Source organism: Diadema antillarum, unplaced genomic scaffold, assembly GCF_040938485.1.
Source record: "Diadema antillarum isolate AM-2024a unplaced genomic scaffold, OU_Dant_1.0 seq00000383_RagTag, whole genome shotgun sequence".
In the NCBI taxonomy this organism is placed as follows: Eukaryota; Metazoa; Echinodermata; class Echinoidea; order Diadematoida; family Diadematidae; genus Diadema; species Diadema antillarum.
Window position 1 is genome coordinate 1,801,623 of NW_027271381.1, and position 59,802 is coordinate 1,861,424.

Sequence of the window (59,802 nt, forward strand, 5' to 3'; positions counted from 1 at the left end):
TAACGTAAGTTTCTAGTTTTGGTAACGTAAGTTTCATCGATTCATATCATTGAAAAAGGATATTTTAGAGAATGTGCGTGGATAAAAATAACATTTAATTGTTCTAGAACTATTGATGAAAGAATTCTGTAGGGAAATACGTCTTTTCAATTATATTTATCTTCGGTTATCATAAACCAATATGGTGACTTACTACCTGACTATTTTTAACGGAGAAAATAAACTCAAATTTGTGTCGTAATGTCGTTGATGATCTCAAAGTGAAGAAAAACACATTTTGAATGAAGAAAAGGTAACAAAAATACAGTGCATTAAAGAAATGTAATTTCAACTATTACTGTGTATAGCATCACATAGATCAGGCCTATAATATGATAATGATAATGATAATGATAATTGTAGTAATATATGTTTCAGTAAGTTATGATATGTTTAAGACATTAACATTTTTTTGTTCTTCCTTCTCGTTGAAGTTATTACAGTTGCAATGTGGAAGAGCAGTGCTAGGATTAAAACCCGAACGTGTAAGCTGTAATCAGATTGGCAAAAAAAAAAAAGCATATCTCTAAGCAAAGATTCAAGAAAAAAAAAAAACATGTTCCCGTCTCATAGTTAACAAAGAAAAGAAGCAAAGTCACACATCTTTTTTTTTTTACCCTACATCAGGGTAACTATAGGGGAGGGGGTTCAGGGTCCCCCGCCCCTTTGCCAGCAGTCAAAATATAAACAAAAGGAAATAAAAAGAAAAAAAATGAATCGCGGAATCCCCCTCCCCCGTTTGAAATATTAAAAAAAAACCAAAAAAAAAACGTGAAATTGGGCTTGTATACTGGCAGCATGTGAGAATTGAGCTGAAGCCTTTTTTTTTATATTTCTTCAATTTTCTTTTCTTTCTTTTTTTTTCTTGCTTTCCAGTCGATGAAACCCAGCAAAAGAAATGAACACCCCCTCCCCCCCCCCAAAAAAAAAAAAAAAAAAAAATGGCACGGGAGCGTTCATTTTTCTGCCTGTCAGGAGATTAAAACTGGAAGTGGTCGACTTTTTCTAACTCTGCATGACCCCATCCCCCACCCCATAAAAATCCTACTTACGGGCCTGCATGCCTATAATCATTGTCAGTACCTTTGTTGTGCATGTATAGCAACTTTTCCTTTCACTTTTCTTTTTAAAGATTGAAAACATTTTTCCAGGAGACAATTTCAAGATACGGCAAGAATTATTAATGCAAGACTTGTTATTCTTGTTATCCTTGTGGATTATACTGTTTTATGCATACATAACAAGGAAAATCGAGTACATCATTTTACTAATGACAATTTCATTCATCCTACCCAGTATTGTGCTAATGAAACTGTGTAATTTGACGTTATTAGATTCATGGACCTCATTTGCCATAGTCAACTTAGTAAAGTGGTCATTTATTTAATTAACAAAGAACATTTCTTGGTTCCTTCTTTCCCTATCTCTTGTTTACCGAGTTCAGACATTTTAAATACAAGCAATACGGCGTTATTGTTCATTATGAAGCACTTTAACAGAGTAATCATCTCGTTTCTGCCGTTTCTTGTTTCATACAAGTGTTAATACTATTTTATTGCAACTGCTATTTTCAAACTGTTCCTGCATAGAGTAACTGTTACGACAGCTGATGAGTCTGCAAAGTTATGGATTCGAAACATATCTTTCAACAGCATGAGGATAACAAGTTACAAGACATCAATATGAAGATAACAAGTTACAAGACGACAAGCATACGAAAACTTTCATTATGAAAAGTGAAACCTATACGTTACCCACCATCGTTTTATATTACACGTATACCATCATGACAATATTTTCATCCGTGAAGGCACGAAAGAGCATGTTCCCAACTCTTATCATTCCAATGCCATAAATTCATAAGTATGAAGCCAATTTTCTTCAAAATATCAACAGTTACGGATTACTGTTCTACTGAAGAGTTTATACGCGGACATGTTATAAAGTCTTGCAGTTTTACAACTATTTTAATTGTTATCATTCTTTGAGAATTGTATCACCATGATATTGCGACATCGTGTTATAATAATATACGTTCACTTAGAGTTGACGAGAAATTAATGTAAGAATATATACAAAAACCAAAAAGAAAATGTACCAAAATTTGTTGCACATGTAGTGTCATTGGGTATAATTTGTAACTTATACGTCAGACGTCAGACATTTACATTAACGTGAAACATACGTTACCGGTACGTGGAATCTAGCGACTATATTTTTGCGCACATAGTTTCACATGTTTCACATGTTTCATCGATGATATTCAAGGATTGACTGGCAATTTTGAACTGATGAATGTTGAAAATATTTTCTGAAGAAAGTCTGACGTCAAATTATTGAGAAAACAAATTAACATTACCTGTCTAAGGTTTAACACAATAGGACATGCTATGTTCAGTATACTAGGTCATTTGCCATCCTTCCCATCTGCAGGCAGCATTTACAAACATGGCAGCCGATGGTATACTTCACATCTGACGCATAATTATCTCAATCATAGACTGTAGTCACCAATCTTAATGCATTTGAAATACAATGACATGGTAACGTATGTTACATGATGAAATTTACGCCCCATGAAAGAAATTATCACACCACAAAAATAAAGCAAAATTATGTGTTCATATTTTTCAACTACAAACTTGAATATTTGTCTCGCCTCGTGGATTGGTATAGAAATGAAACCTATTCTAACAACTTTAATTTTCCCGTTTTGTGATTGTCCAATTGTGCCGAAATAGTGGTTTTGGGCCTACTTCAGATTCATCAATTCTTCGATTCAATTCATAATTCATACCAAAGCCATAACCAAGATCTGTAGGACTCGACTGTTCTGTAACAGCGCGTTCTGCGATTGGGAATGGAGATTGCATATCTCTGGTCGACGAAAATTACACGCAACGCCTTGTGTCAAGTCCACAGGAATTAATAGCACTATTGCCAATCTAAATATATCTCGATCAAAGTACAATTTAAATTTTTTTTAAATAAATTCTTGAATATCACTTCATAAAAAAATTATTTTAGTTAAATGTTTGACAAAAATTATGAAAATATACAGTTATAGAGATTAAACTTGGTAAATACCTCAAACATTTACACATGCCCTGTATTGTGTAATAACATTTTGCAATGGTCCAAGTCGTGATCATTTTACAGTTTGTATTTCCAGTACGCGCGCGACGACACACACTGCACCACGTACATTGTACCCAGTGATTGTACCTAGTTCGCACGAACTAAAGATTCCACTGAACACGCACTGAGCTGAGTAGACGTAGACGATATATACGCGATAGACACTGCTCACTGCATGCACTGTTGCATGTACGAGAGAGAGCGTGCGGAAAGTTCTCAGGAAAATGGCGTCTCTTACTCTCAGAAAGTGTGCTTTTGTCGCCGCTCGCAAGAGCCTCCTCAGACCATCAGTTCGAGCCATGGCAAGTGGAGGAGGTAAATTGATCATAACATGTTGTAGATGTTATCATACTATGGAAGAAGTTTATATTTTGTGGAAATTGTCAATATTATCAAAAAATGCCGGTGCGGTAGCACGGACAGCCATCATTAATGGCTGATAGTAGGACTCGTATTGATTTCACGTGCAACGCGACGACGGTATCCGGCCGACCGACCGATACCGGTATTTATATGGCCATGCGCCTATGTCGTATGGGGGCCATGGTTTGGTGTAACGTTAGGCCTAGTAAAATAGCAATAGTAATTCTTCGACACCCTACTGTTTTTCTATCAATAGAAGCTTAAGATATCCCACGATTTGCCAGAAATTTTACTCACATGCAAAGAATGTGCTTGTAAATATCTGTAAATAAATTGTATTATAATGTAAATAGCACCAGTCTGCAAGAATCTTCAGGTCTAACTAGAGCTAGAACAAGGAGGCAGACTTAATCAGAAGAAGAAGAAGAAAATACTCTGTGAAGTTGGCGCGCGCTATGGTATTGCATTGTACTTTTGCGCCTGTTTGTCAAAACATGCAGAAATCACCGTTATTGTACAAATGGGGCGTTGTTATTCAGTGTAGTGACCTAAAATAAAATTTACATGCATGTTGTAGTTGTACATCTACCGTACACTGTAGTTATGGGTAAACTCGGCCTAGCGGGTAAAGTCGGCCGCCAGCGCGCACAGTACATAAAATTGTACTGTGCGCGCTGGCGGCCGACTTTACCCGCTAGGCCGAGTTTACCCATAACTACGGTACCATCTGCCATCTGTATGATCTGTGTCTCGACTCCAAAGACAAAAGTCGAAAAGAAGTTAAGTTTTAATGCTTTTAGTTTTAGAATTTCTAGTATCTAAACGTGTAGGGTTGGACCTACTACTAATCGACCGCCTAATGTTTATTTGCTTGATAAGAATATTTAACACTGAAATTCATGTAAAAAACTTGACCTACGTGATTGAGAAAATCCAGCTCTATCAAATGCCGTTGTTCCCTTTTCAATTCGAAGTTTCAGTGCAAAAATATCGCCGACGAACGTGCGTGGCCTCGTTTCAGCTCCCCGTGGTAAATCGCGTTATTAGGATCGACCGCTGGTTTTGCATTGACAATGCACGCAAACCGAGTTGTGTTGAACACCGTGTTGTACGAAGCTTTTTAGAAGCCTTTTATAAACTTCCATAGACATTACATTGTGCTGTCATTACGATTCGGTGAAAATATTCATTTGAAATTTTGTCCTTGATTAAAACCATTAATGAACAGTGAATTATCGCGTTTTCCCCCGCCATCCTCATCTACATTCAAACCCAATCCATTTTTATGTGCTTTGTGCGCGAGATGTGCGTACTAAGTGTTCAGTGCGTGAATTATACGCGGGCGGTTTAAAAGAAGTTGGTCGATATGTAGTAGGGCTACCATACAAGTGTCGGAAAATCATTGGAAAATCTCGATCGCTTGAAATGCCGCTCTCTAGTCTATACACACAAGCACAGTATGGACTATGATTAATTTACTATGATGAATACGTTCAGCGCATGCACTTTGTGACTTTTAAATTATAGGCTAGGGTCGATCATTTGGTCTGAATGTAGCCACACAGCGGCTTTTTCTATGGATGGTATCATTGAAAAGCAGAAATTTGTTTTTTCTCTTTTTCTCAGCCAAGTCTTGTGTTAGCGGTAACTTCAAAGCAGTTGATCGCATGCGCGAATGTGTCCTGCCACTACTTTCGATAGGGCCTATAATATCTTTTTCTTTCTATCTTTTCTTCTTTCATTTTCAGGTAGAATTGGGGATTCTAGACCTACAAATGTAGCTACTGTAAATTTCCTTTTCCTTTTTATCAATCATTTCTTAAGTAGTTTTCTTCTTGTTTATATACAAATTTGTTTCTTTATTTTTTTTAACCTGTATAATTCTTTCCTTCCTTCCTATTTATCTTTTCTTTCATCCAGTTTTGATTCCTCTCTCATTCTATTCTACCTAGTGCTTTTCTGTTTTCAATCTAGGTCTATATTTTCTCTTTCAAGAGTCTTTTCTTTCCTCTTTTCTTTTCAAACATATCCATCTCTCCCTTGCTTTCCTTTATAATGCAAGTTTCTCTTTTTTCTTTTCTTCCATTACCTTTAAGTGTACTCTCTACATATTGTTGTAAACCTTTTGTCTCTTTATTTTGCAGTTTTTGTCTTATTACCACATTTTTCACAATCTTTCATTCACAGACATACACACACACACACACACACACACACACACACACACAAAACACAAACAACCCCAATCCTCAATCAGTCGCTCCCGCCACTCGGTACAAGCTGAGAGAAAGGCAGAAAAAATATTTTCTTTTCAAAGATACCATCGAAGAACTTTCTCTGATTACTATGAGATACTGTAGCTACTGTACATGTTGTACATTCAGATCGATCGCGGCGCTCGCTGCCGTGAATATGTGCACTGTGCTGTGCTGTCTGCTCCTGTGCAATGCAGTTATCGCAGAGCGAACTAGCTGTGATCGACATAATTCTGCAAGTGTAAAAGTGTCAAAATGGTGAAAATTTCTTTTCTACTGGGCAAAAGTACACTAGCGCCCTGAAGTCTGAATTCACAAGCGTGCATTAAAAATGTGATTCATGCTACATGCTCCAAGATAAGTACTTCGAACGTGTGGGGGTGGGGACTGTTATTTTGATACACTCAGTTGGGCTGTATTCCCGTAATTTTGAAACCGACACTCCTACACTCTATTGACAATACGTGTGAAATGCATAATGCTCTTCCAATGTGCATTTATAATCTACGCTATCACTGTTTTACTGTTGATCTTCTTTTCGGGTTTTTCAGGGCACAAGTTAACTGGATCAGCCCGAATGCGAAGCAGTCGTGCTGCGGATAATAAGATTTGGGACTCGTATGGGGTACCCGGTAGTATCGTAACGTATGGCTGAATTTCAACTTAAATGCTAAATATTGTGTCAATTTGAATACATGCAAAGTGCCACGCAAAGGTAACATAAAAAAAAAAGAAGGAGTGAATGGGGGATTGACTCTGGGCGCTCCAGCAGTAGAACTCTGTGAAGGAGCACCACAGGGCGGGGTTAGACATAAGTATGCTATGTACTTTCGCACATATTTGCCAAATGATCTCCAAACATGCACAAACTCACTCTAAATAATATTTGCATCTGAGTGAGGTTTAAGTCCAGTAGAAAAGGAATTTTATACTGTTTTGACACTTTTACACTTGCCGTAATATGTCGATCACAGCTAGTTCTGTTCGTTCACAGCAGCGAGTGCCGTGATTAGTCTGAATATCTCACAGCAATCAGAGCAAGTTCTATGGTATCTTTAAAAAGATAATGCTTTTTCCGCCTTTCTCTCAGCTTGTACCTAGTCGTGGTAGCGATTGATTGAGGATTGGGGTTGTTCGTGTCATGTGTGTGTGTGTGCGCGTGCAGGTACATGTGTATGTGAGAGGGTGTGTGTGTGTGCATGAAAGAAGATGTGAAAAATGTGGTTATAAGACAAGGGTGAAAGAATTTCAAGCCTTTCGAAAAAGGCTAGGAAAAGGGGGAAAAGGAAAAAAAAAGAAAAGATATTAAAAACCTGGAAAAGTGAAACAAAAAATTTACAAAATAGAGAGTTCACTAAAAGATAATGGATCGAAAGAAAGAAGAAAAACTTGCCTTATAAAGGAAAGCAAGGGAGAGATGGATTATGTTTGAAAAGAAAAGAGGAAACCAATTAGAAACATATAGATTGAAGACAGAAAAACACTAGGTAGAATAATAGAATGAGAGATGCATCAAAACTGGATGAAAGCAAAGATTAGGAACGGACAAATTTTACATAGGTTGAAAAGGAAATGAAGAAAAGGATTCATTAGAACGACACATAGAAAAAGATTTTGGAGAAAATAAAAAGGAAAATCCCTTGTATTTGGAGAGGGAAAAACCCATGTAGGAAACAAAGCACAATTAGGCAGAAAGTACAGTTTAAAATAGGAAATTGGGAAAGGTAGACAAGAGGAAAATCACAAAGAATTTATTGATAGGAAAGAAAGGGAAATTTAGATATATATTCTACCTGAAAATAAAAGGAGATAAGATTTAAAAAAAACAAACAGAAAGATATACAGATATACTGTACTCAGTAAGTGGCAGCACACACTTGTGCACGTGCTCAACCACTTTGAAGCTGCATACATACAACCGTTAACACGAGACTTGGCCAAGGAAGAGAGAAAAGCACATTTTAGCTTTTGAATGACACCAGGCCTTCACGTTTAGAATTTGGTGGAGCTCCATAGATTGCGCTCCTTTTTTTGTCGAGAAGATCATACCAAATCACTCTCTTGTAATTTTTGAGTACATGTAGCTCAATAAAAGGCGATAGAATGTAGAATTTTTCATATAATTGTAATTAATGCAATACTATACATATTGATTATTCTGCAAAACGCAGATCTGTCCACCAGTGACAATAAAAAGAAAACATTTGTATTTGTTATGAATGGGCAAAGTGATTCTTGTCGTCTTTATCCTGACCAGTGCTCCCTAAGTTCAGGAAATTTCTGATGTTTTTACTGCAGCATCGACAGCTTTAGAAATTACTGAGATTGTCTACATGCATTTGAAATGTCAAATTTAGAGTCCATAGTGCAAATCTATGTGGATGGTCATCAGATGTGAATGATCATTTCAAGTGGATATAGGCAATCTTTGCTACTGTAAAAATATAAATAAATGTCAATGCACAAGTCAAGCATTGTATTGTATGTATCCTTAAAAAGGTTCGTCTAAAACTTTATTTTAAATCAACAATAAACAAATCCTCTTCAGTGATATGACAATAAACAGATCTCTTCATTAGTAAAATTTCTTTACTTTCACTGGTAACTTCACATTTTTTTCCCCTTTTTGTAAACCAGGAAATTTTTGGCAATCATCCATTAGAACTTCAGAAATGAAAAGCTCCCGAGATTCAGTAAATCCAACAGATCAGAGAAAAGTTCCTTCGAATTCTGAGAAGTACAACATGTAGCACGCAGATCTGCTGAAACCACAAGAAGTTTTGAAATTGTCATGATAGTGTTATCGCTGAGTATCAGGAAACACTCACCAACTCCAGGGATCTTGTAAAATTAACCTTATAATGTGTACTTCATTAACCATGTAGATAACCTGTGCAGATTGTAATGCATCAGAATTGATGGATGCATGATGCTGATGTCAGGTCTTGAGCCTACGTACAGTATAATCTGCCGTAGAATTACTTGTTGTGTACACAAAAATCATATGACAGTTAGGGGAATGCTACTTGTAGCTTCTTCCATGATTGGCAATCTCAGTACAGGTGTTGTAGTTGTTACACTGTGAGTTTTGTATTGCAAAGGGATAGTTTTGGTTGAGACTTAATTTCAGGTTTCTAACATTTTTTTTTCTTTTGGTGAGATAATGAGAAACCCTTTTATGAAATATAGAAGAGCATATAATTATTCAACGTTTATTTGATGAAAATTGGTTTTGAAATGGCTGAGATATCAAAAACAGAGCAATTCTAATAAAGTGTGGGCAACGTGGGATCCGCCTTTTCTTAGGATCGCTTTGTTTTACTTTGTTTTTCGATGTTTCAGTCATTCCAAATCCGATTTTCATCATATAAACTTTGAACTCCTCTTATAATGGTATGCTTTGTACTATTTCATAATTGTTTTCGTGGTACATGTATCTCGCAAAAAGTTAAAAGCCCGATTCTCATCTCCACCAATACTGTAATTTGCAGTGAGTTACTCATTTGTCATGTGCTATATCAAATGCTGCCAGTGTCATGCTGAAACTTGAGTTACTGTAGATCTGAGTGTTTTTACAGTGGCATGAGATAATGCTTATTGTAGTTTGTGCTTCTTGTGTCATATTGTAGCATTGATGTGTACATGTACAACAGTAGGTACTTACTATTACATTCTTCTTGTCTCACCGTCATCATGTAGGTATTCCTGAAAACTTTGAACATGCAACAGGTCTTGAGAAAAAAGAGCTTGAAAGATTAAAGGCAGGAGACTCAGTAAGTATCAGATTGACCTGTCTTGTTCATACACATGCTGTACATGTACTCACCATTATGTTTTGGGAAGCATGTCTGTCCGCCCATGAGTCCATTTCTTTCAAATCTCATTTCTTGATATACGATAACCCATTCCGTAGATTTTCTTAATACTCACCCCAAATATGTAATGATATGCGAGGTGCAGATTGGTTGATTTGGTTTTGGCCAAAATCCTTAAAGAACACAGGTCACTGAACTGTGCGAAAAATTTGAAAATTTCAGCAGTAACTTCATGTAGAAATGTTATGAAGTAAAGTCAGTTGGTAGGAACTGTAAAAATTATAGGGATGAACTTAGTCAAGGACCCCGTTTACAGTGCGAGGCGAGGCCACAGCAAGGCCGCGACCGAGCCCAGCCCCGCTTCAGTGTAAACGCCCTAAAGGCCAAATGCGGGGCCAAAATTGGCCTCGCATTTGGCCTCGCTCTGGAGGTGGTCTCAGCCGCGGCCGAGCCCGGCCGCTTCTTGGTGTAAACGCAAACTGGGCCAAATGCGCGGCCAATTTTAGTCTGGCTTCCAGACCCTCTGCCCGTACTATTTCGCTATTCATGATATTAACCACCTCAACGTCGAAAGCTAGTATAGTTTAAGGTGGTTTTGTCCTGCAAAAGATTTTTCCTTCGGCAAAGGCCTTTGCCCGAACGGCGACTTCGTCGCCACAGAATCCAGTTGGCAAAGGGTCTGAAAACCAGACAATACCAAATTGCGTTTGTTTACAAGCAGAGCGCCACTACGACAAAATCTTGAAAGGTTTGAATTAAAGCGCGGCCGAGCTCAGCAGTGTAAACGGACAAAATTGTAAGGCTCGGCCGCAGCCGAGCCACGGCCGAGCCCGGCCCCGCACTGTAAACGGGGTCATGGTCAACAGCCGCCATAAATAGGAGAAAGAAAAAAAGCATGATTTTTCTGCCATTGCTTTTTGGCTAGAAATGTCCAGTAGTAATTGTAGATGTTGTACAGGTTGAAAATAATCAACAATTACTTTCATTAACATAACAGTGATGATAGATTGAAGGTCACTGTTCCTTACTTCAGTTAGTCATGTCCAGTGGCAATCAGTTGTTCCTTAGACCTTCTTACTGTATAGCAGGATTTCCCTGTACAACAATCACTACTAGTACTGCTACATGTACCACTGTTGTCAGTAATACTGTTGTTTTCACTGTTGTAAATGCTATGGACTTCATGCATTATTATTTCATCACTTGGAAAACTTGTTTCTCTAGGATCCATTTCAGCTGAATGTCAGAAGAGTAGCAGCAGGCACCAAGACCAAACCAGTAGAAGTCACATCAGCTTTCACAAAGAGAATTGTGGGCTGCATTTGTAAGTTGTTGCTTAAAGCATTATTTTACAATTTTGATAGTGTTCCTTTTTTTTTTCCTTGGAAGGATTACCATATTAGCCGGCAAAAAGGCTGCAATGCTGGATAAGCCGTATCCCGGCTGTGGTGCCGACTATGGTGATGGGGGAAAAAAAATCTTAGGGAATTTGTTGTGATTAAAGATAATATAAAGTTTTGGTACCGGTACCTCAAAAGTTTCCCTGAATTTTTGTGTTTCAGGTTGAAGTACCTTTCATATAACTGACACTGTGAGACTTACTCACCCCAAAGTGCTCTCATGTCTCAGTAATCATGCAATTAACTGCGACCAGCAGCCCCATACGCATAGCGTAATGGGGCTTCGCATTGTAGCATTCAGGATCATGACAGATTTAATGTTGCGGGTAAATATTAACTTAAAAATCAAAAAAATTTCTTCAATTTGAAGACTTACCAATTAAGTTGTTAATTGAAAACAGGCTTTGGGCAACGTTTGATTCTGCCAATAGTCCCTTTCTGTTCGAATTAATGACTGAATGTGACTCGGTCGAGAGGACCTTGGGAGAGCTACATACACTGAATACTACGGCCAGCGCATGCGCACACAAACATCTTATCCGTTCATGGATTTGAAATTTGTGCGCATGTGATGTGTGCGCATGCACTGGCTGTAGTATTCAGTGTATGTAGCTCTCCCAAGGTCCTCTCGGCCGAGTCACATTCAGTCATCAATTCGAACAGAAAGGGACTATTGGCAGAACCAAAAATTGCCTGAAGCCTGTTTTCAATACTTCAACTTAATTGGTCTTCAAATTGAAGAAATTTTTGGATTTTAAGTTGATATTTACCCGCGATACTAAATCTGTAATGATCCTGTATGCTACAATGCGAAGCCCCATTACGCTATGCGTATGGGGCTGCTGGTCGCAGTTAGCTATTCGTACACGTGTTTTGTATGGGGCTGCACGCTGCTGGTTTCGTACAATACGTGTACTATATACCTCGCCGCGCCGTTGAACGGCGGCGACTCTGGTACGAAACCATTATTGCATGATTACTAAGACATGAGAGCACTTTGGGGCGAGTAAGTCTCACAGTGTTAGTTATATGAAAGGTACTTTAACCTTAAACACAAACTAAGACAAGGAAATTCAGGGAAACTTATGAGGTACCAAAACTTTATTTTATCTTTAAAACTTCATTTCTTTTCTACATAATTTTTTGTGAGAACTTTGTTTCCTCTAGAAGTTTCCATGTGTTTCCTAGCAATAATTTAAGTTTTTTTTTTTTAACTTAAGTTATTACAGTTGATGCACATTCTGTGTAAGGATTTTGAATTATATTTCTGTGTGTAGGACCCTATGTGTGAAGAATGATTGAGAGTGTTTACACTTACACACACTATTTAATAACCGAGTACCAGTATGTCTTCATTCACACACACTGTGCCATTCAATAGTATTGCATGGGATAGTGCTATCGTGCAACATGTGCAGGATTGCAATCGCCGAGCTAAGGCTATGCACACCAACTTGCAACTGTGCTGTGCTTTCTTTTTTAGACTTCTTTTTTTTTAAATGTCTTAAAAATTCGCACCAATGACAGTGATACGTGTAAGTGGGTAATGACAAAAAATAAATAAAGATTATCGCTTGCGGAGCAAAGCATTGTCTCTAAGATTGATGGATTCAGTGGTTGATGTCGCGTTGCTAATTGGCACATTGCATAGGTTGTATGATTATGTGTGTTGTTTAAAGCAGGTGATTCTCTTTATAGTTGAAAAAACAGTAATTTGCTTGTGCTGGCATTTAGGCCTCACACTGACTTAACTGCTCTATTTTTGTAAAAAGATAGTACAGCCTTATCAGCAATACGGCATGTATTGAACTTTGTGTGGTGTCGACAGATATTTTCTGAAATCATACAGTGCACTCCCGTTATAACGAACATGGTTATAACGAAATTCTGGTACAATGAAGTATAAATTCAGGCCGCTTCATTATCAGCTCTATGTATTTTTATTGTTCGCATGTAGCAAATTTTGATATATGAAAGAAAACTACCAGTCCCGAGGACTTCGTTATAAAGGGAGTCCACTTTATTCCAAATTCCACTGTTCATGCAGTGTCCAGTATTGAATAAAACAACAGTGATAATTAAAGAAATGGATCATTCTTTATTGAACTGGATCTTGTGAAACAGCCTCATTCATACCCGATGAATACATATAAATGTATCATCTCATTTAGTTTGCAGTTATCTTAATAAGCTGATTAGGAATTCACATAGTAATTTATCTCCAGACTCCTGTCAATGTCAGGCCAGTTCATTTGTAATGGACTTGCATTTTGTGAAGAACATTAGAAATTTCATTTGTCTTGGAACTGAACAGAGACTCCAACTCTCCCGTTTTCGACGGGAGATCTCCCGCCGAAAACCCATTTTTGCAAAATCTCCCGTTCTCCCGTTGGAGATTTAATTTCTCCCGCCCTGGCTCAATGTCTCCCGTTGGAAAGGATTTCTTACTTATTGCTATCGTATGTCGTAAAAATAAGCCTTAAATAGCACCAGAGAGCATCTATAACCCTAGGAACTTCGCACACATAAACTTGGAGTCTCCCGTTTGCTAGGGGTTTCAGGCGGGAGAATCTCCAGATCAGAAGGTGCTTGGGGTTGGAGTCTCTGACTGAATAATGTTTATTTTGCTTATTGGGCTTCTTGTTTTATCAGGTGAGGAAGAACAGACACATATCAACTGGATGTGGCTGTACGCCGGTGAACCTCAGCGCTGTGAATGTGGCCACTGGTTTCAACTGAAAGAAGTTGAAGGTATAGCAGCTGCGCACTAACACCAGGCAAAGCAGAAAATCCCCAACCACCAGTGGAGACCCATGGTTTTCATTGTACATCTTTGTGACCAGGTTCCGTGCAGAAGGAGATTTTCTTTGAATACATCTAAATGTAATAATTATATATAGTAGCAAGATTTTATTAATGAGAGTTTGTGAATTTGTGTTGTTATTTGCCCTCCTTTCAAGAGAGAGAAAAAAAAAGAAGGTACACTTTCAGATAGTTACATGTCGCTCATATTTCTCATGTGGATGGACTGTGAAATGATTGATTTGTGAATAAATGATAGGAAAAAAGTACCAATCATCTTATCTCTACAGATGCTATACATCATGCACACCCAGGTGGGTGTGCAGGAAAACATGCTTAATTTAATATAGTGCTGTATTTCTTAGCTCTATGTCAGCATGCATCATACAAGATCAGATGTCATTCTCTATCCATATTCACATACTTCATGTGCTGGCATTCCAGACAAAATAATGATTCTAGCTTTGTATGCTGTGAAAAACACATATTAAGACCTATCCGTCAACAAACTAAGGCAACCGGTAGAAATGAAAACGTGTGATTTATACACAGGCTCTGGTTAACCTTTTCCATTCAAAGAATCCCTTAAGACTGTGATGCCTGTGGTTGATGTACATGCTTTAATCAGTAGTGCACCCCAGTTCATTCTTAATGAAGATGAATTTGAAGGAGCATTGTGTCTGAAATACATTGTCTGTGTGACCTCCTGTCTGATGCAAGTGGACTGTCACATTATGTTGCTGAACATGTCAAAGCATGTGCAAGACAAACAGAGAAAGGTGTACAGAACCGTGTTGAGCTATGTGGTTTAATAAAACCTTGTTATAATCATATCTTGCATTTATGTTTTTTGTCTATGCAGTGATGTGTTTACATAGAATTTTTTTTTTTAATATACAGTTTTAAAAGAGAGTTGTTACAAGAGCAAGTATATTCTGAATGTCAGTTTTGTGTGAACATACCATGAAGATTATTGTCTACTTCAGGAAAGGGTGAGATATTACACATTAAACTTTCTGTCTCTTATACACCAACATAATCATGTCCAGGGAAACTTGATATAATGCAGAGGTCAGAACCAGGCAGTTCCTCGCTATAGCCGGTATCTTGTTATATCGGTTAACGTAATAAAAACAACATAAAGACACTAATTGCATGGGGCTACAGATCATTTTTTAATTAATAGTGATTACTTTATTGTGTGTGTGAGAGAATTACCTTTATTTATGTGTAAAATGATGTTTTCACGAATGACATGCAATTTTTAGAACATGTTTTTCAGTGACTGTTTGATTATGTAGTTTGCAGTCATGGAAATGATCGTGTCATGATCGTCTCTGAATAGGTATGTGATGTGATGGTTCTGGCAAGCTTGACTTTTGTATGGAAGATTAAAGCATGTTACGCATAATGCTGTGTGACATTTTATATTTATACACATACATGTAATGTGTGCGTGTGTGGAGATTATGAAATCCCCAGTAGAAAGCCAATCGCAACAAAGTGGGTGATTGCCTCACATCTATGGTCATGATGATACATGCATGCATAGGGCCGTACACTTGCGGCACATACAGTGTACATTTGTACTCTAGCACACACAATGCATACACACACGCATTTACAACATGCAGCGCTGGCTGTAGTGCGATGTAGAAAATATACATGTACAAGATGGAGGACTCGGATTTGGGATTGAAATACCGAGGCAGAAAAAGAAATTGAAAAGACAAATTGAACTGCCAATATCTTTGGAATTATACAACTCTAGAAGACAAATTTGTTGTCCCCGCCGAACGAGTTCGAGCAGGGGACTATGAAACGGGCTCCGTACGTGTGTGTGTCCGTGTGTATGTGTGTGCGTCCGTGTGTTCAAAATGTTCAATTGCTACTTTGTCATTTATGAGCCAATTTTGATTCTGTTTGCTTTATATGATAGCACTACATGGGAGCTTTGAAACTGCTACACAGAATTTCAGTTGTGACCTTTGACCTTGACCTTTGACCTATATTGTACATTTTGCTACAAAATGCTACTCCTTCGCCATTTCTAACCTGATTTCGATTCTGTTTGCTTTATGTGATGGCACTAGGTGAGGGCTTCAAAACTTCTACACAGAATTTTGACCTTTGACTTCTTTGACCTTTGACCTTTATTTTTTACCTGTATTTTACATTTTGCTACAAAATGCTACTCCTTCACCATTTCTAACCCGATTTCAATTCCGTTTGCTTCATGTGATGGCACTAGGTAGGGGCTTCAAAACTTCTACACAGAATTTTGTCCTTTGACTTCTTTGACCTTTGACCTTGATTTTTTGCCTGTATTGTACATTTTGCTACAAAATGCTACTCCTTCACCATTTCTAACCCGATTTCGATTCTGTTTGCTTTATGTGATGGTACTAGGTGAGGGCTTCAAAACTTCTACACAAAATTTTTGACCTTTGACTTCTTTGACCTTTGACCTTGATTTTTGACCTACATTGTACATTTGCTACAAAATGCTACTTTGCCATTTCTAACCCGATTTCGATTCCGTTTGCTTTATGTGATGGCACTAGATGAGGGCTTGAAAACTTCTACACAAAATTTTGACTTTTGACTTCTTTGACCTTTGACCTTGATTTTTGACCTATATTGTCCATTTTGCTACAAAATGCTACTTCTGGCAGGGACATATATTACGCACAGCGTAATTTCTATTTTTCCTTGTTATCATTTAGAAGAGGAAATGTAGCTCTAAAACTCTCACAGAGTCATGGGAGCATTCTATTGAAGAAAAATCACAACTGACTCTTTCCATACTACACACAAATTTATAATAATTGTCCCCGCCGAACAAGTTCGAGCAGGGGACTATGAAACTGGCTCCGTACGTGTGTGTGTAAATCTTCAATTTGCTACTTCTCTGTCATTTATGAGCCAATTTTGATTCTGTTTACTTTATATGATAGCACTATGTGGGAGCTTTGAAACTTCTATACAGAATTTCAGTTGTGACCTTTGACCTTGACCTTTGACCTATATTGTACATTTTGCTACGATCGCCATTTCTAACCCGATTTTGATTCCGTTTGCTTTATGTGATGGCACTAGTTGAGGGCTTCAAAACTTCTACACAGAATTTTGACCTTTGACTTCTTTGACCTTTGACCTTGATTTTTTGACCTGTATTGTACATTTTGCTACAAAATGCTACTCCTTCGCCATTTCTAACCCGATTTCGATTCCGTTTGCTTTATGTGATAGCACTAGGTGAGGGCTTCAAAACTTCTACACAGAATTTTGACCTTTGACTTCTTTGACCTTTGACCTTGATTTTTGACCTATATTGTACATTGGCTACAAAATGCTACTCCTTCACCATTTCTAACCCGATTTTGATTCTGTTTGCTTTATGTGATGGCAATAGGTAAGGGCTTCAAAACTTCTTCACAGAATTTTGACCTTTGACTTCTTTGACCTTTGACCTTGATTTTTTGACCTGTATTGTACATTTTGCTACAAAATGCTACTCCTTCGCCATTTCTAACCCGATTTCGATTCCGTTTGCTTTATGTGATGGCACTAGGTGAGGGCTTCAAAACTTCTACACAGAATTTTGACCTTTGACTTCTTTGACCTTTGACCTTGATTTTTGACCTATATTGTACATTGGCTACAAAATGCTACTCCTTCACCATGCATTTCTAACCCGATTTTGATTCTGTTTGCTTTATGTGATGGCAATAGGTAAGGGCTTCAAAACTTCTTCACAGAATTTTGACCTTTGACTTCTTTGACCTTTGACCTTGATTTTTGACCTGTATTGTACATTTTGCTACAAAATGCTACTCCTTCGCCATTTCTAACCCGATTTCGATTCCGTTTGCTTTATGTGATGGCACTAGGTGAGGGCTTCAAAACTTCTACACAGAATTTTGACCTTTGACTTCTTTGACCTTGATTTTTGACCTATATTGTGCAATGGCTGCAAAATGCTACTCCTTCGCCATTTCTAACCCGATTTCGATTCCGTTTGCTTTATGTGATGGCAGCAGGTGAGGGCTTCAAAACTTCTACACAGAATTTTGACCTTGATTTGTGACCTGTATTGTACATTTTGCTACAAAATGCTACTTCCGGCGGGGACATATATTACGCACCGCGTAAATTCTACTTTTCCTTGTTTTTTAATGATATCGATTATTTCTGCAATATTTCAGGGGGGTGTTTCATCAACGTTTGTCAGTTGTCAGCGCTGACAATTTCAGCAAAATCCTTGGTTTTGATTGGCTGAGATGCTCTGGTCACTGACTGTTACTATGGTGATTCAAGTTGTCAGCGCTGACAAACGTTGATGAAACACCCCCCCCCCCCCCCCCCCCCCCCCCCCTCCCGGTTCAGATAGACATTACAGCAAACTGACTACATGACACGAAAGAACAATTATTTCTTGATATTTGTTGTGTAGAACTCAATTCAAAACAGTCAATAGTTTCAAAGATATGGCAGTTTTAAATACATTGTCAATCCAGTTCACAAACTTTGTGCCGTTGGGTAAAAACGTCTGGCATGTTAAGGGTTTTGGGTCTGGCACATTAAGAGTTAAACATGATCAGCAAAGACAGTGTCCCTCAACTGGAGGAGAACTTTGAAAGAGAGGATTGTGGATTGTTTCGGCACCTTTGGTGGGTGCAAGATGGTGCTCCAGTTCACCGTCTATGCGATGCGTGTGCAAGGCTGGTAGATCTGTTGGGCTAACACATGGTATAGCCCTTAATCAAGAGGTCGAATGGCCTCTAGCCCTCTATGATCCCCCAACTTGTCGCCTTGTGACTTTTTCCTCTGTGGATACCTATTGAGCAGGGTGTACACATCACCACTCCGTGATCTGAATGACTTGCAGGTGCGCATACTGTAAAACATGATATATTCGCGGCATGAAATTTTTGCGAATTGGAGCCGACAGCCCTTTTCGTGGCATGAAATTTTCGCGAATTGCCACTGGTGTTCAATGCATGTAGTGTAGACAAAAACTTTCGCATGCATTCTAATTTCGCGAATTTTGGCGCTCGCGAAATTCACGAAATTAAAATGCATGCGAAAATTTCTCGTTTTACAGTATACAGTGTGAGATCGATGTTCTTCATTGTAATCCTGCAATGGCAAGAAGGGCAGTGCTAGACATACAACGTCATTCACAGATTTGTGTCAACAGGGGAGGTGGACACGTCAAAGGCGTTGGTGCATAAAAGGTGAGGAGTGAGTGATATCACCCATTCTTTAAATTTTGAATAGAAATATACAAGCTACCATTTATTTTTTGAATGGATTAGCAAAATTTCAGATTAAAAAAAAAAACTTGGAAAAATGGATTTTGTATCTGTTGTATCACCTCCAGGAGCATCTAATTTTTACGGTAATCAGTGGTAGTGATGGTATATGCATGGTGTTAAATGAAAGTCAGAGAATTACCCTCTTCTCTGCATTTTTCAAATGGCTGACCTTTAAACTTACAGGTACCACTCACTTTATAGGTACCGATAAATCCCGTATTGGTCGAACATCACATGGAAATACATTTTGCTAAATATGATATAACAGAGGTCGCACTAATTAATTCATACATTAACATGTGCGCATGTGCATGTGATCACATTTCAATTGCGCATCATTGCTACTTCACTAGCTAATATTGAGGTTAGACAGCAGGGCCATCCACAACCAGTGAGTCTTCATAATCCACCAGCAATCACCACAGCCATCCCAAGGTAATATACACATTGTATGCAGACAACACTGGGTGCAAAACAAAAAACAAACTTTATGTATTAAGTACAGAGGCAGAAAAGAAGAATGCACTGGAGTTGTATCACATAATGCCGAATGAAGTGTGATGTAAGTTTGTGAGATTTAGGGAAAGATGCAACCACTTTGACTGATCAGATTAGATTTTGTAGAAGGGGAAAAGGGGTTTTTTTTTTTTGTTCTTGTTTTTTTTCTCTCTCTCTTTAACTCACCCAAATTTTTTTGTAAATGAATGCATGGAGGAAAGTCAGGAGGGCATTTCATGAAGCATTTTGTCCGAAAACTTTGTCGGACAAATTTGATGTCATCAAATCAGATGCAAGGACTTCTGTAGGTTTTAACAGTTTGTCAGACGAAATATCTGACAAAACGCTTCATGAAATGCCCCCAGGACTTCGTTTGGCCTTGTTTCAGGCAAAATTCAGTTCATGTAACTTTGACTTAAAATGCAGCATTTACATCTGTACCGGTAGTTGCTATATTACATGTACAGCAAGTTAGGTACCAGGTAGCCCCTCAGTATGGATTTGCCTAGGAACTAGTCTTACCATGTTTATGACAGTTGTACAATACATTAAATGATTACAATGGCACTTGTATTGCCATGTGCTAAGCTGTAATTTCCAGCCGTTGTAGACTTCTAACTCAATGAATTCTTTTTTTTTTTTTTTTTTTTTTTTTGGGGGGGGGGGGAGGATAGCAAACATGGACGAAGTGGTTTTCTTGCATCTTTTTCCAATCAGTTGTCTCTACTGAGCACACCTAAATCCTAATGTGATATTACTCCTCATGGATCATCTAAGATGATTGTCTCCATGGAACTCTTGCTTCCTATCTCTCCTGTTTTCTTCTGCTCATCTGGACTGTATGTCTGTCTACAACATTTCTCTCTCTCTCTCCTTCTAAAACCCCCTCTCTCTCTTTCACGACCAATCGAGCGATCTATCAATCAATCAATCAATCAAACACTTTCTTCAGGTTTTCACTGTACCGGTACATGTACTTGCATGAAAACTAAGGGAATTACATTTTCCTGCCAAATCGTGCATGGTGATACAATGTAGTACACACTCGTAAACCAACATTAGAAGAGATTTCTGTATATAGACATTGTACTTTATGATGTCAGTATACAGGGTGCATGTACTTTGCCCTTGGCACCCAGATTAAGATGGGTGATTGACAAAGTATTTTGCTTTTGTTTATGCAAGAGCATGCTTGTCACATAATGTTACACCATTTCAAAGTTTCCTATCCGAGGGAAGGCAAAAATATTTAAATTGTTTGATACACACACACACACACACACACACACACACACACACACACACACACACACACACACACAAAATGGTATAAAACTAGTATTATTGAGCTGCACTTTGCTTTTATGACTAACCTGGTGTTAGTTTGTATGGTGTAATGACCTGGGGGGATACACTTCTGTTGCATGGCAATGGACAATTTTAGTTTTAGCTGATGTTAGTTGGTACGGTGTAATGACCTGGGGGATACACTTCCATTGCATGGCAATGAACAATTTTACATTTAGCTGGTGTTAGTTGATATACATGATCAAGAATGTATAAGAATCTTTTTTTTTTTAATCTGATCATTTCCAACTAAGTTCCAGTAATTTGTTGGTGAAACAAGATAAAACAGATTCGCACAGCATGTAATGTCATTTATACACAGTGATTTATTCACCAAACATGTCATTGCATGATCTTTTACACTCATTGTAATTTTTGTATGCCTTCCCCTGAATGAATGTGCTTTCTAAAGGTTGTAGTCTATATTACACAGTACTATTTCAATGAAGGACACATGATATAATGCTATAGTGTTTCCACTGCTGCTTACATCATAAACAGTACAATCTTCAGAAAACACAGATGATTTGTGGCCAATTTTAGTGCATGAAGAGATGCAGTCCTTCATGTAGCAACAAATCTACACAACTCTATTACAGGAGATATGTCTTCATATGAATAATAAATACGCAGCAATTTATCATTTTTCATTTACAAATGGATATCCCCATAGAATGGGTATACTCATAGTTCTAAAGTACCAGCACTGCACTGTTAACTTTACTAATTACACAGCTACATAAGTTGCAAGCAGTACCATACGTACAAGATATATGTGCATGCTTGCTGAGCTTTAAGGAAATTCAAAACCATTACAGTTTTCAGATTAATCCTATTCAAGAGTATGTGCATTGCTCCATACCATGTACTAAACACAAATGCTGTGTTTTCTAAGGAATACCTTTTCTACAGCCTCAATTGCACTAAACATAACTACAGACTAGGGTTGCAGTATTCCCAAAAATATCAAACAAGCTTGTGCAATTTCCGTGGTTAACAAAACACAAGTAAAAATAACAAGAAGAAAATGAAACAAACAAAATTCCATACAAACACTGTAATATGTATAAATAAATAAGTTTGAAATATATTTGAATATATATATTTATATTTTTCTGTGTTTTCCTTTTTGATCAAAAATGCATAAGAACACTGTACATGTGTTGTAGGTTGGACACAAACAATCACTCATACAGCTATTGCAGGCACGTCTTCTGATGAGGAAAAGAATGATCAAATTATGTTACAAAAGACCACAGAGTATGTTATGCAATCCTCTTATGAATGTCACATCCATTGGTAGGTTGTGATCATGAATTTTGTATTGTTTCAAATGGTCCAGTTCATTGACTTTACAACAAACAAACAAAAAAGTTTTGCTGACTGTTTTGCTGACTGAAATGACTAAAACAATAACTGTGCATATGACATATACTTCACTGCCCCCATCAATTATTTCTGACTAAAACTTCCACTACTCTCCATGCAGGTGATTTATGTGTGTCCATTTCCCTTTTTTAATAGTACTGATACAGAAAATGTCTTTGCTTTACATAAAAAACTGAGTCTCTGCATGTTCACTTCTATTAATAGATGGAACAAAATACCTACCACAAAACTCTGATGCTATAGTTTAATGACTTTGTTCTCTTGACAATATACAGGATTCAAAATATTTGAACTTGGTGGATGTGTACTCAGTAAAAGCATACAAGTGTAGTTATAATAAAATTCAGCATACCCTGGTAATTGGTCTAGTTGGATGCAGGCGTTTGCAAAAAGAAAAAAATAAAGAAAACAAGAAAAGGAATAAGTCACATGCAATGGCAAACAACAAAAGATATGATGAGGTTTGTGACCTATATGCTCACAACTAAAATTTGTTGAGTGTGTCTGACTTTACAGTTCTGAAACATGACCTGGGTACCATTTCATGAAAGTTGTCAGCCCTGACATTTACTACAGCACCAGTCAGTAACAAAAGCTGCTCAGCCAATCATAATCAAGGATATTACTCAAAATGTCACAGACTGACCACTCCTCAGGGCTGACAACTTCCATGAAACTGTGCCCAGGTTCACATCAGCAAAAATAGGATGCAGCATAACTCTGTGGTCTTTTGGCATTAAAAACACATTATTGTGCAAATTGTATAAGTATAGGCACATACATTAAATCTACAATTCTGTACAATTCTGACTGCAATATGGAACAAAAAAGAAATGCCCAAAATAATCAAATAACTTTCATAAGCTGACTCCAGGAACTGCAAAATCCTGTGACTCATCTCTCCAAAATGACGTTAAAAACTTCCTTTCTACATTGAAGAGAGCTTTATGTACAACATAGAAATGGAATTGTCTATTAGTTGTTGAACAATTGCATCATGTAACATTCCAAATATACTCCAACCTATCAGTAGATGAATATGTGCAAGATGAATTAGGTCATTTTCAAATGTCTTCACATTGGCCAAGTTAAGAATGTACATACTGTACATTATTAATTGATAAGCACAGTACTTCATAAGATATGAGGTTTTTATGTATAGTAGAGTCAGTCTCAAAATGTTTTCATGAGACAAGGCATCAAACTTCTGATGTCAAGCATTCAAGCATTGTGACAAGATGATTCATGTTAAACATCACACAAAATATATGTACAGTAAACCTCGCATGAGTCGAAGCTCTCGGGACTGACAAAAATGCGTCGACTTAAGTGAACTTCGACTCTCGCGAGAGTCGATTTTTTTTCGACTCACAGTTATGTACATGTATTATAGTACATTTGCATGCATGTGTGTGTGTGTGTGTGTGTGCGTGTGTGTGTTTGCATTCAAATTTGTCTGTTCTTGAAGATAATGTTCTTAGTTTGTTCTAAATTGAACATGGAATTTGTATCAATACTAGTAGTTTAACGTAGTTCTGAGAATGTCTGCGCTAATGTAGCAATGTGCATGTGCTATGTCTATGGTGCAACATAGGTAGCCATCTCTGTCAACCTACCCTGAGACAAACACTCTCCCAGGCCCATCCCACCTCCATTGAACAAAACTATACAGCCAGACGGGCACGCACAAACAAGCTCCGCCCACTTGGCCTGTCACTAAAATAGTAAAGCAGCGATTGGTTGACCAAGGAGTTCTGGCTTGACATGGATAAAGTATGGATGTGCTGTGTGTATACATGTATACATGTGTATGTATTCGACATGTGTGCGGAGCGGTACGGTGAGTGTGCATGCTTACCTGCAGCAGGTCAGGGACGGGGTTCTGCGACATGCCGATTTTTTTTTGTTCTCCTCTAAATGTAAAGAGAATGCCAGAGAAATCTTCTTCGGCTCAAGTGATGTAAATTACGTGAATTTCGTACAAAAGGGACTGAATGTTTTACTTCGACACAGCCGAAATTCGACTCTCGTACTTCGGCTTATCCAAATATTTCTTAGAGAAAATACATAGGGAAAAATCTGGACTTTTTATTTTGCTTCGAGTTAAGTGATTTTCGACTCACTCGACGTCGACTTATCCGAGGTTTACTGTATAAGCACTGTTATTCAAAGTTTTACACATACAGACTGACTTCCTGTCGTTTTGTCACACATGATGCTTTGTTTTTGTTTTTGGTTTTTAGGCATCTTTATTCATCTTGGTAACGCCTGAAGTACAAGAAGTAAAAAAAAAGTAACAAAATCAAGTGCAACTGGTTTCATACGAGTTGACACTTAACTGGAACTGAGAACAAAAAGATTTCTGCTTCTTACAGTAATCTGACTCTGGCAAAGTTGACAGCATTTATGGTTTTGTCATTCTTAGCTTTTTTTAATTTACAGAAAGGTCATCCTGGAGTCTGAATAAAGAAGTTAGTTCTGGTATTTAATGCTGTGTTTACACCATGTTCCTAGTGGCCATGGCAGCCTCATTTGCCCGAAACATACTGCGCCGTGGGTAGATGAGACATTCTCCTATTTTTCCCTTATGTATTCTAGTCTTTTTCATTCTAGTCCTCTTTCCATTGAGCATGTACCTATCAGATGCCGTTCTCACAGCATCTGGTCAGGCTAGACTACACTATATTTCCTGTTGCATCCCCACTACGGACCGCCTCCAAGTTTTGTTACGGCCTGGTATGTGTGTTTTGTTGCATTCACCCCATTTCATTAAGGCCTACGAGGTTTCTCATTAGCACCGGGACTGCTGTGGCAAATTTTTTTGACAGTTTAAAAATCTGACACGGTATCCACAGCAATCACTGCCCATTACGTTTTCTTATCCCGTCTCACCGCCTTGTCTCATGTCCATCCCATTTTTGCCACGGTGGCCTGAAATGTGAGTGCCGTGGCCGCTGGGAACATGGTGTAAAATGCATCATTATGGAGTAAGATATTTATTGTTTAAGGTATTACAGCCATCATTAATGCATCTTCAAATGTCATTGAACAAACTAAGAAATATGAACATCAGCCAGTGTCATAAATTGCAAGAAGTGTTCTGACACATTGAAAAAAAAAAAAATGCTTTCTCTTCACTGGTACGGCAGCCAAACTGTCGTGCAAGCACTACACAGTCACTTTCCAAGAGGTTCAAAATAACACTGTACATGAGATGTGTGATAAATAATGGATGAAAGTTCAACAGTTAATCCATTTTGAACACAATGAAAAGCAGCTCTATATCTAGAATGACTTGCCACTGTAGCCATGCGATCCACGGTTCCAACTATTGTATTTGCAACGTTGCAGTAAAAGCATATCTCAATTCTGTATGTCATTCAATTAACCTCCAAGTAAGATGAGGTCAGAGTTCTAAGGCTGGGAACAAGTAGAGATGGCAGGAACACTGCACCATTCTCACTGATGCTTGTATTATTCACATCAAAGCTAGGAGCTAAGAAGCTGCTATGGAAACAAATACAGTGTATCTTTTCCATCAGCAGGACATTTCCAGTCATCAGAACTTAGTGCATACTTGTCAGAATTGTGCAAGACATAGCTAACATCCTGCTGGCTAACAAGTTGCAATAGAAGCAGTGCTCTTCCATCAAGTCGATGTCAATAATGGTAACTGTCTCTTGGCACAGTCTGCCTCAGCTCTGCAACTCCTCTTTAGTCCCAGCCAATGGGCTGTCTGTCATCAAGTCATGGGCCTGCAGGCGAGCTGTGTCAACGGCATCCAGGAGGTTTTTAGCATCCACTGCCAGGATGTGTCCTGCTGAAAGCATGCCACGTTTGTACTCCTGGTCCAGTGTGGTGGTGGCGTACTTCTGGGCCAACTTCATAGCAGTTATCAGCTCACCCATGTCTGAGCTTAACACTTTGTGGGCCATTTGAATGCCACGGTGCGTTTCAGGTGGTAGGTCTCCATACAGGATGTCTACACTGCCCAGGAGGTTCTTTAGCGCTAGTCCGATATCCTAGACAAACAGATAAGTTTAGAAATAACACATCAATTTTTTTCGTACCACACTCTATTAGCAAAGAACTATCAGTTCTCTGAGGACAATGTACATGTAATTGCAAAAATGCCCTTACAGCCACAAAGGACAAAAATTATTATATCATTACAATTAGAATGACTAAAACACATAACTATCAGTAATAGAGAACTTGGCTTTCAAAGCCTATGCATAATATGGCATGCTACTCAAATTAAAAAAAAAAGAAATTGAAAAAACAAAATCTCCTGTACTTTAATATAATTACATTAGATAACACATAACATATTTGTACAAGCTACAAAACACACACACACACACACACACACACACACACACACACACACACACACTTAAGACTAAAAATTCAGAATGTAATATTATGATCTTGACTATAAAACACTCCACATGCCAGAGTATACCCAAGTATCATCAATACTAAAACTTTGACATCAACTCTGCAGTTTACTAGCTATAGCCTTACTACTTATGAAATGCTCTATGATATAGAAGTCTACTACTAAAAGAAATAAATTTGAATGAACTCTGCCATTTCATAAGTGATGATGGAACTTATTGCAGGCGTAACATTTGAGGATTTGGGACTAATGAGACGATTTCACAAGTGATGGAATAAGGATAGAGAACCACATTAATGGACTGATAAAGAAGCATCATTACTGCAAGTTCTACCCCCATTAACAGACAAGTTCCATACCAGACAGTACATGAGACAAGCTTAATTTTCAGTGCTTGGATACACACGACAAGCTTATGTTCATGGTTATTAGAGAGAAATTGTAATATTAGACACTAACCCTGACAAGGTTAACATATTGATCAGACTTCACTGCATGCACCATGTTGACCATCTCCATGACTGCCCGTACAACTTGTGTGGTATGCTCAAATACATAGTCATTTGTTCGGTCCATGTCCAGCGTTGGTGCAATCTAACCAGCAAACAAGAACAAAATTTAAAAATAGAGGTAACATTGGCAAGTGGTCACTGCATCATTCAGTGTAGACATTACATTTCAATTTGATAAAAACACACAGAACTAGAGAAGCACTCTGAGAGCGCAGACCTCCGCCAAGCATGCAGCTCATTTCCACTACTGATCTTATTCTTCCATAGAGATATCAGTGATTTCCATTCATATGTACTTATGGCATTGTGTGCTGAAAGTTGCCCGATTTCCCAATATAGAAGCCTTTGTTACGTCATAAACCCTCAGCTGCATGGCGCGCCTCGCCCTAGCAGAAACTAGAGCACGCACTTTCATGCTCGCTTGCAAACCTCAAATACGCACAGCCTGAACTCCCAAGTTCATTGACCCTACCTGCCAAAATATCAAAAATCCTTCATAAATTCCCCCAAAATTCTTGGATCACTACCAAAATTTAGTAATCTGTTACTTGTATCATTCTAAAGCTTTCCTGCGAGTTTCATCAAAATCCGTTCACTACTTTTTTAGTTATTTTGCACACGGACAAGCTAACTAGCTAACAAACGAACGAACAAACCAGCGGTAATGAAAACATAACCTCCTCCCTTGGCAGAGGTAATTATGAAACACTGATTAATCGTAGGCATGTAAAAGAACAGAAATAATGTCCACTGAAAAAAAAAAAACCCAACAACATACAAATTGAAATTCACCCTTTGATTATGACATGGCTGTTGCTGCTGTACTTGACTTCAAACTATGTCAAATCCCCTATCTGAGAACAAAATGCGATGTATAAATATATACTATTTTGCCTCATATAAGGTAAACCTACTGGGATTGACAATTGTGAAGTACGGCCTGCAAGAAAGTTGATACACAGAATGTATGATGTTGGCTTTTTGATCTATACAAAGGAGCAAACTGAGGTTCCTGCTAAGAATCAACCAGGGTTTGTTTTTACTTAGATCAGAGATTTTAGATGATTTGGACTTTTTTCTCTCTTTCTTTCTTTTTTGTAAAACAACATCATATGAGCAAATGCAGCAACTGAAGATAAACAGTAGCTTGGCATTCAGATGGAAACATATCATAAAATCATTCTTTAGAAGAACAGGTGGGCAAAATTTCAATATCATCATATTTCACAACTCTTTCATTATTCTTTGGTTGTGAACCTTTCCAAGATGTTTCCAAGCAAGGGAAAACATACTTGACCTTTTGTGACTTTTCAAAGTTTTTTAAGACTGCTAGCCCTGTCCTTTGTTCCAAAAGCTACAAGCATTTTTGTCAGAATAAAAATAATGGTGGTGGTGAAGAGTGAAGGAAACCCACCTGTGAACTGATGGGTAGGGGCTGGGGAGGCTGCTGAGGCTTGCTTGCATTGCTTCTCTCCGCTGCCTGAGGTCCAGCTTCTTGGAAGACCTCATCTGAGGCCAGGCTAGGCTTCACTCCTCCCGGCCCAGACTGCTGGTTGAAGGCTTCATAGAGTGGCTGACTTGTCTCCCCTCCAACACTGGCATAGCCCTACAGGAATGAATGACACCATCTCAAGGCTGTAAAACTATGTACAAAGCAGCATAAATAGGACAATCATTGACTCATGAATATCAGCTCTACAACAATAACTCTGGCAGTAAACACAAGACACTAGTCCATCATTCTGAAAGACAATGTTTAAGGTTTACGGTTTATATCAAACGGCAATAAATGGCCAATGTCTGGGCGTTCTACAAAGGATATTCAGGAAATCTGACTGGTCTCACTGTGAACTGGGGACATTTTGATGGAAGGATTAATAGAGATATCGACTCCTGTCTCATGACTTTTGCAATCTGTAGGTGCACTCAGTTGAAATAATTCAGGGCTCTAGTAAAAGAAAGTAATGATTTCAATAAACCATGAATAAATAAATAAATAAATAAGTCAAATATGATTTTTTTTTTTTTTAAAGCACAGATGGCTTACCTCTTTGTTACCATTGATTTCTGTGTCTGTGAGCTCTCCTCCTTCTGGGCGGCTTACACCTGGTCTCTGTTTAATAAGGTACATCAACACATCAATAATTAGTGTAATGGAGTCATACCCTTGGCTACTACTCAAGCTACATCATAAACAAATTGATTACATGTCACAAGTTTTGTCAAGAATAATGATTTACATCCCTCAAATTACAATACTCCACATAATACTGACAGACTCCGTGTAATCTCACAAATATTCGTCACAAAATTAAAAATCTCCATAAGATCATTTAGAGAACCAGTCTCAATACAAGTCATTCCACAGTACAGTCCAAACAAAAGATGATATTCTTCTTTCCCACCACATACATATTAAAGCTAAATTCACTAGGGCCCGGTCTTACTGTTTTATTGTGAAAAATACCAGCCTTTTGACTAGCAACTTAGATGTATTCAGGCTTATATCAAACTTCTCATGCCTACTGAAGAAGCCAATTCAAGCTTTTGATGTTGTACAAAAATAAAATCTAGTGAAATATATGTCATATTTCTTCTGTACTTCTTGTACTATTGCAGTATTAGAATTCATGGTAATGCTCCCATCTTAGTACATGGATAGGACCAATATTAACCAGAAATATCACTGATGATGATTAATACACCTACAAAAAACAATTCATGCTGTAAGTCTATTGCTGATTTTACAGTCATAATGTACTCATACATCACTGCAACACATCTCACGCTATTTTCAGAAAATGGGTCAGACTACACTACTATACGTCAAGTCACATGTGTGCAAAATTTCTTTTGAATCATTTCAAAACCAGATATTCATATCCCGATTTGGGGGCCATAACCTAGTATGTGGGTTCATTCATCTGGAGACAATATAAAGTTCATAATTTTAAAGTTTTGTTAGTGTACTCATCTTTTCTTTCACTTTTGGATAAAAAAACAAAACAAACAAACAAACAAAATTATCAAACCTATGGAGTAACAAAGATTCCTATCATTCTATTATGCCACAAATAACATAGCCTATTTTATTTCTGAATCAACAAAAATCTAGATATACCAGGCTTTATGTGTTTTGTAATAACAAACTTTATTTCATTAGGATGCAACACAAGTTCTTCTCGGAAGTAGTGCTTGACACAGGGAGGGAACACAGAGCAATTTCTACAATGTGAAGCATTTACCCATGCAGTAAATGTTTGTTCAGCTATCAGTATGTATTTTCCAAGGAATCTGCTCTTCATTATAACAAAGCACATTTCTTTTGTTTTTCTTTGTCAATGGGGCTTGGAAATGACTTTGTTATCATGAAAATTTTGCTATAACCATGTTGTTGTAATGGGACTGCACTGTAATAAAGGAACAGACCAAAGAAGGAGTGCTTCACTTGTAATAATAAAGCTGCACTATACTCTAGCTGACCCTCACTGAACTATATGATCCTTGGGGAGCTCTATGCTCTTCAATCATTTACGATTCAACACTGTTCTAGGTGAAGTTCTGTAATTACCAAAGTCTGTGCACTGGTATGCAACCACTGTGAGTCAGCCTCAGACTGTAGCCTCTGCTGGCGTAGGGCCTCCTCTATACGCTCCATCTCATTCTGCCTCTCGGATTCTGTCCGCTCCTGAAAGAACACAATACAATGAATTCATAAGCCATTAGCTGGTGATTCATAGACTTTCATTTCTATCTCACCATCATACTCAAAACATGAGGCACTGTGGATAACTGACATGTAGTAATTCTCAGCATGCACAACAAATCAAAGCCCCACTTCACAATCTTGTCTTTTTTGGAGAAAAGACAGCATCAATCAGGTAGACTTTTAAAACTTGCTCAGATTAGAATAGAATTAGATGATATCAAAACTGACAGATCTGTTAATGGTATTAATATACACATTAATCACACACAACTCCATGGTACCAGAGTGAATTAGGATAGGGAAATACTTATGGCATCATACTGATTGGTTAAAATCACAGTATTCTTTTTACAAAATTATTTCAGAAATCTTACTCATGCACAGGGTGATGACCAGTCAAAAAAATATATATATTTGAGAATGATGATTCAAACTATGCCTTCTTCCCAAGTCAGTTGTAGTTTCACAAGAACTGCAGCCATCACCAAAGAACATGTTGTCTGACTATGACTTCAATTTGTTCCGCTACTCTTATGATCATTTTGATGCATGGCAGCATACATGCCTATGACATATACTTCCTTACAGATTACCTCGAATAAAGTATAGTGTTTCACTTCCACTTCAGCACCATTATGCTAATTCAAACTTATGAAAGCAATAATCACTTTCTCACAAAACATGCAAACATTCTTGCCACTATGGATGGAAACAAAGCTTGCATCATCACAGTAGCAACCCCTTGGTTTGGTAGCCACTCCACATGGCTTATCATTCATCACTCAATCATCCTAATTGTACAAGTACATCAAGCCCATTATGCTTATCTTTCACAAAGCAATCCTTGGGGCAAGAAGAAAATGTAGTGTGTGAAAGTGTGTTAAAATCCTGAAGTCCCATAGGCTTTTGGTACAAAGCCCAGACTTGAATTGAATTACAAAATGTGCCTGAACAAACTGTGTTCAGACATACAGAGCATGAGGCTGTTCCTCGTATGCCCATTGCTGAATGTAAAAATTGCTACTATCAATGTTGACTGTCAGTCAAATCACACTGGCAAACACCTTCCAGTAGAAACCAATACTGAGAGCCAATCACATTGCCAAACTGATGCTGTAAGGCTGCATGACCTTTCAGTGAATGACCATGGACAGGATGCCATAAGGAGCAAAGTTCATAGACTGACCAATCAATTGGAGTATGGTTCCATACATCCACCAGATCCATCAAGAATTACTTCTAGCCTCAGATAGACTCTAAAATGTGGATTCACCTTTTAGATAATGATCAGCTCATGACATATTGATGCCAACTACAATTATTCAGCTTGTCTTATCCATGTCTCCCTAAAGAGTTGATGAAGGAAAGTGAAAATCATGTTGCACAATTACCAGTAGTTGTGACTGTCATGGTTCATTTCATTAATCTATCCTACAGACTTGCGAGAAACATGCTTGGAAGTCAATGTCTAACAGACTACCTTGTAAGCCTGTGAAGTTGATGGTTAGTGTGTTGCAAATGTTTAGTTAATATCTATACTAGCACATTTTACCTTTGTGGATGGATTGACATTTGTGATGAAAAGGAGGGGGGGGGGATGATGGCAAGGAGTGTACTTTGGACTGACCAAATGACAGCATTGCTAATGTGTATAGTGTACCAAGAACAGATATTTCAATGTGAAACTGATCAATGATTCACATTACAGATCTACATGTATGCAGAAATAGAAAAAAATTACTGACAAACCCAATAAAAACTGCCTGAGATCCAAGCTTTTATTCTTTAAAGTTACATATGTGTCTAGATGCACATATGCACACCCAAATTACTGTGATCACATAATAAAGCAGCTTTCCCTTGTACAAATACAGTGAAATGACAACTATACATTGTACATCCGATCAAACAATGATTCCACAAAGCAGTTCAACACACTTGTGTGTGATATAGATCAGGAGAGATGTGCTGAAACATAATGAGTATGACTAAGGGTGCGTTTATCAACTCCTTTTCTCGGCAGAAACAGGTTATCCAAACAGCTTTCAAGGAATTTTTACGAGTTGATAAACGCAAAGCTGTTTTGATAGCCCTTTAGGAAAGCCTTTTACGAAAGGGTGCGTTTATCAACTCTCCTTTCTCGGCAGAAACAGGTTATCCAAACAGCTTTCAAGGAATTTTCACGAGTTGATAAACGCAAAGCTGTTTTGAAAGCCCTTTAGGAAAGCCTTTTCGAAAGCCCGAAATTTGTGACGATCCAAACAGGTTTCCTAAACAGGTTATCAGAAACCTGTTTGTAAAAGCCTTTCGAAGTTGATAAACGCAAAGCTGTTTTGAAAGCCCTTTAGGTCGCCCTATACTGCCGTTGCGCAACCATGCGTTTCCAGTTTCTGAAAAGACGCGCGCCACGTAAAGTGCACACGAGTACGTGTACACAGGTGTATACATACAGCTGTGTGTAATGCACGCATATGCTTGGAACAAGGAGGTGTTTCTCTCACCAACAAGGTTTGAGAAATAAAGTAACAACAGTCTCATTCCCTTTGATCCCATGTCTCATGCCGCTACTCAGAAATATTTGACGTATGTGCTAAACTGGAGCTGCCTCACAGATAGGAAGACAATTGATTCATGTGGCATTGTGTCATGACTCCTCACTCTCAAAGGAAGATATGTCTTTATGATGGTAATTGCTTTTCGCCGTTCCTACTTAGAAAACAAGCGGCACATTAATAGTACAGGCAGTCAGGGCTTTGGAAAGGGCTCTCGAAAGGGCTATGGAAAGGGCTATCGAAAGTTGATAAACGCAGCCGACGAAAACAAGCGGCACATTAATAGTACAGGGAGTGGACAGGGCTTTCGAAAGGGCTATGGAAAGGGCTTTCGAAAGGGCTATGGAAAGGGCTATCGAAAGGGCTATCGAAAGGGCTTTCGAAAGTCGTTTAAACTTGGGAAAGTTGATAAACGCAGCCTAAGAGAGTCATTAGTGGTTTCTTTCCCACAAACAGCATTTACCATGATACTGTACCAAGAAGTGAAGGCAATTTCATACGAAAGGTAGACATTTTTTAGTTCCCTACTCACACAAATATGACAGACTGTGACTACAGAACAAGAGGTCAAGGAATTTGATGCACTCTTAGAGCATTGGGCAATGTTCTGTTCAGTGTTTTGGGTGAATCACAGCTCCTTTTAACCAGTTCATATCAGCATTTGTGACCTAGCACAAATGCTTAATATATTGGTTATACTGAACATTTTAAAAGTGTTGATGAGTAGACTGTAAGCTTTAATAACAATGATATGCAAGTGCAGGCCTATAATTTGCCTTTAACTAAAAACTCAAACTCACTGATATATCTCTGAGAAGTTTGGATTCTCACAGAAATAGTGGAGGAAAAGAGATAAATCAATACTGATTGTGAAGTTTTTAATCACTCAGTCTCAGGATAAAGAGCAGTGATTTGTACCACACTGTGCATGTGGGATTTATAGGAATAACCTGAAAATTGGCATTTTGTCCTTTCATTCTGACAATTTATATGTCTATCTCCAAAGAAAGGCTAAATTCATGAGGTTGTTTATTAATCATATTATTCTGTTTACTCCTTGTATGTGTGACACATATCAGATACTTTTGACTTTTGCTGAAAGCTGAGCTAAAAATAAGCAAGTAACACACATATTCCAATCTCAAAGATGGCAGGTCAATATCTTCATCGATCAGGAAAATGCCCTTAAATTGAAACTGCACAATCCCGAGCCAAATTGTGTTCTGCATGTGAACACTACTGATAAAACTTCTTGGTTGTTTCATTCTGCCAGGTCCTATCTAATAATTCCATGTATTTTAAAAATAACACAAAAACAAAAAATACAAACAAAAACAAAGAAACAAATATACTGGCGCAAGGCAGGCCTAGTCAATCAAATAGACATGTTCTGTTGATGGTTACTTTGTACCAGGGACATGACATAGTGAAAGGCATCAATTATGAGAAATTTAAAGTGAGAAATGGCTATCCATGTTCAATAAAAAATAAAATTCACAGAATCAGAAAGCAGAAAAGATACAACAGTAAAGTAACCCATAAAATAACAAGAGTAACAAAGCAGTTTTCTGAATGTGGTTGCCCCCCTATTGCTGAAACCACTTGGCCAAAATTTGGCAGTCACTTCTATAACCAGTCATTGTATATCAAACTGACCAATCCTGCCTTATCATTTCATATCCACTCTGAAGAGCAGCTTGAGTGACATGAATATCATTTTATGGTTATTTTTCTGAAAAATAATTTGCAGATTGGTTTACAGAATTTTATACGATTTATATAATTTCTTATTTCATACATTACCTTGAAAAAAAACACCAAATATCAAATCTTACAGGAAAGCTTTGTCTGCAAGGATGAGGAAAATGTACTGCTTTTTATATCTACCATGTCTTGCAGTTTTATGAAAGATCATTTTCTCTACAGAAATGTGATTTGTGATTTTTGGTTTTGTTTTTGGTTTTTCTTCTCTTCTCTTTTTTTAAAGCATCTACTTCTTCGGGGGCTTATCGTCAGATTGTAATGACAACAAAGAAAAGAGAAAAAGAAAGAAAGAAATTGCAGAGGGGAAAAAAGTGATGGTGACTGATATCACCTAATAATGTCATCAAGTGAACAGGACTTGGCATAGCTTTACCACCTCACAAGATAGTGATAGCAAGTACACATCAAAGAGCCTCATACTGTCAGAAATGATTATGTAGTGCCTTTTCTCAAACACCAGAATACAATGCTGAAAACACAACATGCTTGACATGTATGTTTTTAGGTACAGACCAAATACTCCACCTCAAAGGCTCTGCCGAATTATCATCATATGCTACAGAAACATGAATGAACACTAAAAGAGGAAAGAAGCAGATATTTATAAAGGGCACAGAGAGGCCCTGGAAATTCATGTTGACACAGGGGGTCTATTACACTCATGCAGCAGAATCTCTACAGCACATTGCAAATCAACTATTTCTATTCTAACCATTAAAAGCACACAACCTACATGGGAAAACTGCAACATCATTGTACAGACTCGATGGGTGGACATGCAATTCACAGGCTTCTAACAATAATGACAGCAATATGCATCAAGCAACGTTGCATGCAACGTTTCTTGTTCCTTACCTCACTGCTCATGGGCCTGAGCAGGTCCGGTATGACATTGGAGCCCGGGGTTGGGCTGTAATAGGGGCCCTTGAGAGTGTTGGTATTAGGGGAGGATGTGGTGATTGTGGTAGAGGAGGAGAGAGGGGGTGGTAGGACTTTGGTGGTACTTTGGTAATGGCTCGAGGGGAGCTGGTTGGACAGTAAATTGCCTGTATTGGCATAGTTTGGGAAGCCAGGTCTTGATGGCTGTGTAGGGACCATGGGTGAGACAGGCCAAAATGAGGACATAAGGAGGGCAGGGAAGACCACACAGTAAAGAGAAACAAAATAAATAAGATAACACATACACTCACCAAAAAGAAATCACTAGTGGTGAAGACTGCTGACCAATTATTGTTTATTCCTTCTACCTTTTTCATTATATCTAAATGTATTTGACAAATGTTAGAAACTACACTTTCTGACCAAATACACAGAAGGAAAAAAATGTCTATCAGAAGAGAGCTATGGCCTTGTAAATGAAATCAAAGGATTACATCGGCAGATCAGGAATCACCTACTCCATTAAAACGAATAAAAAAGAGTAACAACAATGTGATCTGAGAGGATTTATACCAAGCTGTTATGAATGTACTTGAACACTTGAATAAATACAGTATCACATTAATGAAGCTGGGTTGCGACAATTAAATCATTATCTTTCTAATAGAATTTTTCTGTTTTGGTTTATTTTTAAGCCTCAATGGCAGAATCATGACTTCATAATCTTTACAACCTAATTAACAATATATCCTATTAACGCCTTATACAGAAAAGATGCACAACTATGTCACCAAGCAGCAATTGTTTCAATCTGCTCAAGTTTGGTAAAGGTGATTAATCCCTGATTGCAAATTACAGAGCTGTGCACTATTACACATAAAGTTGACACAAAGCAATTCCGGATGTGTTCAACTGATTCAACACAGTACCATTCATTTTGTTCTTATTGTTTTATTATGTAGATCATGTGCAGAAGGTTAGGAAAACCAACTTGAACCACTTCCGGTCATTTGTCATTTCCAGAACAGAAACAACCCTTCTCCCAGAATTCAAGTGAACTTCCTCTTCCAGAGCTTTGACTGTTCGGGCATTGCAACAAACTAGGGGTCACATTTCCTGGACAACTTCCTCTACAGAACTTCTGATGTACACTTTGAGGTGATACTAGGAATCTGGTTGAAGGGCATCACTGATCAAAATGTGTACAATGTACTGATTGACTGATTGACGGATGGATGGATGGATGGATTACAACAGGGCACAATAGTATCCCCCCCCCCCCCACACACACACACACATTATGTTCATGTAGATGATTTAGTGTAATTTTGTGTGCAACTGCACAAGACACACTGGAATATCCTTTAAATCAAAATTATGTGTACAACTTGTATAATTATGTATACAGGCACCAGTCTGCCATATTGATTCCTTGAATGCAATGAAGCACATAGTATGATAGTAGATCTATGGTACAAAATCAACACCAGAATAGTGAGTGTATTCAAGGTACTATACTTTCTGACCAACAGTGTTGTGGATTGGTACTGACGAGCATCACACTTCTTTTTCTTTATTTCTGCCTGACATGAAACACCCGTCAGTCCTCCAGCTTGCATTATGGGATGCCTCATAAACACTCTTTGCTACACGTGAGGCACACAGGCCATCCAACACAGCATCTTCAGAAGATTGCTGCTGGCTGGCAATGGTTTCTCCAGCAGATCTGTTACTCAATCTAGAAATGTCCTTAAGTTGACTGGCATGCATACAGTTTGCCTAAAGTACACCTTGATGCTGTGAGACACATGATTGGCAAGGAATCAAAATGACATGTTTGACACTTTGATGGCACAGCCCTGAAATGTTTAGAGTGGCTACATTGTGGATATATCATACATTCCTTGAACAAGAGATTTCATTTCCTCAAAATAAATGGTTTAACATTACACACAAAATGCATAAATTAACCCTAAATCATTTGAAAAAATATGATGAATAGTGAAATTTGAGCATTTGTGACCGTGCATCACAAAACAAACAAAAAGTCACACCCCTTGATTTATGTGAGAGTTCAAAACAGGAGAAATGGGTCAATTGAGTCAATCTTGAGTTGTTCATATTTTCTGAGAGAGCTATCCTTCTTCTATATTATGCTTTAATTTGGGATCATTACATGAATGAGAAAGTATGTTTTTAGCACTTTTTCTGCAACCCTTTTTGGGGGAGAGTAGAATGATCAGGTATGTTTTAGAGGTCCCTTTTCATTTCTTGAAATCCCAAGCACTCTCTTCAATTTCAAGACTAATAACTTCTAAAAGGATATCGCTACTGCTTTGAAAGTTCGCATTAATCATGGACAGAATGTGTTAATGGAACATGCCAAATTTCAGCTTAATCTGAAAATCCCTTCATTGTTGTTGCTCAGGTGGTTTACATCAGGTGTTTTGTCCCTTTCATCGCACAGCTAGCACGGCTTGGTAAAGATGAAGTGCTTGAATAGACTCTGTATTTCAGAATCTCTTTTCTCGGTTCACACTTTTCCAGAGTGTGTGCTTTCTTTCCAGTATTTAGATAGGTTAGGGGAGTCCTAAAGCTTAGAGTCTGCTATTTCAGAATATGCCCTTAACTAAAAATCCATGTCTGGCGACTTTTTGTTTGTTTTGTGGTGCAGGGTCACATTTGCGCTGTTTGCACTTAACCTCTGACCTATGACCCCATGGCCCACAACTCTCTCCAGTTAATAACTACCTGTAAATAATAACCGGGGATGGTATTGACATTTTCTGGAAAAAAAAAATCGGAAATCAAAATTTTCAGGTGATTTTAATACACGAAAATTGAAAAATGTGTACAGACTTTAGAGAAAAAAAAAATCTGAAATCGTATTTAAATCTACAGAATATCACGCCTGATTAACATATAATGCCACTTCTCATGATATGAATTTTCATGGTGATTCTGGAAAATTTCACTTCACAATAACAAGTGGGCATTTGGGTAAGAAATGGTAGTACTGAAAGGCCTCTAAAACAAAAGCATTGATCATGAAACATATACTATACACACATAAAATGTATGGCATATGGAAGGCATCAGTGTGGCAGATTTGTGGAAAGCACTTTACCTTTGGAGGTGGCTCCTCAGGGAATCCCCAAGTGGAGAGTATGCGTCTCTTCTCTTGTTTCATCAGTGCCTCCTCCTGCTCCTTCTCCTCCTCCAGAATTTCACTTTTATCACAAACAAGAGTTAATAGGAACAAGGTGTTAGATACATGGACGAATTCAACATCAACAACATTCTAGAGAGTGCCTTCATCTCAGCTTCATACTATTACAGAATCTCATAGGTCTGAGACAAATTTTACGAAAACATCTATACAGTAATCATATCTGTTTTCTGGAAAGAAATACCTAGTTGGTATTTTTTTATATTGAAGAGCAAGACATCAGACTCAGCAGATTACAATATTGTGAAGCAATGACCCAATAGTCATGAGCTCATGAAGTGCATACAGACTGTGATCTAGTTTGCATAAACTCAATACAAGCTACAAAGTATAACAAATTTGGAATATATAAAGATTGGTAACTAACATTGAGATGAATAGGAATGATTGCAAATTTTCCTCCCCTTAAAAAAAAAGAGAGAAAAGAATAAAATATATATACATTATATATCAATTCAACAATAAATTGTACCTATCACATGCACAGTGACAAAGGAATTCCTAACTTAAAAGCACTTAAGTTTACATACATTTGTAGCATTTGATTTTTCTGATGTGAAGAATGCAACAGCAGTGAATCAGAAATATTGTCATAGCAACATATCAATCATCAGCTTTTTTTTTTCGTATTCAATATAATGTGTGTTAGATTATAGAAATAAACTGAGTAAATCAATAATATTAAATGGATAAACTGATTGAAAAGCATAAATATATGCATGACATAGTTTAGTGCATTTCCAACTGAAAGTATTGTTTAATTTTCTTTCAACTGCATGTATTGGTAAACAAGACAAAGGAAAAATAATGCATTGCTCGAATGTTACGTTGTGCTGTTGTACAGGTGCTTGGAAAGAAGATATCAATATGCAATCAATGAATACAGTGTTAGTACAATTGTTACAAATTTCTTATAAAATTATGTTGATACATACAAGGTAAATAGTCTATGATTCACTATAACAAATTACTGTAGAAATTTAATAGTATAGTTAGGAAACAAGTATCACACAATGCTTGTGAATGTTCACGAGAAAATGTCTTTTGCATGTTTACCCTCAGATGTTTTACAATCCTTCGAAAGGAGACAATATAACTAATTCTACCATCTATCTGAGTCAACATTCTCATTACCCTAATACTTCATCATCATTTACACAGGGCTGCCACCCTCAAGATCAAGAGCATACACAATAAAACAGAGAAACAAACACATTTTGGTTAAGGAATGGGAAAATTGCATGTATTCAGCATAAAATATTTTTTCCCCCAACAAATGTCAACCACATATTCCCTCACTTTAGAGTAGAAATAAACAGTCTAAATATGACATGTTCTAGTATCACCATCTCCATCATGGGCCAAGCCCTGATCATAACTATGCCTGCACAGGCTGAAAATCTTGAGACAAACTAACCAGTGTTCACACATGCAAGGGACAGACTGCCAGCGATACCACTCCTCAAAGGGGAGAAAACTGTAATCCTCATCAGTCTGAACTCCCAAACAACTCAACAACCAGACCATAGTGATGAAATCTCCAAAGCTCAGCAAGCAGATTAGAAGACGCTTGAGATGAAACAGGGATTGTATACCAGCAAGGTACTCTGGAAGGTCCTCACTTGACAGGAGAGACAGTTCTATTGCTTGTTACAGAAAATATGTGCCACAATGAGCATTTGTGGTGAAGCGAGATGAGTCAGAAAACTGCGGCTCTCACATAATAGCTCTGATAGCTATCAGGTGCATGACAAGTTCCCTTAATATACTCCAGTGACCTGCTGTCCAGTCAGTAACTGCTTTATTTTTGAATTCCTCGAAAGCTTTGGAGTTTAGCAAACTGGCTATTCCCAAGTTCAACCCAAGGAAATGATGTCACTGCTGATATATAGATTAGATACTGCAACAGGATCCAAGAAATGTTCCCACAAGCAGTTACATATGTTAAATATAAAGTCACAAAGTTACTTGAATTTGCTACCAATTTCAGGGAAAGTATTTTCCCACCAGTTTCATGGTCAGTAAGAGAGGATAGGTAGCAGAAGTTTGCTGAATCCAAGAATCGGGATGGATTGAAGGATGGCCTGCTTTGTCCACACTCTTATAGCTGCCAGCTCCACGTCATCTTATATAGGATGTTATTGACATCATGCATACACAGGAAGTATTACATAAGTTTCTACGTAAAAGAAGCAGCCCATACTGAGACAGCTCCCCTCGGGACAGCTGTGGGACTGAGGTGTAACGTGTTTCCATGGTACAGCAGCTGAAACCACAGCATGAATCAGAGCTTATTAGTTTCAGTGCTGACGGCACTCGCAAAAGATTTGCCTCCGCCTTTGTTGAATAGATTCACACATCATAACTTGGTAAACAGCCCATACCTAGCCTCTTGAAAATTATTTTTAAAAAATGATGTTAGCAAGTATTTCAATGTCAGTTCTCAAGAATTACCATGAAAAAGGTTCACAAACATTTTACATGACAGAGGGCAGTGTATCATGGACCATTTATTTATAAATGCCTTTAATGGTGCAGGGTGCTACATAACTTTATTTTACCACTTGCCCAGTCGGGCAAGCAGATTTTCAAATTTGCTGCAAAACACTTACCCGAACATTAATTTTATTTGCCCAAAAAGGAAGTTCAAAATATAAGGAAATAATATTGAAAATCATGTGTTAGTCAAAGGCTTAATAAATCACAATCATTTAAATAAATGGCACACACTTATTTGCACCCTTAAACACAATGGAGTAACAGACTTGGTCTGATCAAGTATTGTTGGTGCATTGTAATGGGGCTTGTTCATGTTGTGAACAAGGGTTAGTGTTTGACAGTTGCTGAAATGAAATATAACATGTGATGTATCATGAAACAGCCATTATCTTTGGGCTTCTGTATAGTTGACTTGTGTGGGTTTACTGGGAGGAATAAGTGAAAGAAAAGGTGGCTTCAAAACTTTCTGCTTGCCCAATTCGGGCAAGCATTTGTTCTCATTGTTCAAAAACACTTGCCCGAAATTGATTTTTCACTTGCCCCGGGCAATCAGGCATGCGCTTATGTAGCACCCTGTGGTGTTACAAAAATAAATTTGCATTGGGTTTTTCATGGCAATTCAACAAGTATCACTTCCTTATTTGATATATATATAGAGAAGAAATACATTTTCACTCAGCCAAGAAATGTTTTGCAGACTACATTCAACGTGACATAAGCCATAACTAAACTTAATTTGATGTTAGCTACAATATAAATACATGGCAAACATGTCATGCACCATGACTAAAAAGTATTGGAATGAGTTTAAAAAAGAAAACTAAAAAATAAGAATAACTCAGAGCCAAGACTTGCTATCTGGCTCTCCACTTCATCAGGTTCAATAAACATGTGAAATAAAGAATGTACAATATGCCAGTACTCACTCAGTTCTGTCCATGTACATGTATAGGGAAACAAAGTTGTTTTGCATTCCCATTTTCACTGTTTTAGTTTTTAATTTATGGCGGTTTCTTTAAAACTGCAGCCAATTAGGTAAATCTGGTACTTAAAATGAACAACTTTTCTCTGATGGTGCTACTGGGAATACCAGTATATGTTCTAGTCTATATAAAGTGTGTATTGTACTTCCTTTTTTAGTGCAAATCAATAGCTTTGGTGTCCTTACATTGCATTAGAACTTAGTATAAATGAGTAAGTTAATACTTTGCTGTTATGACCTTTCCTCTGCTGTTTAAAAAAAATAGTAAAACATTGAAATAACTCTGATCTTTCACAAGACCATTCATGTCGTCACAAAGCAGATAAGTACCGGTTAAGAGCTGCAAACTGTGCATGTGCACATACAGGCACACGCATAAATGAAGTACTGTCTGCAGTAGGGCTTGTGTTGCCAAAGCAGAGTCAACAACAGCAGCTCCATAAACAGGAAGTGCACATTTTGTATGGGCAAAGCACTTGCCGATCACGAGGATTTGATATGAATTTTGGTAGTGGCATGAGCAGCCAGGTGTTGCATTTTAAACATGGTTCTGTGAAATACCAATGAACTGAAAGAGTTCAAGACCAAAGTAATCAATATAAGAATATTCTGATTAAAAGTTCAAATCATGCAAACTCTGGGACTGCTTTCAGGAGGTCGTAGGTTCGAATCCTGCACGAGTATGTACGCCCATGATTTTTTATCATGGCTACTACTAAAACACTGATTAATTCAGTGCTTATTTATTTACGTCGATGTAGGGCAATTTGTCAATCAGTTGCAACTCTGGGACTGTTGTTAATATGCACACTAGTTTGTTTTCAGTGGAATTAATGGTTTCTTTGCATGACAAATTTATGCAAATATATATATGTACAAGTTGTATATGACACCATTTCTTCTTTTAATATAGATTCATTACATCTTTAACAATACCAAGGGTTTCACACCAACAAAGAGTACATCATGCCCCTCTAACTCCTCACTAAACCACAAAGCCTTACAATCTATATAATACACTCAACACAGATTCATCAGGATCATGGGATATCACACATAACCTCACGGTCAATCTTTTTTCACCCTGCACACCTCCTCATGATGATGAGATGATATGAGATTATGATTTTCTACGTCAGTCTTGATGTACACAGTACCGCCCCCCCCCCCCCATCTGCCTAGATTTCATATCCAACATACAATAGTGACAAAAAGCAAGAACTCTAGAAACTGAAGTTTTGCTCCCGAATTGAAGTGTATGAAAGGAAGTTATAATGCCTTGTTGAAACAGTGCAATTAAAAACAATTATATGCTTGAAAATATACATACGTTGTAGTCACATGTCTCTTTGTGTGTGTGTGCGTGTTTGTTAGATGCTACAAACTGAAAAATTTATAGGCTGCTTAACAGGTTTTGTGTAAAATTTCACCCTTCACGTGAAAGAGCAAAGGAAAGTAATGCAAGGCAGTCCATCTGAAATTAAATAAATAAATAAATACATAAATAAATAAATAAAATAGGCAGCAAATGTATCTCAGGATATTCAGCCTCAAAGGTTCAGTAATAATACAGACATTTTTTCTTCTTTTTTTGTGACTGAAAATTTGTTTGAAAGTTTGTTACATTCTCTTATGGTAGTGGCCTAACGTGATTGTGCATTGTAGATCGTACTATTTGCAGTGTTAACATATTGATTTCTACATACAGCTATTTAACATGTCTTAAATGTGATTTCGGCAAGGGGACATTGTGAGGTAGAAAGGTAGTGCTTCTCTTCCTGCATATGCACTCATTTTATTCTACATCAAATTTTATCAACTCAACAAATTAGTATGAACAAATGAGAATATCTGCAATATGTTAAAGCAAACAAAAGATAATAGATAAGCAAAGTATATTGCAAAAGCTGCTGAACAAAATGATAATTTTATGATGGGGAAAATTGAGAGTCCCAAGCCTAAACTCATAAGGGTGCATAATTTCCTGTATGATGTGTTCTCAGAAAACTTACGCTTCCCACTTACCATGGAACTGATTGATTCGCAGCCAATAGAAGGCATTCTTTCCTCATAGCACTCAAGATATAATATATGCAATGAAGAGGCAAGGTACACATTATCTAAATACAGCCAATAATGCATTCCTCCTCATACAGTAGATAATGCAACCAGAAAGAATAACATACTGTATATAAAGATGGACCACACAACAGTCATATTCATCAAGTTTGTATCAGTGTCTTCAAATACCTTTAACTGTGAAAATTTTGGCATTTTTGTTGGTGTCATCCTCACTATCAACATTACTATCACCTCCATGACCTATAAATCCACTCATACATGTAGTGGTAATGAAGAATTTGTGTATTTCTGTTAACATCATATACAAATGTGCAATCAAGGAAGACACTGACAGTGCACCCTACCATCTACCAAATGATCATAAACTATTATACTCAGCAAGCATTTCTCTGCATGCAAAATCAAGTAGATTAAAACTGATGATATTAAATGGCATGTTTGAATAGGAACCATTTCAAAAACTCTGCATCTTCCTTGGTGTATGTAGCACAGAGTGTGTATGTCCGACTTTATGTATATTCTCGAGTTAAACAATTAATGTTCATTGACAGAAAGATTTGACAGAAAGATATTGAGTTGGACACACATCTCTATGAGTGATGAGGACACAGCGGTCAGACAAACACACTGGAGGTGACAGCCTCGGTGGGAAATGACATCATTCCTTTCACTCTACTTGTGACACTTTGACACTCTCTCCCATCCTGGGCCTCTACTGGCATGATGATGTCACGACATGACGGGGGTAAACAATAAACATCCACTTCCGCAGCAGATCACGTATGACCAATAATCTTTTGAATTGTTGAGAATCTTCCCTGTATGTACGTCATCCTCTAATAACTTGCCTAATAGAACTTATTTAGTAAAAGTGTTTCCCTCTGTGCATACCTTGCATCAGAAATTCACCTTGGAAACCATTGCATTGTTGTGAAAATAAGCAATGAATAGTCACTTACAAAACCACATCATACGGCTCTAGATTTACAATATTACAAAGCATCCCTATTTGACATTAAATTCAATCAGAAGGTCTTTGTCTCTAATGAAAGTCATGGTAATTGTGACTCTTTGGAACTTTGAGTCATGCAGTGAAGAACATGTAAATCATACATAATTGCCTTACTGACTGCTTCAAAGTGCATGTAAGAAACAGTACGTAAATACACAAGAAGGTGGACTGTACTTCACATGAAGAAGAGCACAAAGTGATAACTGTTTACTCTGCGAAATGTTTTACATGCATCACATTTCATCTCTCTGTCTTCCATTGATATCACCCTTCTTTTGACCTGACTTTGCAGCTACATGTAGTCAAACAAGCAGCACAATTAGAGTAGATTTTACACACCTACAGGTAGGATTAATTTGATGATGCATCATTGTCAAAACCTGAACTTCCCACTCAAGAACACTTGCCCTTTATGGTCATATTCTCATATTGGATATGTGGCCATACGAACTTATATTCTGGTATGCTACCAAACTTGCAGCATGAAAAATATTCATGTGCATGCAAGAAATTTTACAGCAAGCAGAAGAAAGTGTGTTTACAACAAATGGCAAGCTTACAATCAGATTGGCCGTGTGTATTTTACTGCGTACAAGGTATCAATGCAAAATTAACAAGAAACCACTACCGATACATAATGCTGGGCACCAGGAAAATGATCCACAGCAATTGTTCATGATTATTTAAAACAAAAACATTTTCCAAGTCCAGTATCAGCAAGAACACATTTCTTCAACTGAAAGCTATATGATAATTGCTTCACTATTGGTTTGTTTATCAAACTAGGGCTAATCTGAAGAGTTATTCAAATAAATGACCCGTTTCAGACGAAATTACCAAATATTAGAATATAGTCCACATAATACATAGAATATCATCAGCTGAGAAAATGACAGAAATTTTCTTTGAATGCAAAGTCTTTGTGGTCGGAATAGCAGCATTGGTCTAACCAAGGATATATGGAATGCCATGATAGGTAGCCATTATGTCTCTAAACATTTCATATCTTTTCAATAGTCACAGTAACTAACATTACCTTCCTCACATGTTAAAATCTACACATGAGATGCCAAGCATCGTCTGTGTTCAAAGGCAGAGAATGCTGTCAAAAACACCTACATCACTACACTTTCAGAGTTCCTCAAACTAAAAAAAAAAATGTCATGGTCAACATTCCTGATTAGAAGAAAGCATGCTAGGACATTCATGACAATACAGTTTGTATATGTAACTCACTGTAATCTTGTCTTGAGATCCTTGAAGTTTGGCCTCTTGGAAGGCTCATAGGACCAGCATAGTGTCATGACACTGTACAGGGTTGGAGGGCAGGCAGGGGGCATGGGCAGTCGCTCACCATTCTCTATCCGACCAATTACGTCATTGTTCTTCACTCCTTGGAACGGCTTGACTCCGTACATGAGAATCTCCCACATACACACACCTACACAGTAGATAAATGTATCATTACCTGGGAAATTATGATTCAGTCTTTGAAAAAGAAAAATCTTTTTATGGGAACATATCAACATTTGTAAAATTTTATTAAGTATGAAACATTGGAAAAAAGTTTGTAGTATTTACATAATACAATACACAGGATCCTTTGAACACATTCACACATTTTTTTAGGAATGATAAGAAGATGACAGTCTAAAGTCTCAGTTATGAGATTTATCATATTTAATACGGTTGTACTGCCATATATTTGTCATTAATAGTGAAGCAGAGACAAAGCATTCGTCAGTATCTTAACCCGTTGAGGACGAGTCCCGAGTATACTCGGGCAGGTGTCTATATATGGAAAATGCGTGTTGTAGCGAAATCAAACCGTCCTCAGCGGGTTAAAGAACACAAGAATATCCCATATAAAGAAAATCTAGGTGTTTATACATGCATGCAACAAATAGACTGTGTAACTATATCTTAAAAATCGATTTCTGTGGCTTCTTTTCACTTAAATACACTGGCCACTTCCAAGAATAAACAAATTAATGAAAAAGGAAAAATGATATCAAATACCACAGCCATTCAGCATGTGCTGATACACTGCAAAAATCAAGGCATATATGTGTGCAGTATCACCATGCCACGTTGAATAAACAGCCCCCTCTATGAGGATGGAAAGTAACTGACAAGTTGCATGGCTCTTAGGAAATTTTCTAATGCTACTCAATTCTTGTGTCCCTATCCTGCATTCTTTATCATTTATGCATGTACTGCAATAATGAAAATTAATTCTGTTTTTGCAAAGAATAAACCAAAATAAAAATGTCTTCTGAGAACAAAAAAAATAAAGAATAATCATTAAATATGATTTCTGCACTGAACAGTCATATAAAGGCAGTCATTAAATGAAGTTTGAATGCAGTGACAAGATTCCATATAAAATTTTTGGTAATGACATAAATGCTGTATGTTTCTGTGCATGAATGAAATATGTCTTGTTGAACACATTTCTAAAGTTCAGGGGTTTTTTTTCAGGCATGGTATGCGCAACTTTGAATGAAAACAGTTGTTTTTCATTAAATTTACCTTTTCTTTCAAAATTAAGTGGCAGGGGTTTTTCCATGAAAGTAAAATCAAATTGCAGCTCAATGTTTCAACAACTGCTTTGACATATTTGCAACGATACCAGATGACGTTCTTTATTCAAAACTTATAATAGCAGATTCTATGAACTTATGATCATGGTGAAGTTCATACATCTTTTCTCTTGTTTAAGACATAAAGGAAATAAATTACTGCTGGTATAAGTGTTAGACACATGCTTGCCACATTACAAAATGCTTAATGCCATCAAAAAACACACACAAAAAAATGTCAGTCAAGACTTCAGAGTTTTCTTGTTGTTGTCTATACTTAAAACTTTACTCATATTTGATGAGAGGGAAACTGATTTGGATGTTTGGACACTCTTTGTACACTGGCCTGGCAAGTTTTCAAGGGTGGTGCCATATATAATGCCATAACAATTGTAGAGTAAGAAATGCAGACATACTGTACATACCAAACATCCAAACATCACTCGCAGAAGTAAAGCGTCTAAAGTTGATTGACTCTGGTGCCATCCACTTGATTGGGAGTTTACCTTTGGATGCTGTGCAGTGAAGAAAACAGAGTTACATACTACAAGGCAAAATTTTACAAGTGTACATATTTGTCTTAGTATACATCCATTTACACATTTTGTGAATACTTTAGAACATGTATCATTGACTTAAATCACATAAACCAATCTTACAGTCTTGCTGCTGATATTGCTCATCCAAGAACTCTCTGTTTAATCAGGAACCACTTACTCAGGTACCGCTTAATCGGGTACTCCGCTTGATTGACTTACAAGCTGTAAAACAGTTCCTCATGCATGCTAATTGTACCAGATAATCAGGTAGGTATTACGCATAAATAGGAATTTTCCAGATTAACCTTATCTATTTCCATAGTTTCTTGCATAAAGCCTGTATATTTTTTTTTAGTAAATTTGTGTAAATATAAATTATGAAGAAACTGTAAGGTGCAAAGAGTCAATAGAGAGCTTAGCTTGACGTTTGAACATGCTAAATGTGCAGTGGATGGCCGATTTGCCGTATCACTGGTAAAAGTAAGCACATTTATGCATACCGTGTATGAACCCTTGCACCAGCACTACACACACTACCAACACCTGGCTTGATGAGGACTCAGGGCTGCATGCAGATTGTTTGGAAAATTACACTTCAGACACTAATCCAGCTAGTAAGTAAGTCTGTTATGTGACTTCAAATAAGCTGTTGCTGTAAATGAAATACCATGCAGTGTGTCTGATGCAGAAAGGAGTCTTATTAGTATGTGGTACAATGTATCTGCGTTGTGAATGAATGAACATGCTTTCCAATTAATCGGGTACTCCACTTTATCGAGTAGGAAATGCTCTGCCAGACACTACCAAATTAAGCGGAGGCTACGGTACATTTATACTACAGTACACAGAGTCAATCGCACATAACACCAAGTAGGTCGGTTTGTTTCTGAAGATATTCGAATCTGGATAAAGCTCCTATGAATATAATGATTGATCATTGGGGACTGTACACTTGTACTTGTTATTTATTACTTGGTACTTGAAAAAACATCAACAAGGTTACCTTTGTAGTAGGAATGGTCATGGAGTAATCTAGAGAGGCCAAAGTCTCCCAGCTTCACGTTGTCCTTGGCAACCACAAGCAAGTTCCTTGCAGCAATGTCTCTGTAAAACAAAATTAAGCATGGAAACAACTTCCATCAGTTGTTGACTCTTCCTCACAGTACTCAAACAGCCTGCATGTGTTAATGCTGCCATAACTTATTGGTAAATTCATTTCCACTAATAGCAGGAGTAGCTGCACATTAAAACAAAATACATGCTCTACAGCAAACATGCCAAAGTTGCCTTTATCTTGCAAAATTTGCATTGTTCTATCACTGCATCCCAGCTGAAAAATATCACATCATGTACTTTTCAACATGAATAATATTCTACAAATGCACTTAAATTCACAAACATATTTTGTATGATGTATTGACAGACAGCAGCATGCATAAGAGTCACCTACACTATATGACTGTCATGAGTATCTTCCCTTTCAAGAATCATGGGAAAACTTCCAGCTCAAAAAGGAATTCATTGCTTTTTATTGTAGATGATTTTTAAGCACTTCACTCAGTGAGTGAAAGTACAAAGGTGATGAAGAAGGTAGCCAGACTTGAGTCATTTGAGTGGGTGTTACAGATGCATTGTGAGGTATTGGTGTGAAAGGCTGTAGTAACAATACATTGTATTAACTGGAATGAACATTCTTTTAAAATCTGGAGAAATGATACATCTTTTCAGAATTGTCGAAAATTTCTTAGTATGTCTGCTGGCTTAATAGTACATCACAGTTAGCAGATATCAGCCACAACAATAACAAAAAAATCCAGAAAAAAAGTGTATTATAATCTTTTTATCTTTTAAACTTGTCAAGTTTAAAAAACAAGTTAACATAACGTTTTAGTCCACATTTAATATCTGAGCTGAAAACCCAATATCCTGGCTTGAATTTATTTGATGGTTTTGTGGTTGGTGATCACAAATGAAAGCAATGAAACAGACAGAACATATCTTATGACCATTTTTGCTCACTTGTGATTTATTGAAGATCTCATTGTCACTGGCAATTGAATTAATATAATTGTCATTGGTAATTGTGAACATCCCCTAAAACTCTTCCTTGCAATAAGAGACCCGCGGGTTACGCGCTCACCTGAGTATCACAAGTTCACCTTCCATGCATTCTTGCAGACTCTTACCTGAGAACATTGGAAACTTATGGTGGGGGTAGCTTTGAGAATGGGGGCATGGTGTCCATTTACATATTCCATCACACTGGTAAAAATAGCTGTCAAGTACACAGTACTTTATAGAATGTTGGATTATGCAGCTTGGGAAAAAAGACTTAAGGCCCTATCACTTTTGATTAGAACTAGAGAAAAATATTATTTAATATTCATTAATCTAGGAGGTTTGGACCCCCTGGGGCCCCCAAGGAAAGCAAGGTGCCTATTCAAACACTTTGAGATCTTATCCCTATGGGAATGCTACTTGACAAGTTTGGTGAAAATCCTTTATGTTGTTTTCAGCAAAAAGATGAAAATTTAGGCCCGCATTTGGACCCCCCCCCATTCCATCCCGCTTCCTTGGGTCCCAAGAGGGGGGGGGGGGGTAGGGAGGGCACCCCTGATTCTCCCATGAACAAACTTGAAACAACAATCATCAATATACTGACTCATTGTATTAACTTAGCTCAATCACTTCCAGTTCTAGAGAAAATCTGTAAAGATTCCTTACAGGAAGGGGGGGGGGGATCCCTGGGGCTCCCCAGGTGGGGCATGGTGCCCAATTGATGAAATTGAGATTCTATCTCCCTACGGATGCTACATGTACCTGCCAAGTTTGGTGAACATTAGTGATAGGGTTTTCAAGAAAAAGATGAAAATTTACAATTTCGGTCCATATTTAGGCCCCCTGGGGCCCCCCCAGGTGGGGCATGGTGCCCATTTGAAGGGAATGAGATTATTTTCCCCTAGGGATGCTACCTGCCAACTTTGGTGGAAATTCATAATAGCATTTTCAAGAAAAAGATGAAAATAATGTACAATTTGGGCAACTTTAGAACCCCTCCCCACCCCCTCCCCTGGGTCCCAAGGGGGGCACCCCTGATTCCGCCATGAACAAACTTGAAACTACAGTCATCAATGTACTAATTCATAGTATTAATGTAGCTCTATCACTTCTGATTCTAGAGAAGAAGATTCTTTAAGATTCCTTAATTTTGGGGGGCTTGGGCCCCTCTGGGGGCCCCCAGGTAGGGAATGGTGCCCACTTGAACAAATTGAGATCCTATCCCCCTAGGGATGCTACCTGCCAAATTTGGTGAAAATCGGTCAAGGGGTTCTCAAGAAGAAGATGAATATGTACAAGTTTACGCACGACAGACGCCGGACGCCGGACGAAGAGCGATCGCAATAGCTCACTTGAGCCTTTGGCTCGGGTGAGCTAAAAAAATCATTGCAACTGTTTTCCATACAGGGAGCAGGAGCAGATCCACCTTTATCTAGTTTTACTTTACAAAATCAAACTCACCTGTGAACAAACTTCTTGCTTTCTAGATAGGAAAGGGCCATGCTCAGCTGGTAGGCGTACAATATCAGGGACGCTAATGTCAACTCTTCCTTGTGCGTCTGCAGAAACATCCTCATCTAGGAGAAATGCGATTCATATCTAGCATTAGATAGTGATTCACAGGCTGTGTAAACCATGATCACCTGACTGTATATGAATGTTCCCTTGAGAGAAGCTAGCTAGAGATGACAATCTTGATGACAATTCTGCATCATATCCTGATTGGTATTAGACTAACCTTTAAGACATCAAGTGCCCAATCTTATTTTATCTGATTAGCTCATAATACACTGTTGCCTACCCTTTCACCAAGTCTGACTCGGTTAGCTTAAAGGAGATTTCAAAATGATTTTCAGACTTAAGCATTTGAACATCTATAAATTGGGCATACTGGGTACAGAGTTTCAGAATTTATGGTTATTGAAATGAGGAATAAGTCCAAATTCACTACAAATCACAAGAATGAGGATGATGACATAGCAGTTTCACGTAAGAATGCATGATTGCGTGTTCAAGATAGAAGAAAGCATGCTTGAATTCTACACAAGTATTATGATAAGCTGTTAAGCAAGTGGTATATCATGTAATAGAATTACATTGCTACATTATTTAAATATGTGAGCCTCGTATGTCATCATCCTTGCTCAATGTAATATGTTTTGGGTTATTATTTGCTCTAGGACCAAAAAAAAAAAAAAAAATCCACAAACTATACATGGCACTATCGATTTATGTACTACATGATGTGAAATTATAGAAATTATCTGCAATGTCCCTTTACAATGTAACTCTTAATGTGCCACGTTCGCATGCCCAACTCAGTCGACGGCGTGCCAACTTCACATATTCTGCTCAAACACACAAACCCGCCCAAACCTATCGATAAATCACCAAATGCCACAGTATAATGGAAGCATTTGTCGCGATTCAGTTCCTCTGACATAGTGTAGCTTGCATTTTATGTAGTGATTGACCAGCAAGCAGTGTTCCCTTCTGGATTTGCATGTGAATTCTAAGTTACTGTCACTGTTTTGTGTGCAAAAGTCACGCATTCACAGTTATGTAGTTACTGGTCATTTGAAAGAAAAACAATCATAGATTTGTCAAACATCTTACATCAAAACAAGGCTTGGCACTTCCTCTTCAACTTTGCTCACTACACGTCCAGCTTTTAACAGAAATGTATTAAAGTTATATGTAAATTTGCTCAAAGCACAACTGCGTTGGTGTCTCAGAATAATACGGCACAGAAGGTTTCTACCATGGCACACAAAGATTTAAGGAGGCTGATTGAATCATATCAGGTGGAAGTCCAGTCAAGGCACATATCATCAGAATTCTTGATTTAGATTTGAGTTGGTCTACATGGAGCTGCAATGTCAAATGCAAGACTGAAATCATGTAAAACTTGAATGTAATCATGATCTTCATTACATTGCAAGGTTATGCAAACACCTTAAATATGCCCAGTTTTACTGGGATTCATAGAATGGGTGCCATTTTGGATGTTAACCAAGGTTAATCAATAATCTCACCAAGAATTTGCTCTCATTTAATGGTGTAAAAAGTCATACACATAATAATGATGTACCATGTCAAACTGAGGGACTGAAGTCTTGGTTCAAGGAGAGCTTTGGTGTCATTACCTTTCAAATTCTTACTTCAGCAATGAATGACCACACTCATGTGCATTCCAAGAACTTAGAAACTATCACGTGACTGGCTGTTATAAGCTGTTGTTCTGCAAACTGCAATTATTGTACAGTGCTACTGTTGTCAAGTGTTGAAGGAAACGTGGCTTTGAAGTTTTTAATACACTATCACAATGATAAAAGAAAATTACCATTATCTGGCCACAAAATGGACATCAAGAAGAGATACTGTATACGCCATATATATCGCGAGTCCAAATTTTTGCAAATCAGGATTTACCGATGATTTCGCGAGTGGTTACATCGTGATCGTGGAGTACTGTACTGAATGGAGAAAGGTACCGTATATGTTTGCGTTACATTCATATCGGGATCAGAGTAACTTTTTTGTGCGTGTCTTTAATATCCTGAACGGCACCTGATTCTTGGAATTGGCGAAAATAAAAATGTCACCAAATATCTGGCGTATACAGTAACCTAGGATACCTCAAGCACCATTATTGTACTGAGTGGTGGAGTCATGAATAAAGACATTAGCATCATAGAGAGCTATCCACTGATATAAGTTTAAACTATCTACAAAAGGGTATTCTTTGAGAAAATACAACAACAAACTGAATCACTGACATGTTATCTGAATACAGGACAGTAACTTTTCCTGCAATTTTTTAAATCTTATAGAGTATTGCTATCACTGTTTTTGTCATCATAACTATTGTCAAGTTGCCATGGTTGTTGTTACTAGATTTAGTGCCTCAATTCTATTTCATTGACTCTTTTAACTGATAAACAAAAGTTGTTACTCCAATGTGCTGGACTGACCTCTCCAAACGGCGCTAGCTCCATGACAATCCAGATGGGTGGGTCTGTGCACACTCCTATGAGTTTGATGATGTGAGGATGGTCAAACTGCTTCATAATGTCTGACATCAAGACAAGACACACACACAAACAAAAAAGAAAGATAATGATTTGTTACCAGGATATTCACAAACATGTACAATATGTATGTACTACTGTCCTCTAAAATTTGAGGAACAAAAGGTTATGCAATATTTTAGAAAGTTATACCTGGATAATACTTGAATATTTAAAGTACTAAGCCATCATTTTATATATATATATATATATATATATATATATATATATATATATATACTCCTAGATGGGTCATTTGGAAGACATTTCCATTTGTTTTATATGCAAATTTTAAAATACATGTTCAATGGCAATTTACGCAATGGAGACACGAAAATTGTCTCCTTAATGACCAGTTGTCTCCCTAATGAAGACACTTCCCCCAATATGTCTCCCTAAGGTGCCAACTAGGGATATATATATACATGTATATATACACATATACATACATACATATATATATATATATATAAATATATATATATATATATATATATATATATATATATACATATATATATATATATATATATATATATATATATATATATACATAATAGCTCACTTATCCACATCATTGTTGGTGGCTTCTGATGTACTTTTGAATGGCAGCATAATGAAGAATTGAAATTTCATTTAATGAATTGACAGTCATCTGAGAAACATGACTATATTCCCTCATGGAAAAAGTTCAATTTAAATGGAGATTACACTAGTTAGCATATGGACTACCTAAAAGCTGTCTCTGAGATTACCAAGTTGAACTGACGAAAACTGTTCCTCCTTGTAAAAAGTTGCACAATGTCTTTATTCTTTTTGTTATCAGTAGCAGCCCAAAGAGATGTCATTTCATTGTGGCACAATTTTTGTAATTATCCTCAAAAAAGAATTATTGCCAATATACTAAACATCACTTTTCATTATATTGCAATGAAATATTCATTTTCAGAATATTCTGCCCATATGAATCACTGGAAACAAGCCAGTGCTATACTCCCATCAATAGTATAAAGTCATACTGTATGCATCATCAATGAAAATCCTTCCTGTAAATGAACTTAATGACAACCTTTCCTATAAATATCACTAAATAGATAATGTTATGGGTGTTGATGTCTCAGCAGGTGCCTCTATATAAACACACAAAGGACTTCCTGTCAGAGTCAAAGAGAGTTCAAGAATGGCACCCCTCTTTCCCTCTAACAAGCTGAGATAGAAACAGATCCCTAAGGCTGTCACCAACCAGCATATACCTGATAAAAATCACTATGACTCAAACCCATGTGGCCAGCATCACGGTAACGTTCACCACAGAAAAGAAATTTGTATGGCAAATGGATGTAATCTTTCAAAGTCTGCCAACTTCCTTTCTCTGTCTTTGTAACATGTTACAAGTATTCCTCTATTGAACACAGTAACTGTGTATGCAACATAATGTATTGATTTCCTTTGTCCCCTGTAGAGTACTTAAAGGTAAAAACCCTCCTTGCATAACATCCCGATTTCAACCAAATTTCATCTTAAAGCCAAAATGTAGTTCTCGTATGCCAGTAGAACTGTTGATCATTGCTCTAACATTTACATGTTTGCACAAAAAAAAGTGTGAAATAATGTTATAATAAGACAATTTCAGTTGAGTAATGACAGAAATGCAAAACATTAGCCGAAAAGGTTCACCAGAAGTCCACAACCTCAGAGCTTTAAAAACCCATCATGGTTGCCACTGTAATTTTCCATTTCAATTATTGGTAATCGACAAATTGGGCCACAGAGATTTCCATCAATCTTCCATGCTTAGAGCATGCAGCTTGTTGGAAAATATGATTGCAACGACGAGATCGATCATCATGTTATGTTCTACCTTCTCACAATGCTGAAACGTTAACAGGAAAGGCTCTAACTAGGATCTGATCTCAAAACATTCCAAAACAACTCATCATTCTGTGTCAGCTAAGTTTCTTGGTAGACCCTTACAGTGTATATGAAGCAAATTTCAAATGTTGGAAGATGAATTTGAACCTTTCCCAGAACTATGTTTTCGCTTTAAGACAATATTTGATGTCAGAAAAGCACCTCTCACACAGTTGAGCAATAGTAACAGCTATTCTTCATCAAGCAGTAAGGAAATTATGGATTTGTCTTATTCCTTTCATTATATTTGATTGCTACATGTGTTCAATTTGTGACATTTAAGAGGTAAATTTGTTCTGCTGATGGGGGCTTTGTGTTTAAGATAATTTGATGAAATTATTGTTTCAATCAATCCAGCAAGAAGCATTTTGTCACAACAGAAAAGGAAGAGAGTATGAGGGAAGTACTCACAGAAATACATTGTAATACATTCATCAAAAACTATAAAGACTGTAAATTATGCAGCAGTGCAAGACACTGATCATATAACTAAAAATGTTTGTTGATTTATTATTGACTACCATTTTCTCCCACTTCATATCTGGGAATGTTAGGAAAATATCAAGCACAGATAAATGAAAGTCCGGGTGCGGGTTTGGGTGAGGGTGAGGGTTGGGTGGGGTGGGAGGGTTAGGGTTAGGGTTTAGAGTATAGAGTTTAGAGTGATGTAGTGCTTTAAAAGGCACTAATTCACACAACCTACAGACCATGTAATTTGATTACATTGTGGTGTGATATTGTGAATGGCATGGTGGTTGTGATGCTTGGGTTAGGGTTAGGGTTAGGGTTTGGGTTAGGGTTGGGTTAGGGTTAGGGTTTAGAGTTTAGAGTGATGTAGTGTTTTAAAGGCACTACATCACACAACCTACAGACCATGTAATTTGATTACATTGTGGTGTGATATTGTGAGTGGCATGGTGGTTGTGGTGTACTAGGACAACCCAAGCTAAAATCAGAGTCTGGAGTCCCCCTTGTTGTCATAACCACTGCCTGTCACAGTAGGCCCATTTACACTTGCTTGGAAAAATCGCGACATTTGGGTGCAAGTTGATAAGCAACTACACCCAAACGCCCTCGAAACATCGCCAGAAAAATCGCCAGCAGGAGTACGATTTTTTGAAACATCGCGATGTTTGAGTCGAAGTTAGTGAGTGCAAACCCCAGCTGCAGAAACATCGTGATTTTTCATCACGTGACTTTCGGTATCGGATTGCACCGGGAATTTACGTGCGCTCCCGATCCCTTTTTGGGATGTGTAGAAAGTACGTCAGTCATTGGCCAGAGTACTGGTACGTACACAGTACATGCTGTACAGGTCTAAACGGCCGATCCTCGATCGGCTCATGATCTCTCACCTCCCTCTCCCTGATGAAACAACAGGGTGTAGTACATGAAAACTAGTAGCAGACCTGAAGTTCTACAGCCACGTATCATCACCCCATGATGACTTAACAAAATAATGTTCTCCCAGAAATGCATTGATTTTGGGAGTGCCCATACTTCTCTCGGTATTATGTACATTGTTTGTGGAATACAGGAGTACGTAACAAGTGTCGGTAAAACAATGGTGAGTTCTTGCTGTCGCCTGATAAAATACCAGTCCTAAAAAAAGAACGAGCCTGCTTCTCACTTTCGTCATAATATCGGTGAAATTTCATGATCCTCCTGAATGCCGCTTTCATCAGCTTTCTCATACTTAGATGAAGTTTCCACACCTACTACGTATGTGATCTAATATAGCAAGCTATGTAGTTCTACCGTAAATTTACACTCGAGAGAAACACAAATTTATGTGTGCATTGTACTGGTGATAAAAAGCCCTGGCTCAACGTTCCAACCAGCGAGCTGTAAACAATATACTGCACTGCAGTGGAAATGTACAGAATAGCGCGCGCTTCCACTCAGCAACCGTGTTGAAAAGAGGTAAATTACATATGCGCACTATTGACCAAAAAATCGCGATGTTTCATGAAGCTCAAACTTCGCATACTTTTGCGCAAGTGTAAACGGTGGAACCAAAAATCACGATTTTTAAAATCGCAATGTTAGTAGGTGTAAATGCGGCTTATTATCCAAATATCTTTCCAGGCACAACTTGTTTTTGCCTGATGCAAAAGCTAAAAGGCATTTACATGCCAAATAGCTTCAAACACATGATGGGGACAAGCGTGAATCAATAAGGTACTATCACTTATAACAAGAATGTAAAAATCACTGTAGCGTGCAAACAGTATAAAGTAGGAAGTACAAGTCCATTTTGCTTTTGGTTGTCAGAGAGTTCTTATGATGCCTTTTGCCCCTCTATGAAATTCACTATTAAACTTACTTTGCTCAAAGAATAGGCATATATATATGTATATATCATTCAAACCTTGATGCATAATAAAAGAAAGAAATATACATAGCACATTAATATGTGACCCGCTACAACAAAAGGATCCGAAAGTCGGGGGAGGACAATTTTCTGAAAATGGCATGACATTATTCCCATACTCTTCTTCTTCAATTTCATACATAGCACAACTCACTTATAAAAGTACTCGGTTGCGGAGATATCAATGATTTTATCAGCGCGTGTCAAGTGGTTGAGGAAATCAGAGTTTCGAGAAAAACGCCTTCAAAGTTGTCCTTCCGACACTATCATGGTCAAGGG

General features: G+C 37.6%; 2 protein-coding genes across 2 annotated transcripts; one reads left to right on the forward strand and one right to left on the reverse strand.

The window, feature by feature from the left end:
* The first annotated feature begins 3,378 nt into the window (after positions 1-3,378).
* Positions 3,379-14,643, forward strand: LOC139731718 (cytochrome c oxidase subunit 5B, mitochondrial-like). The gene is made up of 4 exons (XM_071642598.1): positions 3,379-3,492; positions 9,495-9,568; positions 10,835-10,934; positions 13,663-14,643. The coding sequence occupies exons 1-4, from the start codon at positions 3,402-3,404 to the stop codon at positions 13,779-13,781; spliced, it is 384 nt and encodes a 127-aa protein (XP_071498699.1). The 5' UTR covers positions 3,379-3,401; the 3' UTR covers positions 13,782-14,643.
* Positions 14,644-24,642: 9,999 nt separating this feature from the next.
* Positions 24,643-55,296, reverse strand: LOC139731737 (focal adhesion kinase 1-like). The gene is made up of 12 exons (XM_071642618.1): positions 55,143-55,296; positions 52,630-52,745; positions 50,114-50,214; positions 48,997-49,086; positions 47,226-47,430; positions 39,313-39,415; positions 36,162-36,389; positions 30,853-30,969; positions 29,329-29,394; positions 28,696-28,887; positions 27,229-27,363; positions 24,643-26,389 (listed from the first exon to the last, which is right to left on the reverse strand). Exons 1-12 carry the CDS (start codon positions 55,248-55,250, stop codon positions 26,063-26,065), a joined length of 1,788 nt encoding a protein of 595 aa, XP_071498719.1. The 5' UTR covers positions 55,251-55,296; the 3' UTR covers positions 24,643-26,062.
* Positions 55,297-59,802: the final 4,506 nt, after the last annotated feature.

Excerpts from the sequence above, each read along its gene's own strand:
- LOC139731718 (XM_071642598.1), top strand. The coding sequence starts at position 3,402 with ATGGCGTCTCTTACTCTCAGAAAGTGTGCTTTTGTCGCCGCTCGCAAG. Across the intron at positions 3,493-9,494 it reads AGCCATGGCAAGTGGAGGAG|GTATTCCTGAAAACTTTGAA; the intron begins GTAAATTGATCA and ends GTCATCATGTAG. Across the intron at positions 9,569-10,834 it reads GATTAAAGGCAGGAGACTCA|GATCCATTTCAGCTGAATGT; the intron begins GTAAGTATCAGA and ends TTGTTTCTCTAG.
- LOC139731737 (XM_071642618.1), bottom strand. The coding sequence starts at position 55,250 with ATGTCAGACATTATGAAGCAGTTTGACCATCCTCACATCATCAAACTC. Across the intron at positions 49,087-50,113 it reads TGACCATTCCTACTACAAAG|CATCCAAAGGTAAACTCCCA; the intron begins GTAACCTTGTTG and ends TTCACTGCACAG. Across the intron at positions 28,888-29,328 it reads AAATCAATGGTAACAAAGAG|GGCTATGCCAGTGTTGGAGG; the intron begins GTAAGCCATCTG and ends TCATTCCTGTAG.